The sequence below is a fragment of the Paroedura picta genome, chromosome 2 (genome assembly GCF_049243985.1).
Source record: "Paroedura picta isolate Pp20150507F chromosome 2, Ppicta_v3.0, whole genome shotgun sequence".
Classification (NCBI taxonomy): domain Eukaryota; kingdom Metazoa; phylum Chordata; class Lepidosauria; order Squamata; family Gekkonidae; genus Paroedura; species Paroedura picta.
The window spans coordinates 133,317,723-133,389,663 of NC_135370.1; the positions used below are offsets into that span (position 1 = coordinate 133,317,723).

The 71,941-nt window shown below is 44.6% G+C and overlaps 2 protein-coding genes across 2 annotated transcripts; one reads left to right on the forward strand and one right to left on the reverse strand.

The window, feature by feature from the left end:
- Positions 1-2,122: 2,122 nt before the first annotated feature.
- On the reverse strand, positions 2,123-38,552 carry SPINT1 (serine peptidase inhibitor, Kunitz type 1). Its single transcript, XM_077322857.1, has 10 exons — positions 37,621-38,552; positions 21,118-21,269; positions 14,598-14,733; positions 13,773-13,943; positions 13,086-13,112; positions 11,709-11,834; positions 7,836-7,886; positions 7,481-7,651; positions 6,704-6,760; positions 2,123-5,453 (listed from the first exon to the last, which is right to left on the reverse strand). The coding sequence occupies exons 1-10, from the start codon at positions 38,048-38,050 to the stop codon at positions 5,245-5,247; spliced, it is 1,530 nt and encodes a 509-aa protein (XP_077178972.1). The 5' UTR covers positions 38,051-38,552; the 3' UTR covers positions 2,123-5,244.
- A 15,180-nt stretch (positions 38,553-53,732) lies between these two features.
- Positions 53,733-69,155, forward strand: PPP1R14D (protein phosphatase 1 regulatory inhibitor subunit 14D). Its single transcript, XM_077322868.1, has 4 exons — positions 53,733-54,213; positions 62,547-62,645; positions 63,671-63,703; positions 65,723-69,155. Exons 1-4 carry the CDS (start codon positions 53,971-53,973, stop codon positions 65,789-65,791), a joined length of 444 nt encoding a protein of 147 aa, XP_077178983.1. The 5' UTR covers positions 53,733-53,970; the 3' UTR covers positions 65,792-69,155.
- The last annotated feature ends 2,786 nt before the right edge of the window (positions 69,156-71,941 follow it).

The following is a 71,941-nucleotide window of genomic DNA, read 5'->3' on the forward strand; positions in this document are numbered from 1 at the left end:
CTGCTAAAATTGACTGGATGGCTGTAATGTAGGATGTTAATTCTGGCTACATTATTTTGTTACTGTAATTGTTTTACACCTTATATTGCTTCAGTTTTGTATTATGTTATTCAAGACTATTTACTTTTAAGGCCATTGGGTTAGTGTTCCACCTCTCTTGCATTCTTGACCAGTGAATTCAGTTGAGTTGCCAAGAGCTTGACTTTTTTGGTCTGCTATTGTCTTAAGGCTGCCAGGTCTCTCCTGGCAACCAGCGGGGGATGGGGGGTATCTACCTGTAAAAAGAGAAAGGCCCAGGTTTCATTGCTGGTGTCACATTGGAAGTGACATCATCATACCTGTAATGTCCAGGCAACATTCTGATATTTGGGCAAAAGCTCTATGCACCATAGAGTTTTTGCCCAAATACCAACCTGGCCCATCGCTGGTATGATGATATCTCTTCCTGTGCAATAGTGACAATTGGGCCTTGGCCTTTCTATTTCTCCAGATAAGTCTCCCCAACTGGTCAGCTGATCGACAGCTGGGGGCTAGGCCAGGAGGCGGGGTTTGTGTGTCTTGTCAACAGATATTCTCTTCCACAGGATCATTCAGCACTGAGGCCCTTCTGAGACTACGCTGTTAGATTTGGTACATTCATTTTGGATGCAGGCTACTGTTTTTCCCTTTTGGAGATTTTTTGCAATTAAGTTATGTACATGAAGATCAAAGGCTTTGGAAGTTTCTTTTATTATTTATTCCATTACATTGTTTTAAATATCATTTATATGAAATTTTGTATATAACTGCAATAGTGATCTTGTTTGGCTTTAATACTTTATTTTTAAGAATTAATGGTACATTTCACCAATGGAAATCAAATAGTTTGGTCATTTTCAGGTGAGTATTTTTTTAGCCTGAGTATACCCTAGGCATAATTTTACAACAAAAAGTTTTTAATTTTGCTTTTGCATTTTCCAGGAGTTTGTAAATGTATTCCTTATCAACACTGGGGTGGAGATTGCTCTGATAACTGACTTCCTAATCTGTCCCTTCTCCCCAATCTATTTTATTAAGAATGAAAATGTTTCCTCTTGTATATTTAGGTCTCCATCCAGTAAGGCTGTAAAGAATGAAAGGGACTAGTACAGTAGATCGTGATGGTACACTAATATTTTTGAATTATTTTCTTTGTACTGATTCTGCTAAAAAATAATACCAAGTAGTCAGTTTGGGGATTTTTAACCCCTTTCCCCAGAAAACCCAGGCTTCTGCACAGTTAGGTCTTCCTGGGATGCTTAGAAGCCCTGCTTTATGTTCTCATAGGAACACCTTTTATTTTTAAAAAGCCACTTGACTCTTCCAGCAATAGCTACCACTCTTCACATCTCAGGCCCCGTGATGTTCATGACTGGAATTTTCTTTTAATTTTCAGATATTTCCTTCTCTTTAATTTCTCACTTATCGTCCAGGGAGGGCAGCATCTACGGTCCCTTCCCTTCTCTCACACCTGCCCTGTGAGGCAAGTTAGCTGAAGAGTGATCGGCTCGATGCCTCTGTAAGCTCACTTCTTTAGGACAAGCTTTGCCATTGCCTTATTGACACTCCACTTTATACTTTCCCTTGACTTTTATTTCTCTATTTATTTTGTACCACTTTAGTTGAATTTATACTTTGATGTTTACAGAAGTTACTAGTGTCATTTCCCCTTCCCCCCAAATAAGGCAGAGCTCCTCAAAAAACACATGCAATAAAAAATATAGAGAATACTCGGACTTTTGTCCAAGCTAGTCACTGATAAATACAATTTACATTATAGTCACAAATATACTACTAAGTTAGCAGTAGATTTGTGCAGAGGTTTTTTGGGGGGTGGGGGTTGTTCTTCTCTCACTGTAAAATTCTGTGCCTAAACGGAAACCTAGTTTCAAGCTATGCCCTTCCCTAGCATTGTGTACTAAGAAATCAGAAATGATCACTGTGAACTTAATTGTGGCCTACTTCAAGATTCCATCTGCCATCACAGTGCAGCAAACCAAATTTGCCATGATGAGAGGCCTGGCCTCCGTAATGTAGGCCTCTTTGACATCACCATGGCAAGAGAAATTCTAGGATTCTTAGTGAATAAATATCTGAGCAAATATGTTACAAACAAAATATTTTATTAAAATCTACATTTGCAATAGGAAAGAGATCCACAAGAATAAGGGCTCAGAAGGCAATGAAGGTTTTCAGGAAGAGAGGATGGTGCAAAACCTGCTAACTATCATTCTCTTGTCCCGTTCTTATTTTCATAGGCACAAATGTGGGCCAGGACATCTTCTCAACCCCATCCTGCAATTCGCTGGGGAATGTGCTTAGGCAGTCCCACACCTCAGAAGGCTGCCCCCAGTAGGGAAAACACTTGAAGTATAGTTTCATACTCCCAGCATAGTCCCTGACAGTTTTGCTGGTTTTTTCCAGCCAAGAGAGGCTTACATCCAAGAACTTAAAAAATAAAACACCAAAATACACACACATACACAAGACTTTATATACATACACTTAACATACAAAAAGGAAGACAAAAATGTCTTCCACTATTGCTCAGCTTCATTGGGTAGGGGGGCATTCCATTGCATTCATATTCAGTATGTGGAATGAAAACTATCACAATTTCAGGATACCAGCCCCTAACAGGTGAAAGAGCACTAGTGCTGCCTTTGGTTCACAAAGCAATACTTGGCTATATTATTGGATTCAGCAGCACTCACTTCAGAAGGTGGAAATTGGTCAATGGGAATTGGTCAATCACCAACTAAACTAAAAAAGCCTCCTAAGGCAGGTATCTGTAGCAGTAGCACCTAGCCAAATGCTACCATGCCAATTACAAGCATCCTGCAGAAGCCATCAGTAGGAAATCTGGGCCAACTACTGTTGGTCTGAAACAGCTTCCTGTTGGTGGTCATAGACCAGCACTCACAGAACAAAGCAGAAGCTAAATGGGGAAAATGTCACTAAGCAAAAGGACTATTCTGACCAGCAACTTGATTAAAACATAAGCCATCAAGTATGGCTTTTTATAAGTTTTATGTTTTGACAGCTGAAGCTGGAAGGAATAAAGGAAATGGGAGAGCCAAAAAATGGTGTGCTCAACTTGTGGCCCAATGAAGCCCTACTGTGCAGCCTGTCGCTCCCCCCTCTCACAAGGCTGTGGGGAGAAGGGCACTGGCACACCCTTCCCCCGCAACACCTGCTTCCTATATCCCTATAAGGCTCTGGGATGCGGCAGGAAGCTTTCCACCCATCTCCTCTGGGAAGGTTCCAGAATGCCACCTCCAATCTAGGGGACAGAGGCAGTGTTCTGGTCCCCCTACCCTGGAAGGTTCCACTGTGACCCCAAGTCTGGAGAGGTCAGAATGCCTCCCTCCTCCTTAGCTGATCAGTGGCAATCTGTTCCCTTCCCAATTAGGTGCAGACAACAATGGGCAACCCACTTAATGCCAGTCATAGTCCATTATGGCCCAACATACCTACCTAAGTCATGCCCACCAGCAGTCTGAATGTACCCTTTCCCCAGTTATTTGTGCCAGTTGGGGAAGGGAAGCTGCTACTTCCCCTCCATACCACTCTCTCTTTTTATTGCCCTTTAAAAATACAAACTTCCAGCTTCATCACACTTCTGTCTTCAAAAACATCTGTGAAGGGGACTATAAGAAAGCAGCATTGATTGCCAATCCCCAGTTGGGGCCAGGGGATCTCCCTGCCTGGAGTGTCTCACCCCATTTTAAGGCTCTCAAAAACCAGGGGAACATACCAGGCAGGGGAAGGAAAGAACCAGGAAGTCACCCAGGAGTGACATAGGGATGTCTGTGACATCAGGGGGTGACACTCTGGTTTTGGGGCGAAAGTATGGTAAGAAACTAATTCTGCCATAGAGGTTTTGCTCAGAAACCAGAGTGTCACCCTCAATATGTTACCTCACTTCCAGGTAACACAGGGACATTGTTTACTTCCTGGTACTTTCTCCCACATCCCAGTAAATTCTTCCTATCCCCTGCTGGCTGCTCCCACAGACTTGACAACTCTAATTGGCAATAGCTTAGTAAAGCCTACCTGAATTTCCTACATCTGAAGAGAGAGAAAAGAATCACTTAGTCTTCTTAAAGACAAGCATATGTTTCCAGTCACATTTTAGATCTAAAAATAAATACATACAAGCAAAACAGTGATAAACTAGTTATTTAACATTAAAAGTAGAAATGGCAACCTTGGAGGTAGAAGCAGAAGGAGAAAATGCAGGCCAATTTCTCAGTCATTTTAAGTACACACACTAGGTTCATTAAAATTAATTTAAAAAATAGTGAGTAATCCTTCATGGTGTCGATTCACTGGGACACCCAACCCAGACCACAACAGCACACTAGCCATCCAAGCAGCCCCTTGTAGCATCGCAACTGGTGGAAGGCAGTGGTGTGGGAGGAGGCAAGGAGCCCAGTCTTCCAGACCAGCCTCACCCCTGTGCCATCTAGGCCAAGGTGAGCTCCACCAGGACTCACAGCAGCAAGGGGGCTTTGCCTTCTACTTAGGCCGAGGATGCTGGTGAGCACTCCATTGCCCAGTGTCGAGGGGGCACAAGTCAAGGAGGCAGCAGACACTGCTCAGACCAGCTTCAGCCAGCCATGGGTGTGATCAACGCACCGTAGGCCTCAGTAGATTTGAAATCAGCAGCTATTGGAAGAATAAGCCAGTTCTGCTCTGTGAAACTTCTATCGCCACCTTGATTCTGTTGAAAGACTGCATTTTTATGCCACAGGACCCCAGAGAAATCAGGTAGCTTTTAAGGTATTAATGCTATTCATGCGAAACAAGAAGAAAGGCCTAGTCCGGGGGGGGGGGGGTAATGTAGAGTACAGCAACTTTGTGAGTGTGTGAATTCCATACCAAATCCAACTGGCTCAAAGTGGTATGATAAGTCCATTCACTTCAAATGGACTTCCTTCTCCTTCAAAGAATCAAGTGAAACAGCAACAAAGAGAGGCACTGACATATCACCAGGAGAAAAAGCTGGGGCAGAACTAGTCTCCTCGTCATCCCTCCTCTCCTCAGGGGCCAGATTTATTCAGAACTATTAAGGGTAGTAAAATGGCTAGAGTTGATCAATGGTCTAAGAGAAAGGAGGGTGGGAAATCCTTCAGATGTAGGCCTTTGCTTCAAAAAGCATCATCAACAGTAAATTAAACCTGTCCCACACCTCGGACGTGGAGGGCAGCTCTTGGGGGAAGATCAAATAGGCTTTGTAGTACTGTTGTAAACGAGGTGTTCTGTGTCCTCAGTGGTGGAGAGGACTGAAGAGAGAGTGGAGTTGGCAGCTGTAGCTGGCTGGCGTCGCCGGCGATAGGTCTTTCTGGTCTTCAGCAAGAAGTAGCCCAGGATTGCCAACACAACCATGATGCAGACACCAAGGAGCACAGCAATGCCCGCCTGAAAGGAGCCTGGAAACAAGTGGGGGTGTCATTTACTCCACTGCTGCTAATAGATATCAAGAAGGCAAAGCAATGAGATATATCCCTAAACCTTATGATTGTTTCTGTGGACCTCAAGCTGTGACTCAGTCAGCAAACAAAATTATATTTAGGATGCACTGGACACTACTGTGCCATTTTAGTAAAGAAATGTGTTGTACAAAAGAGCAAGAGTCCAGTAGCGCCTTAGAGACTAACTAAATCTGTGGCCAGATATGAGCAGACGAAGTGAGCAGTGACTCATGAAAGCTCATACCCGGCCATAGATGTTGGTAGTCTTTAAGGTGTTACTGGACTCTTGCTCTTTTCTATTGCTGCAGACAGAATAACAGGGCCGTCCATCTTGTTTAATTGTTGGCACTGTAACCTACAAGATGCATCTCTTAAATAGGTCTTTGGGGAGGAGGTTATTATACATATCAATCAATTTTGTATTAGAATAATCAGTCATTTTTTAGGGTGCTTATTTACTTCTAAGCTATTCGCCTGTCTCTTGGAGACTGATGGTCAACAAAAATGGACCATCCACACACTTACTGTTGCTAAAGAGTCATATTACAGCACTAGTGACATAAATGCCCTCCTCCATCAATCCAAGGAATCGAGGACTTTACAACCTTGTTGCAATTTCAACATATCATACACAGACAACAACTGTCCATGGACATATTTTTAGAAATTTGGAAAGCTTTTCTAGAAAATTCTGGAGACTTGCCACTACTGTTGTTATATATTTATTACTACCTGTCTGGGGTTTCAATTTATAATAAAAAAATAAATCAGAGAACGTCTGATTACAATTATCAGCTTGAGACAATCATTTTGTTTGAGACAGTGGCTTGAATTATCAAGCTCCCCGGGGGCCCCCATCGGCCAGGCCACAAAGCTGAGACATTTTATTCTGTCCTTCCTTACACACAATTGCATACCGCTCTGTCACAGGAATAACAATGGAAATGAGTGTGGGAAAATCCCTATAAAGTAGTCTCGTAATAGTTTTTGATATAGTAGAGAAAAACAAGAATCCAGTAGCACCATAAAGACTAACTAAATTTGTGGCAAGGTATGAGCTTTCATGAGTCACTGCTCATTTCTTCACATTCTATTGGAATATTGGAAAATGTAGTGGGAAAGCAGTTTCTGCTGTCTTAAAGCAAGCCTTAGTTCATTTAAGTAGAAATGCCCCCCTACCCTGCCCTCGTAGGGGTTTAGTTACATACTTAAATGTTCATGCTGAGTCTCGTGTCCACTCCATCTTTGACCAATCACATCTGCCTCTGCAGAGAGAAAAGAGAAATACAATGTGTTACAACCATGTTTCATAATGGCAAAAGGCTTTCAAAGATATACTACTGTGCAGTTAAAAAAGCATTAAATACAACATTTGTCAAAACACCGCACATATCACATTATATTGTTATCCACAAGAATGTACCTAAAGATCATCAGGTTATGCTGTCAGCCTATTATTCATGCCCTCCATTAACAGATTACCAGAAAGGGGGAGAAAAGAAACAAAAAGATACAGGATTGAGTATCACCTATTTTCCTTGGCCATTATCATAAGACAAACTGAATTCTTGAATGCAATTTCTGTTTCCAGACATCCAAGATTAATTTTTGTATTGTTCTTTTCAAATGTTTTCAAAATTCAATTTTATAAAGTTCAGCATTTGTTCTCTTAACAGCATTCATCCAGAAATTCAGGCTCATTCACAAGCAAGGCAAGATACGCATCGTCACTGGGTTAGCTCCCAGTATCTAGTAGTCAGAAATTTATTCTGTCTGAAAAGGGTGTACTTCTGACCATGATTATTCACCATTCACCATGCATGTAAGCAATTTGGAAATGTATGCTATGGAATACCTTAAAACTTAAGGATAATGAACCTTTATTCTGCTGATCTCTAGCCAAGAAGTGCTAAAAAATTATAGCGGAGGGATTGACTCTGGGGAGACGGTATATTTCCTCTCCCCTTCTTAAGGTGCTTACTTACTTGTGATCCCTTCACAGGATTTTAGACAGTCTTCTTCCTTTTCAAAATTATTCTTATTGCCTTCACACCCTCCATAGGTGAAGCGATCACATTTCTCAGTGAATGCGTTGTAGTACCAGCGGGATAAGCTCTCTTGGCACAACCCAGTGTCTGGCAAATCTAGACAATGACCTGTCAAAGGAGAATAAGCAGTGCTTATCAAAGAATTTCTGCCAAAAGCTGTGTGAATGATAACACTGTAACTCAGTTCCAGCTTGGTTCTCTTCAGTCGCAACTGCATTTGGGGAAGGCAGATGTAGCTATTAGGACTGGTCAAATCCAGAGCTCATTCCATCAACACTCATGATATACCTACCTTGGCTGTCTGTAACACTGAACTTCTGTAACTTATTGAATGCTTGAATATCTGCAAAAGACACCAAAAGAAAACTGCTCAAAATGACAGATCTTTTCACTCCATAATGCAAGACTCCTAATGTGGATAACAGCCTACCTGGAAAAAAAAACATCATCCTTACCAGAATTTATTTTGGGATTTAAGTTCCAGTGAGAAGAAAAGACAGAGCTGGCTTAAAACATTTTGTCACCCTAAACAGTGCACAATTTCAGGCCCCCCTCTCTGTTGTTGCCGTCTAAACAGACAATGTATGCTGTACGGAAATCAATGTACTATTTCCTGGGACACTATTTTTTAAAACTTAATTTTCATATTAAATAAGTATCAGCCAGAAATCACAGAACCATGAAGAATTTCAATAGGTGTTACAATTATTCTCTGTCCCCTAAGGAGTTTTGTAGTACCTCAAACATGAACATTTATTGTAGGATATATAACTGCTGTCTTAAATTTAATAGTTTACAATGCGAACCAAACCAGAGCTTAAACTGGGAGCAGCTACTGTGAACGGTCACCATGTTTATCCTGTACTTCTGAGTTTTGCACGGAAATGTCACAACTGATATCTTTTACGCTCCATGCTTTTTCCATGACTGCTGACTGAAAATCCCCAGCATAGATCTGATAAAACAGGCTCTAGCTATGCGAAGCAGAATTATTCAAGAAGGGTTTTTCTGCACAGGTAAACAGGGGTGTACTACAATGCAACAGATCAGAAAGCTGCGTCCATAAGAGGACAGGTCTACACTACTATATTGAAGGGTGCTGTAGGCTAGATAGTTACTACATCATGTAATGTATATTTAAATAATTGTGCTTTGTTTCAGCTCAGTTTTAGATTTGATTGTTTTCAGATTTTCATAGTCCAAAATCCTACTGTGTTGTCCACTGGATATTCCATCCTGTTGATTGCACTTGACTTACACTGTGTGATTTGCCTTGAGTCTCAGCAAAAATGGCAGACTATAAATAGCCTAAATAAACAGCCATGAAAGTTTCTACTATGCTAAATCTCTTAGAATCTGAGGAAGCCCGAGATAGCTTTTGGGATTTGCTACAACGTATCAGTGTGGCTAGCCCTCAATAATTACTTAATTTGTTCGGAGACATTACCAGGACTTAGTCTAGAATTTCATTTCTAAACTCCAGGGCAGAAAGAAAAGGTGCATCTGAGGACATAAGGAGCATTCTCTCTTACCACTAAATAACACAAGTCCAACCTGAGTCCACAACTACTTTCTTTTAAAGTGAGTTTCTATTCCTCATATTCTGTCCACACCCTTTTCCAACACACAAAAAACAAAGATACGTATTTTCACCCTAGCAGATCAGTGGCAATTTGTTTTTAAAGGTGCTGTTTTTGAAGCTCTCAAACTACAGTGAGGACAGAGTTGGGGGGGGGGGGGCTTTCCTTCACTGCCCATTCCCAGAAGTGTCTGCTGCAATCATCGCCTGACCCACTGCTGATTTCTGCATTCTGAGTATGCCTAGTAATAAATGCTGTATCAAATGGAGTATTGTGTCCAGATCATGGGAGGTGATGGTACCACTTTGCTCTGGTTTGGCCTTACTTGGAATACTGTGTTCAGTTTTGGGCACTATATTTGAAGAGGGATGTAGACAAACTGGAGTATGTCCAGAGGAGGGGAACAAAGATGGTGAGGGGTTTGGAGACCAAGACATATGAAGAAAGGTTGGGGGACCTTGGTCAGTTTATCCTGGAGAAGAGACGATTGAGAGGGGATCTGATAACCCTCTTCAAGTATTTAAAAGGATGCCATAAAGAGGATGGAGCAGAGTTGTTCTCTCTTGCCCTGGAGGACCAAACTCAATGGGATGAAATTAATTCAAAAGAAATTCCATCTCAACATCCAGAAGAAGTTCCTGACATAGCGGTTTCTCAGTGGAACAGGCTTCCTTGGGAGGTGGTGGGCTCTCCATCTTTGGAAATTTTTAAACAGAGGCTGGATAGCTATCTGACAGAAAGGCTGATTCTGTGAAGATTCAAGGGGGTGGCAGGTTACAGTGGATGAGCAATAGGGTTGTGGGTGTCCTGCATAGTGCAGAGGGTTGGACTAGATGACCCAACTCTATGATTCTATGAAAGAGCACAGATGCAACAGCCTAAAAATGCAAACTGACAAAAGGAGATTAGCAAAGGGTGTGTGGAGTTAGTTGCAAATTTCCTCCATTTTGCAGGACGTTGGACCAAATGACCCTGAAGATCCCTTCTAACCATGATTCTATGAAATAATACTGTCAACTGACAAGCAACTTTGCGCATGCAAGCCACCCATTTTGTTTTCTCTCCCACTTCTGAGTACAGAATAAGAGTAGAAAAACTTCACACTGATACAACCAGCAGCAATTGCAGCTGCTGTGGATATTTCCCCATGCAAGCCTGAACCAGGATCACAGAACAAGAAGCATCTAGCCTGTGTGTGTGAACCAACCCTAGCAATTTGTTTTAAATTTCAGAGCAGACTTTGAAGGCTATATGCAATATACATATATTAATATAATGGCTAAGTATTGTAGGGGATGATCTGCTACTTGCAATGGAAGATGAGATGATACATCATGTCCTCTCTAGAGATAGTTTAATTAAAGTAATTATTATGAAGGGAGACACCCATTTGCTATACTGGAATGAAGCTTTTATTTTCAGCTCTAAAAGACATCTAACAGAGGACCTTGAATACCAAGATCCAAGGAAAGTAGCTAATTAAATGCATCAAGGAGGCACCGCACCTTGATACAGTTTTTGCACCTCCTGCAAAAACTACAAGCAGAGTGCTGATATATGTATAAATGTGAAACCAGAAGGGACACTAGTTACTATTCTCTGTAGAGGATATTCAGAGCAGGCTCTGTGCAGAGAAGAGAAAGCCAGGAAGGGATGCAAGGAAGCCAAAGAACCCAAATATGAAGCTCCCATCTGGTTCAAAATGGTTCCTCTACCCCAGCGGTTCTCAATCATTCCCATGCTATGACTGTGGCGGTGGGGTTGGCGGCTGTGGTGTGCGCATGCACACGGCCAGTGTGCATGTGCAAGCGTGGATGCACATGCGCACAACAGTCAGGCAGCGTGGAGGCAGCCATTATAATTGCTTTGCTTCTGCTGGCTGCCTGCCGCCACACACTGCTGTTCCTGCCGCCAACACCACTGGTCACCGCCGCTCCCCACCGCTGCAGCGGTGGCAACCAATCAGGAGACCCCAACAAAGGGGCCTGCGACCCCAAATGGGGTTGCAACCCCTAGTTGAGAGCCACTGCTCTAGCCCCTGGCGGTAGTGCATTCTGAGGAGCCGTGGCTTTCTAAAATCTCAGGCAAGAGTCTCTCCCAGCACATCCTACCACACATCCTTTTAGGTGGAGATGCCAAAGACTGAACGGATGATCTGTGGGCTGTTCTAACCACTAAGCCAGCCTTTCTCAACTTTTTGACCATTGAGAAACTCCTGAAACATTCTTCAGGCTTCAAAAAATAACCCAAAGTCATGCATAATATGGTTGGGAAGCATAGCTGTGTACATGCCCACCTGGGGCCCCTCTCCTTCTGACCTCTGTCAGGCCCACCATTGGCCATTCTGGAAACAGGGGAAGGTCGACATGACCATATATGGTCATACCACCCAATAAATGTTCAACAATTATTTTAAATATAAGAAAAATGAGCTCCCACCCTCCCAGGGCCATCAAGAACCCCCTAGTTGAGAAAGCCTGCACTAATCTAAGCCCCCTTAAGGGGGGGAAATAGTTGGTTTGGTGGGCTCCGATTTTCGATCAGAGTTCCACTCAAGGATCCAAGAAAGAGGTTCATTTACTTACATGAATCACAAGACTGCTCATCTGACCCATCTAAGCAATCAGGGGTGTCATCACATTCCTGGAAACTATCAATACAACATCCATCTTTGCATTTGAAATAGTAGGGCAGGCACTCTTCATTGCACACTGTGTGAGAAACACAGATTTTAGTCCTTTGTGAGCTTAGCAGACAGCTGACCCTCCCTGCCATCCAGGTGCTCCAGGGTGTGATTTACATCTGATCTATCTCCCTTGGGCAGAGCAGGACCAGACAAATGCCCTGCAGAATGGCCCAATCACAGCTCTAATAAATAAGCAGCCAAGGCAGGAAAAGCACCCTCTTTGGTGATGCTGCTATCACAGGGTGAAATCCTGACTATCCAGGCTACTTGCCACACAACAGCAGCCCCATTACATTAAGAGGCCTGTTGGTGAGAATACCGGAGGCTCCCTCACCAGTAAGCAGAGGGAGAAACTGGACCCTGACCTGGATAGCCCAGGCAAGCCCGATTTCATCAGATCCCGGCAGCTAAGCAGGTTCAACCCAGGCTAGTATTTGGAGGGGGGACCTCCAAGGAGCATGAGGGGTCATGACACAGAGGCAGGCAATGGCAAGCCACCTCCAAACACCTCTCACCTGGCTACACTCCACACGTGCCATACAAGAAACAAAGCTAGATGAGAAGACACAGGAGTCAAAGAGTAGCTATTTTTCTTATTTCCCCTGAAGGAGAGCTAGCCATGGAGAAAAGAAATTAAAAGGGAAGGGCACTCTTAAGCCTGTCCTCTTGGAAGCAGCCTCTGCCCCAAGTTCCTTGGCTCTAGTGTGTGGGACTACAGCTTGAGAAAGTCAGCCAATGGCTCCTCCTCGGCTGTGTACATTGTCAATGGGGAGGAAATGCAGAATTCTCCAACAGAAACCTTATTCATTGGGTATAATCTGTTGCTGCATTCTAAGACAGCGGTCCCCAACCTTCTTGGAGTCAGGGACCGCCTCCGAGGGTGGGAGAGAGCCGGCATGTAAACGCGCAGTCGCTGCGCATTTTCGCCACTAGGTGGCGCTAATGCGCACACGTGGAGCTGCCGCGCATGTGCGTTTTCGCCAGCAGGGGCGCGCAAACACACATGCGGGCAGCTCCGCACGTGCATGTTTGCGTCGCTGGCATGCCAGCGGCCGTGCCTGCCTTTTCCCTCCCTCTCGCTGTGGGGGGGGGGAGGCAGGCGCGGCCGCTGGCGGCCCGGTACCATGGCCTCTGCGGCCCACTCCCAGGCCACGGACTGGGGGTTGAGGACCCCTGTTCTAAGAGACTAACCAGGGAAGTTTGGTATTGATGTTGAATGGTCAAATCAGCAAGAAAGAAGCAGGATGTAAACATGGACATTTTCAGAACTGCCTACCTCGATTTTGCCGTTTTTCAACAGCACCTGAAGAAAAAGAAGATGGGAGGGACATGACATCATCATCATTATTAGTATAATAATTGCTTATTGTTCTTCCTGTTTCATGACCTAGCTTTCCTCTCCAAATGAAATGTGTTTTATGCTGCAAGTGCAGAGAATCATGTGGATTTAAAGCTATTAAGCAGACCTTCTACTGTATTAATGCCAGGGAATAATGGTTGGGGGAGAAAGGAAATGTAATATACTGCAAAAGCTCACTGCTCAGTTACATCAAAAAAATTCAGCAGCTCAGACACAAAACTGAAGTCGGTTTGGATTAAATTAGAAACATATTCAGTTCTCATCTTGCACAAAAAAGCGAGCTAAGATTAGAAAGGTAAAAATAGGTCATGTTGTTTACCATGAATAGTAAGTTTCTTTTTCTCTTTCAGGGATGTGTTCATATTCTAGGCTCATTCAGCAAAGATAAAGTTTGCACAATATTCCAAATACAACAGTCCATTGTTTTTCTCCTTAGGTAAATAAATGGACTTCAAAAACAGCAACTCAACATATTAGGCACATCAACACTTCAAAGGCTGGTTCCTTCCACCCAAATAATTACTGGTTGCTTTCCATAAATGTCTTCGCCTCCTCCCCTGAATCCCTGAAATCTGGTCACAAGAATTCTCTCAAGGAGCGTACCTTTAACATTCTTGCAGGCTAGTTTACATTCTTCTTCCCATAAGTAATTGTTCTTGTTGGGTTTGCAGCCCCCAAAGGTGAAGCGCTCACACTGCATCGTTGTTGGATTGTAGTACCAGCGAGGGAAGGCTCCTTTACACCGCCCCACCTTGTAAGGAACCAAGCAGTGCTCTAGAACAAACAAAAGGGCAATTATCTTAGCACGCTCAATAAATGACCACAGAGAGTGCAGGATTGAGAGTTGGACCTGCTAACAATCCTCAAAAGTGTCTATTGAGCAAGGGAGAAATGACAACTACCACCTAAAGCAGGTCCATATATGGCATCCCGAGTTCCTTGGAAGAAGAAAGATACTAACGTGCCCCTTCCCAGCTCAATTCACTAGGAACCACTATGCATGTTAACATAGATTACTAGTTTCTTTTTCTGCCATCAAATCATAGGTGTCTTCTGGCAACCTCACAGCGCTTTCAAGGCAAGAGACATTCAGAGGTGTTTTGCTATGCTGTGTCGCTGCCCTGGTATTCTGTAAAGGGTTCCCATCCAAATATTTGCCAGGGCCAATCCTGCTTAACTTCTGAGATCAGGCTAGTCTGTCCTATCCAAATCAGGATTTAACAATATTACCACTTCATAGTGCTTCAAGGTGCTCAGATAAGGTCTTCAAGGCCTAATGGGTCTTCAGACCACTCCCTCATTTACCTGTTCTGTAACCAATATTTAGTTTGTTCCCTTGTGTCTCCAGCAGACTAATAAAAGCCAGAATGACCAGCTCTAGGTATAGCCTTCTCTGCAGGTTCAACAATGTCTCTAAGCTCAGCTCACCTGTGGTCTGTTCTGGATTCAGCACTGTGACAGTGACATCTGTGGAGTTCTGCTGCTCAGCGGTATCAGTCACTGTCAGCTGGAAGGTGTAGACCCCTTCCTTCAAGTTGCTGAGCACTGCATGATCGCTTTCTTTCTAAGAATGCAAAGGAAAAGGACCTTGAGAAGGTACAACAACAACAAACTACAATGGGACTTTCAGCTGCACTGACACACATTAGCTCAAGGACCAAGATATGATGGGTCATAGAGCGACTTCAGAACGTCACTGCTCTAGTGAATCTGGAGGGTTTGGGAAGAATTTCGAAAGAAGAAAATGAAGTTTAAGGTAAGCAATATTTTTGACTGTTCTGCTCATTCCCAGGGGGAGAGGTTTTTGGGCAGGTGTGTTTTGCATTGTTCTTTCCCCCAACTCAGCTAAAAAACACTCTTGCATGCCGTACAGCTAGAAATCCATTGCCTGCACAGTACTCAGGTTTTAGAAAATGCAACATTAGTTTTCATTTATATCCTAAAATGTAACATGAAGCAATCCCACAAAATCTCTATTAACATGTTGACACTGGTTATGGAAAAAAAGACACAAAGTCTGTGATCTTTTATTAGCACAGCTTATAGATTCAAATATCAGGGTGGCACCACATCTCAGAAAAACCATCTATAGCCACTTCTGGGGCAAGTAGACGATGGACAACCATTTGAGACAGGAAACAAGTGAACATGTAGTCACTGCTTAATAAGATTGCCAAACTAACCCCAGGAGCAGAGTTTTTACCTGGTACAGCTGGCAACATCATTCTGGTCTCATGGGATTACAAGAGCCAGCTTGGTGTAGTGCAGCGGTTCTCAACCTTTTTGGTGCTGCGACCCCAACTTCGGCAGCGTGCACATGCGAACAACAATCAAGGCGGCATGGAAGCAGCCAGTACCATGGCTCCCCCACCTCTGCCTCCACCCACCACCTGCTGCTGCCACCACTCGCCTCCACAGCGGCCAGCAACAGGGCGACCCCGCGGAAGGGGCCAAGCGACCCCAAATAGGGTCGTAGCCGCAAGGTTGAGAACCACTGGTGTAGTGGCCAAGAGCAGCAACTTCTAATCTGGCAAGCCGAGTGTGATTCCCCGCTCCCCCACATGCAGCCATCTGGGTGACCTTGGGCTCATCATAGTCCTGATTAGGGTTGGGCGCTTCGGATGCTGATAGTGCTGATAGTCCCGACAGTGCTGATAGACACCTCCCTCACAGGCTGTCTGTTGTGGAAAGGAAATGAAGGTGATTGTAAGCCGCTTTGAGACTCCTTCCGATAGAAAGAAGCAGGGTATAAAAATCAACACTTCTTCTTAGTCTGAGCGAGAGATTGGACTGGCATTTTACTGTGCTTTTTTGTAGAGCCAGTAGTACAGGAAATCTTATTTGGCAACAAGTTTTTGTTTTAGTCACAAAAGAGCTGAGAAAAATGTTGCTTTTTCCCCAAAGGATGAGAAGGAAATGTATCATGCCCATTCAGAGCTTAAGGGTTTAGGTGAGACAGTGTACACTGAGCATTCTACAGGATTTGTAAAGTTAGTTATATAGCCTCACTTTCAATATACACGTTGTTATTGTTGTTATCATAACAAGTGGCTCTTATATTTTTTAAAGAGCCATGTGGGCGGCCCTGTCCAGGCCGCGACAGCCACCCTGTCCGGGTGCTGTCCGGCCCACCAGGCCAATACAGACGCATCCAGATTGGTCCCGCCCCTGGAGCGCCCGCCTCCAGGAGCCGGCTGAGCAGCCCAATCCAGTCCAGATTGGGACAGCCCCTCTAACAGGGCCTGCTGCAGCCGCTCCTGCTTGGTGAGGCCCTCCCCCGCCAGCTGCCCACACACGGCGCTGCCCCTGGGTCTGTGGAGAGCTGGCGCCGCCGTGACGGGCCTCTGCGGGCCCTGGGCCAGCTCTCTGCCGGTGTGTCCAGCGGGGAGAGGCCTCTCTGCTGCCCCTGGGGCCCCCCAGCCCTCTCGCCATGGCACCTCTCCTCTGGTGCACCTGGCGGGGGGGCCACCATGCCGACAGGCCTCTGCAGACCCAGGACGCCCTTCCCGGACCCACCTGGAGAGGCCCAGGATGCCTGGATCAGGTAAATTTGGGGGGGGGAATCCCTCCTCCCTCCCTTCCCCTTCTCCCCTTTCAAAGCCCTTTTTTTTAATGGGCTTTGAAGCTAGTTATTATTAATAAAATTTATTACTAGCCTCTCCCAATAAAACCATACAATAAAGGCCATAAAAACAACAATATACACATATGCTAAGTAACTATACAGAGTAACTAAAGCCCCTGTGTTGAGTTTATAATCCATATAATCTGAAATTGGGGGGAGGCAACAGAAAAAGTAGGGAAGAATAACAGGAGTTGACTATAGATACAGTTTCATATATGAATCCACCTTATCAGGCCATTAGTTCATTTAGCTCAATATAGTTAACTTTGACCGCTGTTCTCCAGGCGGAGAAAGGTCTTCCCCAGCATCTGCTGCCTGGTATCTTTTAATTTGAAATTCCAGGAATTAAATTTTGGACTTTCTGGCCACAAAGAATATAGAAGTTAGTTATTTTTCAATTAGGAGGGCCAGACTAAGGGCCCAAGACTGCACAGAAGGCCTAAGGTCTGAGCTAGTAGGAATGAAGACAGATAGGTGGCACTATAGCTTTGCAAGACAGTATACACAGATATGCAAATGTGTACATAAATATCACCCCATAATATGCACTTGGCTTTGTACAAGGCTGTTCTTGTCCTTTTGTTGACAGAAGGGTGTGACGTGACACCAGCCTTTGACCTCTTTTTAAAATCTTTTCATTTATTCCAGGCTCATCTGCGTCACAGACTTGCAGATACATAAAGACATACTGCATTTTAACCATTAGTGCATTCTAAGCCAAATAATTCTATGAAGAATGCAAATTTTGAAAGTATGGACATTTCTCCCTGCTTTCATATTCTCTGAGCCAATACATGGTTTTCAGAATATCTCAAAAGTCATCATTTGCCCAAAATTTCTCACAGATCTATATAGAAAGCTCACCCACAAGGTGATTTTCCTGTTTGGCTATTTTATTATTTAGCTACTAGATTTTAAGCCCATTTTATGCCATTAATAAAATGGGCGCTAGAAGTCCCCCCCCCCCCCCCACGGCGAGAGGGAAAGTCTGCAGAGTGGGTGGGGACGGCTTGGAGCAGCTGTGAGAGGCAGGCGAGGGCGTGGATGGGGCTGCAGAAGAATGTTGGGCTCCCGATGCCGGTAGGCTTCAGCGGGGCCGGGCTTGAGCGGGTCTTACCTCGCGGCTGCGGAGGGCGCGGTGGGGGCGGGGCTGGCGTCGGCCGGCCATCTTTGTGGGCGGGCGTCGGCGGCGGGAAGATGGAGGCCGCAGCGGAGGGCGTCCATGTCTGATGGCGTGTTAGCGAGGGGGCCGGGGCAGGCTCTGAGCTGGGGGCGGAGGCGCTTGACGGCGGCGTTTCGGCTGGTCGGGCGCTGGAGCGGCAAATCGGGCGCTGGGGCTTGGGGGCGGGCTGGGAAGGGGACGGCCGGCGGCGGAGCCCACCCCCAGGCCGAGGCTTTCCCAAATTTTCTCTCGGCCGGCGGAGCAGCCTCGCGGCGTCTACGACGCCGCGAACCCACTCCGCCGGCCGAGAGAAAGCGGCCAGGCCCACCCCCAGCCCGAGGCTCTCCCAAGCCTTCTCCCGGCCGCCGGAGTGGCCTCACGGCGTCTACGACGCCGCGAGGCCGCTCCGGCGGCCGGGAGAAGGCAGCGCGGCCAGCCGCTCACCTGTGGCTGTGCGGGTGAAGCAGGCAATGGGAAGCCGCGCTTCGCGCGGCTCCCCATTGCCTGCTTCGGGCGGGATGGACACTTGGAGGGGCCAATCAGGAGCCGCTTCGCGGCTCCTGATTGGCCCCTCCGAGTTTTTATCCCAGACCGGTCCCGCCCTAACTCCTCCCCACTACCCCTTACTCTTTTATACAGTCCGTGGCGCCCGTGGCACCACGGGCTGTGTACAGATGGAGCTTAGTCTGCTGCCATTTCTTCTTTTGCTTTTGGTAATAAATTATTCAACAACCCAGACAAAGTTGCCAAGAGAGCCAAGTATAGATTTCTGTAATCTATGAAGCCTTTATACAACCAATAACCAAAAAGATGTAAAAACTTGATCTTGACAATATGGTCCTTATTAGGTATTATTTAATTATTTTAATCTATATGTAAAGCTATCACTAGGTCTGAAATTGCATTAATTACATTGTAATACATACATGTATTTGAGCATTTTAAATTTTCTATGTGTTATCACTGTACTATTCAGCCGTATATTTGTATTTTTAACCCTTTTTGGTTTTTGATTCAAAAAAATTAGGAGTTAGGTATTTCCCCTCCTTTTCTTCTTTTTGGATAACTTTCATACAACCATCCTTAACCATAAACCAGCATTCATACGTCACTTTGGTCTCTCTGGGTGGTCAAAGACCTTCTAACGTAGTCCCCTGAGAGAAGAGGGGACTGTCACTTGATTCAGCTTGCATTATATTTCACCCTCATGGATCATTCTGAAACCAAACACGATAGGGAATTTGTATGTACTTACACACATCTACCTATCCACATCTGAAGGAAGCCATGGAGTCTGTTAAGGTTCCTGGTTACAGGTTCAGGACTTGCCCCCCCCCCCCCCGCCATTGTGCATTTGAGACTGCATATAGAAATGTACTTCACACATGCCTCCTGTCCCCATGCAGAAGTGTGTGTATGTGTGTGAGAGAGACAAGAAAGTTTTGCTCCACAGGCAGAAACCCTTCTGCTTGCAGAAACAGTCAAGTGGGTCTGAGCCAGGATGTAATCCGCAATTATACAGTTAAAATTCAGGACTCTAAGGACAACAGTTATAATTTAGATTTAGGAGTGTGTTTATCTTCTCTTTCCCTGGCTTATCACATATCCATCAACATGTAAGTATAATTATTTGTTAGAACTCAGTGTGGCATAGTGGTTAAGTCTGGACTGGATCTCAGAGACCACTTTCCTATGAAGCTCTGTTGGGTATCTTTGAGCCAGTCACTGACTCAACTTAATCTACCTCACTGGGTTGTTGTGTGATTAAAACTGATGAGAGAAAAGATAATAGACACTACCCTGAGTTCCCAGGAAGAAGGGTGGGATAAAAATGTATTAAATAAAAACAAAGATCCCCCACAAAATAAGACTGCCATGTTCGGGCTTCAAATCTCCTAAACATCCTTGTGCACTGGCAGTGTGAGAATATCAGCTGAAGCTTTTTCCACAGACAGGGGTTGACAAAGAACAGCTTTACTGTTAAGCAAAAGGACAGATACTCTTCCCAGCTCTCGTCCTGGCTGGGAGAAGCCAGTCCTTTGACGCCCTGGTGCCAGAACAGAGGCAGCAGGTTTGACTCAAGAACTGCAAGAGCTCTGCCTCTCTTTGTGTTGGGCTGCAACCACTCCTGGAATCTGCCTAAACTGGATTAGCAGACTCCACTTCAGGCACAGGATTTCACTAAAGCATACATGCAGACACTCAAAGAATATGCAAATAGAAGACAGGTTCCTCTTTAGATCTGACCAGGCCGCACATAATCAGATTTAAATACGATCTGTACATGATATAAATACACAGCCATATCCTGCTCTGGCTAAAACAGCTAAAGTGGAGCTTCCAAGCAGTCTTCCATCTAGTCAAGGATCAGGTGGAGATCTGGGGAGCTCCTATAATTCAACAGCACAGGCCTTCAGACTGTTCCCTGGCCTGAATAGCTCCGGTCTTTAATTCTGTGGCTGTTCACGTTCATGCAAAGATTACTTGGAGATTTCACTTCAGCAACACTGCCCCATCTTTGAACATATCCCTCAATTGTTTCTTTCCCCCCTAAGGGTAAGAGAGCCAGTTTGGTGTAGTGGTTAGGAGGGCGAACACCCAGAAACAATTTATTTTGTTGGAATTGGGGCAGTAATTTTTTTAAAAATAATGGGTAGTGTCATTGAAGCATTGCTATATTTTGCTTATTTTATGTGGTTTCCCCCTAAATCACAGCTCATTAATTATTCTATTGCATATTAATAGAACAAACACATCAAAAATGCTAATGCAGCCACTCATTATTGAGCACAAACCTGTTTAGCAGTGCAGGGGCCATAAAAGGATGAATTTTAAAAGCCCAGGGCTCTTCTTACCAAACTGATTTGTTTGTATATCATTTCCATTAATTTACTTGAAGACAGGAGTACATGAATCAGCAATTTATTCAGAATTATACTGGAGAGTAACAAGTCTTGAGTCCACCTTTAAGACCAATGAAGCTTTATTTACGGTATAAGCTTTTGTGTGCATGGTACACTTTGTCAGATATCACCTGAATCTACATTGGAGATTGGGTGTCAAGATGTTTCACTTCATGACATTGGAGACTGAGAGCATTCCTATCTGGACCTTGCAAGCCACTGTCCAAGAGGGCACAGTTTTACATTATTTATACTCACCTCTATATTTACGGAGGAATCACCACGAAGCAGCGTCCATTCATAGTGCACAATTCCATGGTCATCAGAACTTTCCGCGCCCCTTAATATCACTTGCTCACCAGGCTGCACTTTCACATCTGCCCGAGCACGGGCTACTGGGGGCCGGTCGCCTGCAAGGAAAGCGGCAACAAAAGGATGAACGAAGGGGACAGGCCACCCGGGTTCTGAAAAGGAGATAGCAGAATTAAGCTGAAACAACTGATGCACCTGCCCACATGTACCAAGGACAGGGGGAGGGAAGAGAGACAGATCCATGTTTAATTTAGAAATGTATATCCCTGGTGTATATCTCAGCAAATGCCACTTAAAGTGGCAAAGCACGTCACAGAAGAGTTTTCCAGTTCTGAATTATAAGGCACATGCCCTTACTGTATAACATGCATGATACCCACCTCTGAGGAGGAGGATCATGGCAGTAGCAGGCGATCTTATTGACCAACATTTAACTGTTGCTGCTTTCTGTATAGTCAAATAAACACCTACAAATTGGGCTAGGATCTGCCATTGCAATTCTACCTCAAGCATGCTTAAGTTGCAGGAAAAGAGTTATGTTTCCAAAATGGATATGGAAAGCAGAATATCTGCCTCCTTTGAGGTCCAATGGAAGCAACAGGTCAGTCAAAGAAATATGCTTGCAGCATATCCAGGACGCTGTGGCTTTACAAAGGAAAGCTCATTCAGCCACAAAAAGAATGCTGATGAAGACAGACAGAACTGCAGGAGATGTCACATAAGGCCATTCTGGCAGGACACAAATAACATAAAGAAATTTATTGTTGATGGGTGAGGCTGCTATAAGGTACTGGGCAAAGTATAGTGCCCACCCTAGGGATGCCCACCTCCAGGTGGGACCTGGGGATCCCCAAGAATTTCAGCTCATCTCCAGACTACAGAGATCAGGTCCCATGGAGAAAATTGATGCTTTGGAGGGTAGACTCCATGGCATTGTACCCATCTGAGGTCCTTATCCAATCCCAAATCTCCAACAGCTTCCTAACTTGGATTTGGCAATTTTACACTCCTATCCCCTGCCAGTGGCCTGAGGGGACCTAGTAACCCTATGCTCCCTCATCTTTTCCCAAGAAGTAACTAAAAACATGACACATGGTACTTTGGGAGGGGTTCTTTTTACACACACTTTTTATTATATCTCTGAGGTAATTCTCTTCTGGGAAATGCCATTACCTCTATTTTGGCTCTGTGGGGTGATATTTCACTGCCCTTTCGCTACCAACTTCCTTCCAGAATGATAGCAAACAGAACTGCAGCAATTCGGTAGGTTCAGAAGCCATGGGAATAATCTAGCACCCAATGACATCATGTGAAACAAAGATATGAGGAACTGACAAAACACTTAAGAGTCATCAAATGCTGGAGTTCCCCCTCATTGATCTTACATTGGAAAAGCTTTGACTGGAATGGCATAATTCCTTGTCAGCTTCAAACTTTTCAGTAAGGGCTTTATTGTATTTATTTATTTAGATTTCTATAACACCCATTTCTTTGCAGCTCTGGGCGGTTACACTGAACATTATATAACTTACATTTTCTTTACAACTGAAATCTTCATTCTGAATATGTTAGTCTTGCCTAGATTTCTAACTGGATACTTAAAACTACAAACTGGTTCATACAAGAAGCAAAATCAAGTAGACAGCACCTGTTTTGATTGTACTGCTTCAAGATGCAAGGGATGTACATTTTGAACACCCCACTGTTTATACACGCATACCCTATGTGTGCACAGAAAAATCCTATGAAAAAGACTAAGCTTTATGCAGAAATTTATTTTTATGAAATAATACTTTAAAATTTGTAGCCAAAATGGAACAATCCAGAACAGCACTATAACTCAGTTATGCCAATGGTGTAAACTGATACTTAAGCATTTGCTGTGTCATCATGCAAACTCTCCTGTTGAGTACTTGGATGTCATAAAATGTACAAGAGGTTTTATCCCTGCAGCTGAGTGCAAGAAAAGGGGAAACCCGGCACACTCACTACCCAGATGCAGCTCAGAGTCCAGTGGAAAAGTACCAGAAATTTATCAGTGACTTGAATTAGGCTGGTCTGGCTGTCAATTACTCCATCAAGTCTCAGTGCTGAAAATGATCCTATAAGCAAAATTGTTTTCTTTCCTTGGCCGGTAGTGAACATGGCATGCTGTTGCCAGAACACTGAAGACACACCCAAAGAAATGGACTACATACACAAACCACTTTTTCTCATTTCTCTGAGGAAATTCTCTCCTAGGCAATGCCATGATTTCTATTTGGCTGTGCATAGGACCCAATGACCAAGCTATTGCTGTGATTTGAAAGTTACCCCTCAGTAACATGTTCAGTAACGACATATGTATTGTATGGATAAAGGAGCACCTCGGAGAAGGATAGATATATGGTTCCTCATGCCAAGCAGATTTCTTGGGAAACGTTGTATGACTGGCCTTGCTCACATGGCTCCTACTGAAGTGGTGTGGGAAGAAGCCACATGAAAGTGGTTTTCATGATGCTGTAGTAATTTATGGATTGATCCAAGCTCACTGCAAGTAGCTCACAGTGAAGATGACATTCATCAGTCAGGTCTGTATACACCTGGATACACGTCCTATTGTAATGGGAGGAACTTGGGCAACTGATCTGTCTCTAGAGAGGTATATCCATAGTCTTCCTTTATCTGTTTCTTTCCCTACCATAATATGAGAAACCCAGGGTCATTCACTGAAGCTGAATTATGCGAGTTTCAGAACAGACTAGAAGAAATATTTATTCACACAGCATATATTTGATTTATGAACTCACTGCCACAGGAGAAGGTCATGGCTGCCAACTTGGAAGACTAAAAGGAGAGTGGACAAATTCTCAGAGGACGGGGTGATTAATGGCTACTCATCATGATGGAAATCCACTCCCTCTAGTATCAGATGTAGCATCCCTCTTTAAATTAGGGTTGGGCACTTCAGCGTTTTAAGTGGACGTTCCTGCCTGAAGTTGCCAGCACCGTGGTGTGGGAGGGAAGGTGCTGGTGCTGCATGCCAGTTGGCGCATGTGCACAGACGCAGAGCTCTGCGCCTGCGCATATGCACCAACTGGCATGCAAGTGCCCGCACCTCCCCTCCCCCCATGGCACTGGCTGTTTCAGGTGGGAACAGCTGCTTCAGATGCCGAAGCGCCCAACCCTACTTTAAATCAGTTGCTGGGGAACAGAGGCAGAATGACGCTATTGAAGTTTTCCTGTTTGTGGGCTTCCTTGAAGAAGCTGGTTGGCCACTGTGTGATTATATGAGCTTTTCTCCTCTGAAGCTCATTAATATCTGTTTGTCCCCTTCCTAAGGCATAAACCTGAATACCATTAAGGGTGTTTTTTTTTAATTTGAATTTTGAATACATGAAGCTACCTACAAAGTCAGACAACTGACCTATTTACGAAAGTTCCAGGTCTGATGGAAGTAATTCTCCAACATCCTAGGACATGTTATGTCCCATGTCAATCTCCGGTAGATGTCCAGGGCGGGAGGTGAGTTCCTCCACTCCACCCCTACCTTCCAGGTTCTTTCCTGTTTATGCTTTGCATTGCCTATGGCGAGTGGTATCTTTGTGTTCCCCTTTGAAATGTTAAACAACCCTTGTAGCAGCTAGGAGTAGAAAGCCATCTGGGGAGATAACCCAGCCTGGCTGGCACCAATATTCACACTTCTGAGTTTAAACACTTTTTCTTGAGAACCCTTTTCCTGACTAGATCCTAGAGCAGTGGTTCTCAACCTGGGGGTCGAGCTCCCTTTGGGGGTCAAATGACCCTTTCACAGGGGTCGTGGCAGGGCGAGCAGCTTGGCAGGGAGCGGGGGAGCCTGCCACTGTTGCTGCTCCTCCTTCAGGCACCCACACTTGGCCACCAGCTGCTCCAGCAGTGCCTCCAGCACAGCGCAGTCTCCCGCCAGGCTCTCCAGCTCGGAGGGACAAGAGCTCGGAGGGACAAGAGCTCGGAGGGACAAGAGGCAGAACTGAACTGAGAAACCCTGGGAAAAATCATTTATATACAATCATGAACAATGGATCTTCACACCATTGGTCAGTTTTGGTTTAATTTCTGTGAAAGAACACTTGCATAATTTTATGGTTGGGGTCGCGGCATAAGGGAGGTTGAGAACCACTGTCCTAGAAGCAGGACCCACATCTATATATACTCCTGTAGGTCCTTTATTTAAATTGTCTCCATTAATTTCCTTGCTGTGATGAACTTCCATTGATGCCCGTTCCTGTATGTTCCTTCTAATAAACCATCTCTGATCAAGTGCCTTGATGCTTTGGAACTTTGCTCTATTGTGTCAGAAGGCAAACTTCTGAGTGAGCATCCTGTGGGTCATGACAGGGCAAACGTCTCCTCCAAGTCCTTTTCATGGAACACAGAAGACATTTAATGCACACCAGTTGCTTCAACACTAAGCGACCCTACACTTCCTGGATGGTCCTTAGATGAGCAGCAACGCTAATTTCTTCCTTACCTTTGATGTCTGCTCCATCCAGCCTTCTTCCTGCCTTCCTTCTACAGCCAATCTATGGCCATTTCATCTATTCTACAGTTCAATAGAAATCCCGCCACTATCTCTCTGCATACTTAGAACCTCAGAAGGGGAGGATATACAGCATGGGACTTTTAAAAGCTAGCATCCCTGGATCAAAAGACATACAGCAAAAATGCTCCCTATTTCTCCTTTCCTTTGGTCACTACCAGTCTACCAGACCTCTTTGAAAGAAAGACCAGCCTACAGTCATGATTTTCCTGAACACTAGCTATGAGTCAGGAATGGATAAATGACCAATACTACCCAGCTACTTTCCAAAACTTCTTCCAATGAGTTGTGCAAGATGTAGATTTCCCCTAAATATATAGGGACTGCCCTATTTGTGAAAGATTATGTCGTGGTTCTTGTATTAATAGCTTTCAAGATTGCAGTAAAATGTCTGATAGAAGTTTACTAAGTATTGACATAAGGGTACCAATATTGCAAGCAGAAAAGGAGAAACTATGGATTTAGCCAAATCACCACCTGCTCAGAGGCTCTCTTGATAATATATTTAGCACAACTCACTTATAGGGATAGTCAATGAGGATTCATTATAAATAAATAACAGGCACTGAAAATAAATGGACTTCTATATTGTATTGATTTCATACAATTAGTTTTGTGCTTCACATAGCAGGTGCCTCATTGTTATAAGCAACAAACATACAGTGTGAATGGAACATTCACATGTTTTAAAACCAGTCTACATGTTTTCAGGAAGCAGCAGTCCAATCAGGGTTGCCAAGTCTAGTGCCTTGGTCATATTGCATTCATTTGCAAACAATGTTAGGATAACAGTGGTATACTAATGGCAAACAGTCACTAAATTGTATCATCATCATCTTCATTTATAGCTTGCCCTCCTCACTGAGACTCAAGGTGAATTACGAAGTATGAAGAGCAATTCAATCTGACAGCAAAGGCTACCAATAAACAATGCAGAAGAACTAGGACTACAGAACTGGAAAACAATGCCAACAAAAACCAAAACTTGTCTAAGCATAACATAGCATAATGAAAACAGGAGTTACGAAAGTAGAACACATTGCAATGAACAAGGAAGATGATACATATAACATTACAATAGACTACAATATTCTCTTTTATAGAAGAGCAGCTGATTTTTGTACCCCGTCTCAAAGTGGCTTACATTTGCCTACCCTTCCTCTTCTCACAACAGACGCCCTGTGAGGTAGGTAGGGCTGAGAGAACGGTGACTGGCCCAAGGTCACCCAGCTGGATGCATGTGGAGGAGGAGTGGAGAATCAAACCCAGTTCTCCAGATTACAGGCTGCCGCTTTGAACGACTACACCAAGCTGGCTCTAGAAACAATCTCCTGTGGAGCTTTTGGCAGAAGATAGAATTCAGCTGGGAATCTTCACCTCCAACACAGTGACTGCACTCTAATTCACTCATGATCGCTCTTCTTAAACTGAACAACCAAATTAATACAATAACTGCAAAAACCAAGACACACTTGCTAGTTCCCAGTCACAGCTGTTTGGAAGGTCATGCGGCCAAGGTCACATCACATATGGTTGAGGTAACACTGGCTTAATGCACAAAAGAGATGCTCCTCTAGGCATTTTCTGGAATAGTTTAAAATGCTCTGAGTAGCATTTAAATGCAAACAAGATGCAGGGATAGTTTCTGCAGTCATTTCCACAGCAAACCTGGGGAAAGTGCAGGACAAGTCACCTAGGCTCTTCTGTCACTGGGAGATTCGCCTCAGAGCCTGCTTATCTAGGCCAAGACCAGGCCTTCCCACATCACTCAGGACTCCAGACCTTTGAGGGTACACAGGACTAGCCCTGACTTGGACAGCCCAGGCAAACCTGATCTTATCAGGCAATGAAAAAACAACTCTCAACACCTCTTGCCTGGCTGCCAGTCAATCCTAGGATCTCCTGGCTACAGTACACACACAATATGATAAATACATAGGACTGCCCTTGGTGACTACTTGAGAGCTTTATCTAGTGTAAAATTTTCTGTACTTATTATATTATTACCCTGGCCTTCTTCTACTAGCTCAGAATACCATTATGATCTCATATTATAAACTGCACATGGGTATTCAAGACAAACCACAGTCAGACAGTAGCAAAGGATTGCCAGAATAGATCTACTACTGGCCAGGACTGGCAGTAGGACAGACAGTGGATTGCACCCAGCAGTCGTAATAGGGATGATTCCTATTTCCAAAGATTTCGAAGGTTGTTTGCAGTATACAGGTCCCAATCTACTAAACAGTAGGAGTCCTGCCTCTCACTGTATCTGGTTACAACCATTCCCGGAATCTGCCTAAATTGGATTTGCCTACCAGACTCCAGGCAGCAGATTTTATTCAAGAACTCTCTGAAGAAGAGAGAAAAATCTCACAGTCATAAGCCTACACTCTGAAAACAGAGAGAGATTTAATTTGACACCTGATCAGTTCTTAAATTCAGACTCAATAGGACTGACTAGCAGCAGCATCAAACTTGCTCAGGATGCAAACATAGGCTTTCTTCCTGTGGTAGCAGCAACTGGCAAAATGGAAATTTTAAGAGCCAAAATGGTATATTCTTATTACAAGCCTAGATCAGGATCTTGTAAGCTGTAGTCCAGCAGAGGAAGTCCTGTTAATAACAATTATTAGAAATAACTAATATACAAATGAAACTATGCATTCATATAAAAATTCAGCTTTGTCCATAGCTGTTCAAAGTGTGATACTTGCTCGGGGTACTTCTAGTCATGCAATACACCAAGACTCTGGAAATGTACTGTATGTCCAAGGATGTCATAACGTTAAAAGAAGGCGTGGACCTAAAAAACAGACACAGTTCAAGGAGGTTATTATTCCAACTCCCACTGAACTGGTTTGCCTGGACCTATAATAAACTTACATAACCATGATTTAAACAGCCTGCTATCCTGTTGCTCGTAAAAGACTCTGAACCTGCCTTTCGATACTAGCATGAATGGGAGTTTGCACCTTTTGGAATCCAGGTACTTCTGAAGATATTGGTGTGCTGGCAAATTAAAAAATGAGATGCTGCATGTTGAAGGTTGTCCTTTACCAGGTACACTGAGAGTACATCAAGTCCCAGTAGAACTGCCACCACTACAAGGACTCCACTTAGACATGGCTGTGTGGACCTGGGAGGGGACTGCTGGTGTTCTCCCAAGCTGCCAGCCCCGGTGTGCTGCCTCCATTGCTTATGTAAAGAACCAACCCTGTGTGTCAAGCAAAACAGCTAAGTAGGCATTGGTTCCCTATCCCTGAGCCAGCCATTAGTCTCATATTCTGATGCCAGTTGATTAAAAACACTGGTGCTTACAGTGCATACTTCACTCATGATTAGGAAACCCACTGGGCAAACATGTAGCTTCTCTTTGTGTATGTGCACAGCATTTCTCCTCTTCCAGCTGTAGTGACAACAATGTATGTCTGTACTCTTGGACTTTCGTTGCACTCCTATACACCAGGCTTCCTTAACAGCATTGGAAGGGTTTCCTGAATGGGTGGAAATTAATTTTTAATTTTTAAAAAAATTAGTCAAATATTTATTGGGTGATATGAGCATAAATGGTCAAGTCAACCCACTCACCCCACCCAAAATGTCCAATGATGGGCCTGGAGTGGGTGTGAAGGGGAGGGGCCCCAGGTGAGCGTGTACACAACTATGCTTCCTAATCACATTCGGCACAATAGCACCACTTGTAGGGTTTCTTGACGCCTGAAGAATGTTTTCTCAAGGGTCAAATGGTTGAGAACAGATTTCTGCAACTTACTCTACACAGGCCTACCTTTATCCCTGCTCTGAAAAATCCAGCTCGTACAGAATGCAGCAGCTAGGTTTCTCACTGGAACACTTGGAGGAACACATTCAGCCTTTGGAAGATGTGGAGTTTGATGGAAAAGTGGGTGCATATGGAGGAGGAGTCAGGAATCAAACCCAGCTCTTGAAATTAGAGTCTGCTACTCTTTAGCTACTTCACCACACTGGATCTCAAGATCAAATGGGGAGCAGGAGGGGAGGAGGGCCAGAACCCAAGGTCACAGTGAAGGTCTATGTGCTAGCACCCTTTGTATTCCTGGGTTCAACAGGCTTTGCCCCTAGTACATTAAATAAACAGCATTCGTGCCTGAGTAACTAATACTTGATCATTACTTAATTACAATTGTTAAATTGTTAAGTTCAAAACGTTATAAACCCAAAACTGTTGATATATTTCCTCTATTGTTATGTTCAAAGTGTTCCAAGTCTAAACTGTTATTATGTGTTATATACTACTAGTAGGAAAGCCCATTTTAAAAATGGGCCTTGGAAAGGGCTTCCCGCAGGTCCTGGGCAGAAGCTGTATTGTATGGGGAAGGTTTGCAGGCTGTACAATGGCGAGGGCTCCCGCAGCGGACTGTGTGCCAGTGCAGCTGGGGCACAAGCAGAGAACAGTCCCCGGGGAAAGCAGCGCCTTTGGGCAGCAGACCCCGAGATGAGTCCCCACCCCCCCAGGCAGGTTGGGCCGGCAGCTCCGCCCCGCACTGGAGTCCGGCTGGCAAGGATAGGCGGCAAGCCAAAGAAAGCCAATGGCCTCCCTCTCCCTCACAGCTTACCAGAACAAAAGCCCTCCTGAGAAGGCGCCTCGGGGGCCAGGTGGGGAAGACCGGATGTGGCACTGGATGTCTCTGGCTGTCGTGGCTGTCCCGTGGATGCTCCTAGCAACTGCTGCACCCCTCCCGCTCTGGGGAGCTTTGAGGCAATGGACCTCGTTCCTCAGAGCCGCAGGAGTTCAGCACAAGTGCCTGTGTGGCTGGCTCCCTCCGAGGCACAGAGGAAGAAGGCTTGGCAGCTGTGCTGGCCCAGCTAGCCGCCGGCACCTAGGCACCGAGGTAGAAAATGGTGCCACCGCTCGGGGGCCCCGCAACAGCAGTTGGCCCCTGCCACTCCAAGGGCAGGCTCGGGCTCTCGTCATCACTGTGGTGGCGATGGGGAGAGCTGGCGGGGGCCGTAGCGAAGGCGTCGAGCAGGGCCAGGAGCAGCGGCAGCGAAGCGCAGGACGGGGGGCCGCCCATCGTGGGCCGCAGCTGCAAGGGGAGGCGGGAGCTTTCAGTGTATGACGCCAACCCTGTTAATTAAGCCGATATTCTCATTCTACTGGAACAGAAGGACTGAAAGAAAGTGAATTCCCGAAGCCATATTGCTCTCCCAGGCCTAAATTCCACATACTTGGTATACAGTACCTATAGAACTTTTCCCATACATATAAACTGTTTTGCATTCCTGCTCTTAATTTCCAATACCAAAGCACCTCCCTCCCGCATCATAAGACAGAGGTTTACTGTCCCACATATCTGCTTCATGGTTGCCAACCTCAAGGTAGCACCTAGAGCTCTCCTAGAATTACAAATGATCTCCAGATTACAGTAATAAATTCCCCTACAGAAAATGACTGCTTTGCAGAATGGACTCTAAGGCGTTATAATCCACTGACTCCCCACCCCTCCCCAGGCTGCATTCACAACCATTCTGGAATTCCCCAGGCTGCATCCACAACCCTTCTGGAATTGCGCCGACCGTAATCTATTGGTACCAACTATAAGTGAGACACATTCATTTCGCACTGCATTTGGCCCCTGGTGCTCCATTAACACCCCAGGATCTTCCTGCCAAACCTGTACTGCATAGCCACAAGAAGATATCCTGTGAGCAGCAGACTGTCCGAGAGACACTTTGGATGAAGGTCCTCCCCACACTCCTGAAATTATTGCAGAGGCTACTCATCTAAGCAACCTTCCCATCTTCAGTTAGATTAAGTAGGACAGGTATGATTAACTTAAATTCCCCCTCGCTGGGCAGAGGCACAGGTCAAGCAGGATTTTGAATAGTTTCCCATCCATTTTCTCATCATGCCACAACTTTGGCCTAGCCCTCAGCTGAGGTGGGAGCCTGTGTCAGGGCTGTGGTACTTTGTCAGCAGCACATGGGAGACTGAATACTTCCCTGTTCAAAAGATTCTTTACAGAATGAGAATTAGCCTGTCAGGAAGGCTGTTCACAGGTCTGGGAAGAGCGAATGCAGCTAGGGTAGAATAGGCACATACCCACTGCCCTGAGTGAAGAATCAGGGAAAGCTACCAGGAAGGAAGAAATAGTGTGTGTGTGTGGGGGGGGGGGGGATGAAGTGCCCTATATAAGTCCTTTCAAATTTTGCTTCGCACAACTAGGCTCAGCACGGCATGCCAGAACTGTACAACTGAGCTCAGGCCCAGGGCCCAGCACTGCTTTTCCCAGACAGGTGAGGAGGAAGCGCTGAAGGCCAGGATAAAGGTGGGCTGGGTGGCAGGTGGGAAGGAGAGGAAGAAAGGAAATGAGAGACTGCTATTGGGGAATTTCAGGGAAGGGAAAGAAAAGACAATGAAGAAAGGGGAAGTGAGATGTCCCCCACAAGTCCTCACAGGTCCCCCCCCACCACCCATTTGTAGATATTAAGAAACTATATTTGGCTGTAGTTTTATTAAGCTGGTCCTGAACATCATCCATTTAACTCCCCCCCCCCACACACACGCAAAGTAAAATCAAACCTTTTTTGCCTCTGTTTGCCTCCTTGTTATTAAGGGTGAAAAAAGTCATAACTGGGGTTTGCCAAGGCAGAAATTGGATACCCCAGGAGTACCATCACAGTATACCTTGAGATAATACCAAGCACTGGCATACCAGTAACAACTACTTCGTCATTTTTAAACACCTGTGCTTGGTGTTATGCTTGGTGTTGTGCTTGGTGGTGTGATAGGGGAACTGTGCAGTGGGCAATACTTCTCAGGCAGCCTCAAAAATATTTTAGCACTGGCTCCTGCCAAGCCAACTCATCGCAACTTCCTTTAAAGTTTTCCCTACTATTCAGCTTGTTATTTGAGGAGCTGGCTGGATTATTGTTGTATGCTGTTATCCAAGGCAATTGCACAGTGTTACCTATCCAATTAAGTCAAAATAGGCAGAGACAGTTGGTAAGTCCTGCAGTTTTGCCTCCTCCAGTTCCTATATAGCAGTCATACTATAAGGTCCCATGAAGGTCATGAAGAGAAAATGACGTAAATACCAGACCATTTGCCAGGGAGATGAAGTCATGTGACTGCCCAAGGCTTTGTTAGTCAGATCTCCTAGAAAACACACCTGGCAAACTTCACTCTTTTCTTCCGCCCAACGGAAGTGATACACTCACCCGTCCAGCTCAGACATGAAATTCCCCACCTCCTGACCTAGTTCATGTGTCCTAACTCTGGAACTGATCTCTCATCCAAGTCTGATCTCAAATTAGTGTTACTGCGTAACATCTGGAATCTTTATATGACTGAGCACCCTTTACTGCTCTTCCCATTTTCCATCTGAGAAAGTTAATCAGATAAGTGTCAGAAACACTTATCTCTTACAAAAAGCAACTTCCTTCACTAATTTGATGAACATGCCACTGAATGTTCATACTTTACCACTAATAATTAGGTGTTAAAATTAATTTCATTACCACAGAAGATTTCTACATTAATTTGAAGCATCCAGGGGAAATGTATATTGAATGCAGGAAATTTTTCAGCATCCATCTTTATGCACTCACTATTCCAAATATCCCCTGTCGTATTTTGTTAGATCACAGAAGCTAGGCAGGGTCAGCACTGGCTAGTGTTTGGATAGGAGATCACCAAGGAATACCATAGGTATGACACGGAAGAAGGCAATAGCAAACCACCTCTTGTGCCTTGGAAACCCTAAGAAAGTGGCTCTCAACCTGAGGGTCGGGACCACTTTGGGGGGCGAATGACCCTTTCACAGGGGTTGCAGCAGGACAAGCAGCTTGGATGGGGAGGGGGGGGGGCGCCACCACTGTTGTTGCTTCTCCTGCAGGTGCCTATGCTTGGCCACCAGCTTCTCCAGCAGCATCCCCAGAAAAAAACCAATTTATATACAATCATGAATAATGGATCTTTGCGCCATTGGTCAGTTTTGGTTTAATTCCAGTGAAAGAACACTTGCATAATTTTATGGTTGGGGTCACCACAACATGAGGAACTGCATTAAAGGGTCGCGGCATAAAGAAGTTTGAGAACCACTGCCCTAAGGGATCACCATAGATCAACTGTGATGACAGTAATAACAACATTATTCTAAGTATGAAGTGAAAGAAAGGATGGGAGGAGAACTATTACGGATATAGTATGATGGCAGAACTGAGAAGCTAAAGCAGCCATTGCTGAAATAGACGTGGAAAAGGCTATTTTGAAGTAAAACAGTGTAATGTGACCCAACAGCTTCCTGGCATCAACATACCTTTTGGCAAAGTACCTCTCCACCATAGTAAAGAGCCCTAGCTATCCTCCAGACCTCTGGAACAGGAAATGCTTCAGAAGATGCCAGGAGACATCAGCTTTATGTCTGTAGGGAGCACCTGTCCAGAAAAATCTGTTCCCATTGTAGGGATCAGAGGATGCTGCACCAACCCCGTGTTTTTTTTAAAAAATTAAGGTCATCTTTAAACGTCCCGCGGCGCACGGCGCTGCGGACTAAATAAAGCAGTAAGGGCTCATGGGGAGGAGTTAGGGCGGGACCTGTCCAGGATAAAAACTCGGAGAGGGCCAATCAGGATCCACGAAGCGGCTCCTGATTGGCCCTCTCCGAGAACCACTCAGGGGCCAAGTGGCCCATTGGGAGGCGCACATAGCGCGCCTCCCAATGGGCAACTTGGCCCGCCCCGGACTCCCTGCCCACACTCCGTCCCCATATGGTTCGCTGCCGGGAAAGGAGCTGCTTTCCCTCCGACAAACCATCGCCCTTCCCTCCCTATCACGACTCCCTGCGGCCTCGCTGCCTCCCCGCACGACAGCCATTCCGGGAGCATGGCAAGCCTCCGCCACCAACCTGCTCCGCCGCCAAGCCGCTCCGCCACGCCAGGAACGCCAATGGACCGATCCCCGCACAGCCTCTCCCACGCTGAGCTGCTCCGTGCCCCACACGACCCGCCGCCAGCACAACGCCCAGCCCTCGCTGCCTGCGCGCTGCCACATCGCTGCCACTCCCCGAGCTCCTCGCCAGCCTTACCTGCTTCGCGCCCTGTCCCTGGCCTTTCCCGCCGCCGCCACACTCAGCCCCCTTCCATCCAAGATGGCCGCCGACACGCCGTGGACGGCGCAGAGCTGCCCACCGCAACCTCCCCACCGACTCCTCGCCGGCCACCCCCACAATGGATGCGCAAGCCGGGAGACCGTCGCCGAGCCGCTTGCATGCCACTGCCCCGATCTTGACTCCAGACCTCGCCTCCTTCACCGCTGCCGCGCACCTCGAAACAGCCTTCACCAGGTAAGTGCGCCCCGCCTGCCCAGGTCCACGCTACCGCACACTCTACCCCACCCCATTCACTTTTTCCGGCCAACCCCACACTCCGCCCTCCACCCACCCCTCCCTACCGCAGCTGGGCCACTTCCCCAAGCCTAGCCTTCTTGCCCATTTTTATAAATGGGCTTCGCTTCTAGTCTCAGGATAAAATCATTGGGAAAATGGTACTTTCTCACTAAAATCAGGACAGATTCCAATGCAATGGAGTCCTTAAAACAGTGCCTAGCATTAGAAGTTCAACTACTTCTTAAGCTAAGCACAAAGAAGAGTTTCAAGGCTACTGTACTAAGAATATCACTTCTCTCAATACCTGGACATTCAACAACATTTAACCCAAATAATTAAAAAACAAACACAGTCCAGGCGGTTACAGTGCGTCCTTACTCATTCTTCTGCATGATGTTTTTTCTGAGAAGCTGAGTTGTATGTTCTTGTATATTTTTTCTGTTTTTCATTAGAATGCCTTGGGTAACCTTATGCAGTTCATTTACACTGGTGTTACTGCAGCCATGTTGGGGTGGATCTTAAGAGGGGTTTTTGTAGGGGTGCCAGGTGTGGGTTGGAAAATAACTGGAGATTTGGAAGGGAGGAGTCTGGGGAGGGACCTCAGTGGAGTATGACATCACCCTCCAAAGCAGCCATTTTCTCCAGGGGAAATGTCATCGTTGTCTGGTTTCTCTTCAGATCGTATAAATCTTTCACCTGTCTGGAAATCATCAACTATAATAGTTGGAGAGCTCCAGATGGCACCTGGAGGCTGGCAGCCATAGCTTTGTATACACAATTACAAAAAGCAACATGGAAGCCACTTCCTACAAAAGAGTATAGATGCAAGAACGCACACACACACAAAGCCCTTTCTCGGGGAAGCATCAGCAAACAAGACTAACCACCAAACGTCAGGACAGCCCAAGGCAGTCACACTGAAAAGTCCACCTTTGCCTTTCCTCACCATCAGGAAGCCAAATGCATTTTAATACTCAGCATAACACTCGGATACTAGCACTTTGCAAATAGTGTGAGAGCTCATCAACCCTGGAACAGATGAGTTCACTGGGACTTTCTAATGGAATTGAATTAGCTAATAACAGAAAGCAAGGATGTTTACTTACTACAGAGGTGGAGAAAGTGCAGATGAGAGCAATAAAGATGATTAAGGAGCTGGAGAACATTTCCTATGAGAAAAAGCTGAAGATTCTGGGACTTTTCAGGTTAGAAAAAAGGAAACAGTGTGGGATATGATAGAGTTTTATGAAATTATACATGGTGGAGAAAGTAGATAAAACTAATACCAGAACTTGGTTCACTCACTGGATGTTCAATAGGTTCAGGATGGACAAAATATTTTCGTATTAAATAATTAAGTTGTGAAATTCACTGCCAGTAGCTGTAGTGGCCGTGAGTATGGATTGCTTTTTTAAAAAAGGAATTAGGCAGGTTCATGGAAGAGATGGCTAGTAGCCATATTAATTTATGAGAACCTCCATATTAAGAGACATCAAAATTCTGAATATCCATGCTAGAAGAAAATGTGCCCTCTTGGCCCTTCTAAAGCTATTAGTGGCTTGCTGAGTGAAACTGGTTACTGAACTAGGAGGGTCACTGACCTGATCCTCTTTTAATATTTCTGTCTATATGGTTCATTGATACCAGCAGCCTTCCTTTTATGTGCTCTGGTAGCAATATTGGAGCACATAGCCATCAATATCATAAAAGAATTAGGGAATTCATTGTCACAGTTATTGATCGTGATTCTTCAAACAAGAAGCAGGTCTGCACAATACCCGGACATGGCGCTTGTGTCTTTAATTCATTTACATCCCGCTTTCTTACCAATGAGGACCCAAAGCAGCTTACATTGCTCTCCACTCCTCTATTTTTATCCACATGACAATCCTGGGAGGTAGATTAGACTAGGAGCCTGGCTATAGGTCACCCAGCAAGCTTCCATGGTGGAGGGGGGTATTCAAACCTGGGTCTCCCAAATCCTGGTCCAATACTGTAACCACCTCACGTGGTTAAAGCAGTATGGCTCTGGCTGGGTTCAGAAAACCTCTTGAGAACCTAATATATGCCACCTTGATTTCCAAAATGGATACAGATAAAATAAATTAGCTGTTGTAAACTTGTATTGTATTTTCAATTTCAGTGGAGTATAGATCCAGACTCTGGACTACGTGGAGATATTTAGTAATGTTCAACTTATTGCTAGATCAGATCAAATTCACCTCATCCACCGTTTCATTTCCAAAAACAGCGGAGATGGAGAGCCTCTTAGCACCTGCAATGGAAGCATGAAAACGAGTCAAGTGCCTTCCCTTACTGCTTGTGCCCAGCAGTAAGGTGCACTGCCTATGTACATGGAGGCTTCATCTACCTATCAAGTGAAACAGTCACAATAACTTTTTAAAAGTTTAGCCCTTTCGAAAAGTCTTTCAAACTTGTCAGCTATCTATCTGGTACTTCCTTTTCCTAGACGCGAACATTCCCCATCACCCTTCCACAAGCACACCTTGCTCTCCTTACCACCATTGCCTTGTCCCAGCATGGATATATAGGCCTCGTACATATCCCTCGCGATGTAGTTGAGGAAGCCGTCCTTCTTGGCGAACTTGCAGACAAAGGCCTGGTCATAGAGGCAGTTCATGAGCACGCAACTTTGGATGCTGTCCTCCTCTCCCTGGGTTTGCTCCACCAGGGCCAAGTTACACTCCGCGTTCTTACAGCAAGCTCTCACGCAGTCCCTGTCCCCTTCCAGAGAAGGAGAGGCCAAGAACGTGGCTCCGTTCTGCACGGAGGCGTCCATGTCCAGAACAAACTCGGCCATCCCAGCAGTAAAGCGCGCTAAGCAGCTCTCTCCAAAGGAGGCTCCCGCCTGCCCCTCTTGCTGCCCCAAGGCGAGCCCAGTCATTATCAAGCTCACCAACAGCCGGAGCGGCGCCCTCCGCCTGGCCATCTTGGCGTCCGAAGATCCCCACCGCCGAGCGATACCTGCGCGCGCAGTTGCGGCGGTCCCGTCGGAAGAGAAGTGCGCAGCTCCTTTGAAAGACGGTCGGGGCAACCTGGAGAAACAAGCCTTGTCGAGAGCAATTTTCCTCGCAAGGATGCTTTCAAGGGGGGAGGGAAATCAGTACGCAGAAGCAATGCTTTCCTCCGCGCCCCAGACCAATGGCAGGTAAATTCGTGCGAGGCTTCCTTTTGTTACGCAGCCGCCGCCTCGAGCGCCTTCCCGTCGAATTAAGGCGGGCGGGAAGCTTAGGCGCTACGACCTGCGGCCCTCCAGCTCTGAGCGGCTGCCTCCCCTTCTGGAGGAACGGCGCTCGGTTGCCCGTCTCTCTTTCCCGGGCCTCTTCTCTACCTGTTGAGTTTCAGGTGAAACTGACTCACGGACAGCCCAGAGGGCGTCTCCCTTCCGCTGAGGCAGCCCTGCTTTGCCGGCTGCCCGAACTTCAGGTGTGCCTTTCTTTCACCAGCAGGCAGGAAGAGACCAACAAGGCTCCAGGTGGCCGGAAGTGAAATCCGACCCTGGGGCAGAACCCTCTTCAGCGTATTTATTGCGACTAGGCAACGGAGGACGGGGGAGGTTCGTTTACGGAGTGGAGGTGAGCGTCTAAAGCTCCCCACCGCATTTTACGGGGAAAGGGAGGAGCGGCGAGAGAAAAGAAAGGGATTGGCATGGCTTTAAGCGTCAGCTGCAAGACTAGTCCTACTGCTGCAGTCTCCAGATGAAGCCTGGGGAAGCCCTTTAGCTGCATGTGTGAGAGATTTTTCATCCTTTGTCCTTAAGCCAGTGGTCTTGCACCTGTGAGCTGAGACCCTCAGAGAACCCCTGTAAACTTGTTGTGCTGCTTTTGGGAAGGACCTCTTCCTCCTCCTGTGTTCATAGAGAGCAGGATCCTGAGCCTTTCTCTTGTCCTTGTACACATTCTGAAAGGAGCAGCTGGACAGCAAGGTGAGATGACTCAGTTGTAGAGAGGACTCTGATCGTTGCTGCCCTGGTACACCTCTGAGCACTCAGACTCCATTTCCTGTCCCTAGACCTCTTGGTCCACTATCCTGGACTTGACTCCAGTGAGATCATAACTCTGTCTCCTGATCTTCCTGTCACATGACTGTGGTTTCATTCAGTTCATCTGCTTAGAAAGGTGATATGCTGCCAGTCTAGAGACCTGCTTTTGAGGTCATTACTGTTACTTTTTCTCAAATACCTGAAGCTTATTTATTGATAATTTTATTTTTATACTACTGTTTCCCACAAGTCGATTCAGTGTGGTTTACAACAATAAAAACATAAAACATAATTAAAACAGTTTAAAACACAGTTTAATTAGCCTGTCTCCCCATGCCTTTGTTTCTTACCAGGCTGACCATAAAGGGGGAGAGGAGGGAGGCCCTTATGATTTTTGACTGCGGTGGTTTCAACCATGAGTGGAAGAGTGCCTTCTTCCAGGCCCTACAAAACTTTGACAGTGTCATCAGGGCCTGAATTTTAACTGGCAACTTGTTCTACCAGGTTGGAGTCGGGGATCACCAACAAGTTGGTATTTGCAGAGCATAATGCTCTTTGAGGAACATATTAGGAGAGTTCCTTAGGTATGCAAGGCCCAGGCTGTGGAGGATTTTAAAGGTCAATACCAAAATCTTGAACCTGATTCAGAACTCGATTGACAACCGATGTAGCTCCTGGAGGGCAGGTCAAATATATGCCTTCCATGGCATCCTCAGACAGATGTGGGCAGCAACATATTACACCAGTTGTAATTTCCAGGTCAAGGCCGAGGGTAGCCCCACATAGAGCAGGTTACAGTGTGGAGGGGACCATTGCTTGGATCACTGTGGCTAGATCTCCTGGGGCCAGGTCAGGCACTAGTAGCTTCACCAGATGGTAGAACGCCTGGCGAGGTACATTTGTGACCTGTGCCTCAATCAAAAGGGAGGTATCAAAAGTCACCTCCAAGTCCTTGATGGTGTGCAGCATTGTTAATTGCATTCTATCTATGTAGAGGAGACATGTTTCCTCTCCTGGACCCTTCTTCCCCAGCCACAGGACCTCCATCTTCAAGGGGTTAAGTTTCAGATGGCTCTGTTGGAGCCACCCTGCCACATCCTCGGGGCATCTTGCCAATGAATCTGGCAGTGCATTCAGTCAGCCACCCATCAACAGGTAGAGGTGGGTGTCATCATCATACTGGTGGTACCCTATTCCATAACACCAGAACAGCTGTGCAAGAGGGTGCATGTAGATGTTGAATAACATCAGGAAAAGGATTGCACCCCACATGGGAGTGGATAGTGGCATGACTGTTCCTCCCCAATGACTACCCTGTATCCCTGAGCTTGGAGAAAGGAGATCAGCCACTGTAAGGTCAACCCCTGAATCCCCACATCAGCAACGCAGCAAGCCAAAAGCTCATGATCAAATGCTGCTGTGAGATCACAAATAATGCTGACCCGCCTCAGTCAGGCTGCATCTGGAGGTCATCTCTGAAAATGACCAGAGCCATTTCCACCCCATGGCTGAGCCAGAAACCGAACATATTTGGGGGGGAGGGGCTAAAAGGTGGATTCTCTGTCCAGGTTTTATTATGGAGGGACTGAACAGTATCTTTGTGGACCTCATTGTGGATCTCATGGGGGCAGAAGGGTGAAGTACAAATTTTGTTAAATAAATCCACAGGTTGAAGACTATTGCTTTGGAACTTATTGCTAAGGGGAGGCAAAGAAATATCCGATTGATTCCATTTCATAGCCATCTCTCCAGAGACCTACTTGAGGCAACATAGGGAATAGTTACTGCCAAGCAAGAAGTGGGAGAAGTATTAATTACGACAACTATAACAATCCTGGTTTATAATGAAAGCAGGAGAATACAGCTTTTAGCGCTTTTCAACCTCTGAGTACTGTGGGTAGCAACACCAGGTAATTAATCTCTGTTATGTGATGTGCTGTCTTTGAGGCTAAGGGTCCTTTCCAAAAGTAATTGTTCTGAGGCTTCTGCCAAAGCTGCCACTGAACTAGAATTTTATCATAAATCTGTACTATGAGCCGCCATAAGTCTAAAATAGTTTTTTCCCCATGTATAATTCCCAGATAATTAGGAATTAAAGAGCAGTTTTTTATACCCCTAACCGTCCAGCATCTGACAGGCTACTCTTCAAAGTGTCAAACTTTCCTGGCTCTGCTGAGTCTAGTAGATATCAGAGACTGAATATGAAAGGTATATGATTGATGACTGAGCCACTATTGTGACCTTGATGAGAGAGTAGGAGAAAGGGTTGGAAAATTAGGGGGGGGGGCAATATATGCCAACAGCAACAGTTGTAAAAAGGTGTTGCTCACCTGATTACATTCATTGACTCTGCCAATGAACTGAAGGGTTGCAACCAGTGAAAAGAAATTTAACCCTCTCTTACCTTCCTTAAGGTAGCAATACTGAACGGTTTTAATGGCCATGGGCTGAATATTTAAAGTAATATAACTGCAGCTTCTTGTAGATCAAATTGAATATATTTAGATATAAAAGTTTAAGACAAGGCTGAATTCTGGAATGAATACAGTCCAAATCTGTGGGGGGGATCATCAGTAGACTCGTGGAAAACACAAAGGCAAAGGGAAATGAAATCACAAACATGTATGGCTAAGTAAACACATCCTCTGTTCTTATCCGTCTTGGTTTGGTGGTTAAGAACACTGGCCTCTAATCTGATTGGGTTTGATTCCCCACTCCTCCACATGCAGTCAGCTGGGTGACTTTGGGCTGGTCACAGTCCTGTTAGAACAGTTCTCACTGAGCTGTTCTGCCAGAGATGTCTCAGCACCACCTACCACACAGAATGTCTTTTGTGGGGATAAAGGAAGGGGAAGCCCCTGAGTACGCACAGGAGCAAAGCATCCCGGGCGCATGCTGGCCATCACGGCGCAACAGCCCCGTGCACACAATGCAGGGCTGGAAGCGCCGGTAAGCTGTGGCAGCAGCTGGAGCAGGGAACCAGGGCCCCCATGCAGGATGGTGGGGAGCAGCATGCTACTCTCCTACCATGGTGGATGGGGGTCGCCCCTGTTGGAGCCGGCAGGGGCGAGAGGCGTCCCTGCAGGGACACCGTAGGTCAGGGGGGACAAGCCGGGCCAAAAGCCCGACGCCTCTGATTATGAACAGGGCTAGGGCAGCCAGGGAGAGGACACACAGCTCATGGAGGTGGGCGCTCTAGGGGCCGGCCCAAGCTGGGTGTGTCCAGATTGAGCCGCTGGAGCGGTGGAAGTGCTGGCCGGACCGCAGGTTCCTGTCCTGGACAGCACCAAGACAGGAGGCTGCTGACCTGGACAGGACCGCCCAGTTGGCTGTTTCGGAAATGTAAAGAGGAACTGTGGTAAGGATACATTGATTCATCTAGAAACTGCTTGTGATGTGCCCTAGCTAATTTCGCTTCTCCATTGACATTTATGAGAACATGGGTAGAAATTACAATTGGGAAAATGGAGGGAAAAGGCTCCAGTAAAGTTTCTCTTGTTCATATTATGGCAAGGAAGTTCATAGTTATCTTTCTTCCACAAAAGTAATTACAAGCACTACTAATAGAAAGTACTATCAAGTCCCAGTGAACTTATGGCAACCTTATAAGGTTTTCATGGCAAGAGACCAACAGTGATAGTTTGCCATTGCCTGCCTCTATAGCAAACCTGGGTTTCCTTGGTGCCTTCCATCCAATTGCCAATTCTATGTAATTATATCTTCTGCATATCAAGCTAGAGCAGCATGATTGTTTGTTTTTTTTAAAAAGCATTGAAAGCATTCTTGAAACTACCCAGAATAATATCTGATTGTCAAGAACAAGAAGTGCACAATACCTTTTTATTAGGGCTATCCAAAATAATGTAGAATATTAGTATTAATAAAAGGTATTAGATGGCTTTTGTTTCTACAGTTTCCCTTGGACTAATAGATTTATGTGCAGTCTTTCTGTTGTGAGAGTATTTGATGTTCAGTTAGCCCAAGACAGCTTGAGATTTAGGCTTCTGTGGTCCTAGCACAAGTAGAACAATGCTGACCTGCAAAGTCTTCCAAGGTACGTCCTGCTAAATTACCGCAGCTTATAATATCAATATTAAGAGCCTCTTGTGGCGCAGAGTGGTAAGGCAGCAGTCATGCAGTCTGAAAGCTCTGCCCATGAGGCTGGGAGTTCGATCCCAGCAGCCGGCTCACGGTTGACTCAGCCTTCCATCCTTCCGAGGTCGGTAAAATGAGTACCCAGCTTGCTGGGGGGTAAACGGTAATGACTGGGGAAGGCACTGGCAAACCACCCCGTATTGAGTCTGCCATGAAAACGTTAGAGGGCGTCACCCCCAGGGTCAGACATGACTCGGTGCTTGCACAGGGGATACCTTTACCTTTACCTTTATAATATCAAAGCAATAAGAAATATGTTGAAGGCATCTAAAAGATAATCTTCTGATGAATCTTGTCTACAGAAAGATTATGTATGCTTTAGACTGATCGAGCATTGCAGGAGCAAGGGTGTAAGGACAAAGGGTGGCAGGGTCCTGCAGAGCGCAGCGGGCCAGCCAGCAAGTTTGGCCACCTTCTGCCCTCCCACCCTTCTACAGCCTGTTTAAGAATGGGCTTTGTCACGAGTCAAAAATAAATACATATCCTATTACAAAGTTTGACTTTCAGTTGAAATTGACCAACTTGACTAAGCAATGGTGCTGAAATACTGCCTTTATTCTCACCTGTGCCTATCCATGTGAGAGGGACTAAGTTGACCAGTAGTCAGAAGTTAAAGGAACTCTCAGGAAGGGAGGTGACCTTTTGCTGGCTTGGCTTTCCTGTCATGATGAGAATAATCAGTTCAGCATGGTTATGGCACTAAAATGAATACTATCATTTATTAGCACTACTGACGGGAACAAAACCATGTGCTTTGTTTTCAAAGACATTATGATTCAGAATTAGCTACTGGAAGAAATTTAGGCTCCAAACCTGCAATTTAGGCTGTGAGTGAATCTTCCATCAAGCAGCACTTCTCAAAGGAAACCAATATACGTAAAGCTCTATTCTGCAGGCCACTTTACTTTGTACATGACCTGGTGGTGCATCTATTTTGGTCACAAAGTGTACACTCATTAAAAAGTTCTGGCTATAGACCTACACATAGGAAGTAATGGGGATCTACTGCAAAAAAACTCAAAGCCCTGGGTTCAGTTCATCCCATTTTACCAAAGCATGTAGTACAATTTATCCCATATTTCCTGCCCTATGGTATACTATAATGCAATGGATCCACCTCCTCCTTGCCTCATCTGCCTCCTGGAACTCAAATTCCACCATGCAGTGAATCTTGGCCATGCTTCCCCAAGCTGAATCAGTGCTCCGTGGGGAAATTCTTTCTCTAATTTTGCTGCTTCACAAACTGGGAAATAACTCCCCCGCTCTAAGCTATGTTTATTTTTTTAAAAGTAATTCTGTGCAGCTGCTGTGTGGCTGGAGAGAATCTGAGCTGGGCCAGAAAATGCAGACACAACTCCTTAGAAACCCAAATGTGTAGCTTAACCCTCAGAGGATGGGTGGAATAAAAATGGTTTAGATAGGTATGTGAGAGTGATTGCATTGAATCATAACAAATAAAATTGTGACCGTGCTTCCAATGATGTGCTGGTCCTCTAATTGGTCCTTGGTGGGGAGGGCCACTCAGAGTTGGTGTGCCATTGGGAAACACCAGGGAGGCTCTGATTGGCCCTCACGGAGAAGGCCTTTCTCTACTGCATTATGCATGAAGAAGAAGAAGAAGAAGAAGAAGAAGAAGAAGAGTTGGTTCTTATATGCCGCTTTTCCCTACCCGAAGGAGGCTCAAAGCGGCTTACAGTCGCCTTCCCATTCCTCTCCCCACAACAGACACCCTGTGGGGTGGGTGAGGCTGAGAGAGCCCTGATATCACTGCCCGGTCAGAACAGTTTTATCAGTGCCGGGGCGAGTCCAAGGTCAGCTGGTTGCATGTGGGGGAGTGCAGAATCGAACCTGGCATGCCAGATTACAAGTCCGCACTCCTAACCACTACACCAAACTGGCTGTCACATGATGCGTGTAAGCTCAATTTTGGTAACAACTGAGGGCCAATTGCAGGCTCTTCCATGCCCCCCTCCACCACAGCCAGCACACCTCTTTGCTGCCAATGTGTGGCAAGGAGTGCTGATAGTCTCTGCTGCAGGGGCCTGCCATTCTTTGCCTCCCTGCCGCAGCAGAATAGAGCCTCTGCCGCTATTCTCTTCCTCCTGCCAGAACTGCTGGGGTGGGAGAGGGCAACCTGCCTGCTTTTAAAGTGGGGGTCTATACTAGTTCTATATACACATCACATGAAGTTAAAAACAAGCCAGAAAAAAAAGTTGTATAAAAGGACATGATGTGCGTGTCTGTATATACCCATACATTTTAATACCGATGACTCTGAATGTATGGTGCAACTTAAACTCAAATTAGAGGAATATGGTGAAATCCAGGCCCTGTTAGAGCTGTCAAAGTTCCGCAGGGCCTGTAAAACAGCACTCTTCTGCCAGGCTTACTGCTGAGGCCATGGCTGTCTGGAACCTCTATAGGCCTCCCTCCTTCTCCCTTATTTTAAACCATCCCCAGTCTGGTTAGCCCGGTGGAAGGTATTTCAGAGGGTGGGGGGATGAGTATAGGTTTTCACTGGGGAGAGGGAGTATAGAAGAATAAATAAATAAAATACATAAGCTTAATTTGGGTTAACTCTGAATCATACTTCAATCATTTCTGATACAACCTGAGGGCTAAACTCTCTGGCAGCTACAGCAAAGTATGTGTCATATTTGTGTATTAATTGCTACTGTGCTACATTTGTGTCAACACAGATTCCATCCTTTCAGACTGATTAACTTATTAGTACATAGTGAAGGGCTCACATAAAGCTGGTTCTCCAGCAGCTGCACTGGCTCTTAGTTGAATTCTAGGTTCAAGGTTCTGGTATTGACCTTTAAGGCCACCTGTGGAGAGTCCGTCACATTGTATAGAATGGAGAAATGGGAGCACTCTTTTTCAGAACCCCTGGATGTGATCCGTTGTGAAATTTGGAGGGGGGGGTCAGGGAGGAGCTTCCTAGAGCTACCTTGAAAGTTTGGAGGCTGTAACTGGAACCCCCCTCCCCAGGCCCCAGGAAAGGCAGGAATGCCAGACTTCCCATTACATTCAATGATGCCATTGACTTTAATGGGCGTTGAAGCCGAATTGGTCCAGATCGGGCCCCTGGTGCATAAGCCTAGTTGCTGGCCCCAGAGAAGTATGCTTTGCCTGAACCAGAAGCTAACTGGTAACCAATGCATCTGCCTCAGAATAGGCTGGACATGGGCCTTCCAAGGTGATCTCGTGAGGACCCTTGCAGCCGCATTTTGTACCAACTGCAATTTCCAGGTCAAATACAAGGGAGGGCCCGCATAGAGTGAATTACAGAAGTAATGTGGAAGTGACCATTGCATGGAACATGGTGGCCAGGTGTTATGAGGACAGGTAGGGCACTAGTAGGCTAGCTTGGCACAGATGGTAAAACACCACTTGGGATACCTTCATGATCTGAGCTTCCAAAGACAGGAAGGCATCAAAGATCACCCCCAAATTCCTGGCCGCAGGTACATAAGCTGCCCCCCATCCAGGCAGGGGAGGCGCACTTCCTGGTCCTGCTTCCTTCTACCCAGCAACAGGACCTCTGTCTTGGAGGGGTTGAGTTTCAGGCGACACAGCCTGAGCCATTCAGATACTGCTTCCAAACAACTGGCAAATGTTTTGTGGGGGGGAGTCCAGCCGGTTCTCCATGAGGAGATAGAGCTGGGTGTCATCTGCATACTGATGACAACCCAGCCCAAAGCCCCGGACCAGAGGGCGCATATAGAAGTTGAAAAGCATGAGAGAGAGTATTGCCCCCTGCAGCACCCCACAAGGGAGCGCAGAAGGACACCTCTTCTCCCACTGCCACCTTCTGTGTCCAGTTCTGGAGAAAGAGATCAGCCCCCTAATCCATGCCCCAGCGAAACAGTGGGCTAAAAACACGTGGTCGACCACATCAGATGCGACCAACACGTACAAGGATAGCTGAAGCCCTGATCCAGCTGGGGCCGGAGATCATCCATCAGAGTGACCACTGCAGTCTCCACCCCATAGCCAGGATGGAAGCCCGACTGGTATGGGTCGAGGGCCGAAGTTTCCTCAAGGAATGTTAGGAGCTGGTCCGCGGCAGCCCTCTCAACTACCTTTCCCAGAAATGCAAGATGCGAGACCGGGCGGTAACTGTCAGGGTCCCGTGAATCCAGTGATGGTTTTGTCAGCACAAAATCATAGCATCAACTTGTTCTGCAATTTTTAGTACGTATTGAAAAAATAAGAATAATATATGTAGTTTCTGAGCACCACCATGTCCTTTGGTTCCCCCATCCAGCTGCTGAAGGCATGGAGGCTGATGAAGATTGGAGTTCTTCATGCCTGCTATATACAGGAGTTCAACAGATTTCTACTTATTTTTGTGATTGCAAAACTAGGTCACACAGGCATCACATGAAGGGTAGATCCTTACCAGCTTTCTTTTGTGCAAACACCAGGCGCTCAGGAATTCTGAAGACAGGGTGTCTCTGTGTGTGTAACATGCTAATATTGCATATATAATTGCCAGCAACATCAAGAACTAGTCCATGTTCTGCAACTATCATGTGTTGCAAACAGGTGTCCTTGTTGCTTTATATAACAAGCCACTTCTAGAAAGTCTGGTGGCTTGGATACCCCTGAGAATAGATTCAGGTGGGTTGCCATGTTGGTCTAGAGCAGCAGAACAAAGTTTGAGTCAAGTGGCACCTTTAAGACTAACAAAGTTTTATTCAAGGTATATAATTTGAATATAATATTGTTGGTCTCAAAGGTATCACTGGACTCAAGCTTATACCCCTGAGAAGTAACCTTAAAGTCTTAATTTTAAACTGCACATTTTTATACACCCAAGAACAGGTAACTTTCAGTTCAGCTAAACACATTTAAGGTTCTTGTGGGCAAAATTGGACTAACATGTTCTTATATGTCATTTATATTTTTAAAAGGGGCTTATTTTTAGCGGGGACCTAAGAGCTACTTTAGGTATGCCCCAGGGCCAGGGTCATCTTGACTTCTCCTCTTTGAACTCAGTTTTGTTCTGGCAGGAAAAATATGTCCTTCAGCAGAGAAATGCTTAGCAGAAGGGAGTCCTTGAATCCTGTCCACTGTGTTAGTTGTGCTTTACTTGGACTCCTGTTTCCAAGCAATAAAATGTACAGGTGTGTCTGGGCAACCAGGCAGAATCACTTTGTCAGTTAAAGAAATAAATGTATTTATAATGTGTGCAGAAAGGGACTCTGACCCTTTTACATAACAAGGAGAAAATTCAGACTCATCTGTGGATCTGATTGTTCTTTGCAGCTTGTATAATAGTGACTGAATTATTGACCTTGTTTTTATACAAGTTTAGTTTTGCTTTTTAAAGGATAACTGAAAAGTTATTTGCCTGCTTGTTTTTCCACTCTTGTTGTCTCCACCCACCTGGTAAATTGTCCTGGGGCTGTGGGCGTTGAACCACAAAGGTAAAAGGAAGGGTGTGGACATTAACAAAGGCAAAGAGGCAGCACAGGAAAGAATCTGGAGGAGGAATTCCAGAGTTCAGGAGACGGTGACTAACAGGCGACTCAGCAGTCATACAGAAGGGAACAAAGGACAGAGTGACAGGATTCTGAGTCCACAAACAAATACTGGACAGCAATTTTAAGCCATGTGATTTTCTTTTTAAAAAATCCTCCCCCATATTTGCTTTCTACTGAGCAAGACACTTTGGTCTGAGCCTTTTAAAAGTATGTACAGTTAGAGGCATCATCAGCCACATCTCCATATATTGTCGCTTCCTCCACTCTGAATTTCAATAATTCCTAAAGGAAGAGTGAACTTTGTCTAGATAGCAGTACCTGAAATACACGGGAAGAGTGGAAATGAGATGCATGCTACTCCTTTGTCAGTAGCATATTAGGCAGCAATCCAATATATATTTATTGGATATATTAAATCCTTCCCCAAGGATTTTCCCGCTTCTCCCTTCTCCTCTTTAACCTCCTAAAATTTTGTTCAGGGGAATTGGCAGGAGATGTTTTGATAAGCATAAGGTGACACATATTGGAATAAAAAATCCTGATTTTGGACATATGCTGAGGAACTAGCTGAGACAGAAAGCTATTTGGGACTGTAGTGGAAAGGTTGATGAAAATGTTGATTCAATGGGTGTTATCTGTTCAAAAGGCAAACTCTGTGCTAGGAATTCTTAGGAAAGGGACAAAAGGGGCTACTGTATGCAGCAGAGCTAGAAAAAAGTCAAGATGATGAAGGGGTTGGAACACTCTTTGCTAAGGAGGAAAGCCTCGGTCTTCTCCGTCTATAAAATGGATGGCTAAAGAGAGACATGTTAGAAAATTATGGGGTGGGGTAAGGGAGAAAGTAGACAGAGGGAGCTTTTTTTCATCCTCACCCATAATACCAGAACTTGAGGGTACCCAAACAACTTGTTGGGAAATCACTTCAGGACTAACAACAAGAAATGTTCCTTTTTAAACTGTGAAATTCACTGTCAGAGTAGGCAGTGGGTGGCCATAGGCATACATGGCTTTAAAAAGTTCATGGATAAAAGATCCATTAACAAATACTAGCCATAGTGACTGAAGGAAGCTTCCATTTTCAGAGGCAGGAAATCCAGGAATACCAGCACTAGGAGGCATTATTCAGGGGAATGCCTTAGCCTCTATGCCTTATTTGTTTAGCACTGCAGGGGGGCTGATTGGCCACTACATGGAAGAGTATACTGGACTAGATGGACCAGTGGTCAGACCCATTAGGGTATACGCATGCTTTTTTGTTCTCTCTAGTGCTCTTTCACCTCACCCATTTCTCAAGGAGCTCAGGGCTGTATACACAGGATCCTTCTCCTCTGTTTTCCTCATCACAACCCTATGAGGTAGGTTAGCTTGAGAGAGAATTAGCCAAAATTATAACAAGTGAGGTCCTGAATCCAGACCTCCTCGGTCCTAAGTCCTGTTCAGGCTCACTACCTGGAAACGATGTTCCACACACAGGACTTAAGCCCATGACTTTGAACTGCTGTGGCAAACAGGCCAGCCTTGAGGCTGCTGTTTCAGGAAGCATAAGGTGAAGGGAAGCATTTTCCCTCCTCCCAGTCATCACCTGTCATTAAAAAGGAAGAAAGGAGACCTTTTTATTTTTCTCTTTGGGTGCAAAAAGATATATAGCACACACTGTGGGATTTCTTGTGGCTTTCAATGCTCGTCCCTACTCTATATTAACTTACATCTTCTGTAAGGAGCCTACTGGCTTCTTTGTTTTATATAATTCTTACTGTGTCCTTATACCAAGGAGCCAAAGGTTGTATATGTTGTTCTTCCCTTTCTCTATTCTATAATCACAACAACCCTATGTGGTAAATTAGATTGAGAGGGAATGGCTTGACAAGGTCATCCTGTAATCTTCATGGACAAATAGGAATTTTAACTCGAGCCTCTCCGTTTCTATCCAGCAACCTAACCAACTATACAAACTGGCTTCTTTTACTGGAAGAAATAGATACATTGAAATTACCTGGAGACTTGAAGTCAGTCTGCTTAAGTTCTGCAGTGTAGCTGTAAACTCTAAAGTGACCTGATTCTCTTTAGAAAAGTGACACAAGACCTTCTGAATTATTTAGTGCAAGTAACTGTTGTTAGTATTGACAGAGAACTTGATGTAGTTCAATAGCTTCCAGAGAAGAGCATGGTAGTCCAAATGTCTTCCACAAATTGTTTGAAGAACATTTTTGACGTGTGCAGCTTGTCCGTGTGGAATGCAGATCATGGCAACTCAGACTTCAATGGATTTTGGAGTCAGGTACTGTTATTAATTACAAATACTAAATCTGGTTATTAATTACAAATACTACAAGTAAGGGATCTGCAAGAATCATGGAAGGGTCCTGTTACCTAAAATAGACATATCCTGAATATATGATAGGTGAATTCATAATTCTAGGATACATGCTAAGCATGAGGGGTAACACATGGGATTTTCCACCTGTGTATACGGAAGGAGTATCCTAGCCAGAAATTTCAGGCAGAGGCAAACTTTAAAATTAACCAAAAAGGATTTTATTGAAAAACAGAAATAAGGTCCCTAATGCTTTTATACTGTTTAAACTAAACAAGCATATAGGAGGAAAGTAAATGGTTGAGATGGTGCTATAGAACCATCATTCTCAACCAAATTACACAGATAATTTTTCCTGAGAATTGCTGCTTTGTATGGTGGGCTTTATACCACTATACCACTATGAATGCTTCCTTATTTCGCTCAGGCACACAAATTAACTTTCTCTAACAAGCATTTTATTTTATTAGTGATGATGCCATGCACACTGTAAATGTGTGAACTACAGCATGGCAGGGAGTTATGACCAGCTGGTTACTTGAAGCCTGAAGAATGTTTCAGGGTTACTTCACAGTCAAAAGGTTAAAAAAGGCTGCGATTAGATAAAGAATATTTTGGGTCAGAAAAGCATTAATACCTACTTTCTGTAACATGAATAAGTCTACAAAGAGAGAAGCAGCAAGATGAACGTGCATGCAAGTTGTGTGCATGTTGTGGATCCAGGAACAAAACTCACAAGACTGGATCAAGTGTGTCTGTTTAAATACCAAATTTGTGTCCTAAGGCCAGGTTTGGGCACATGCCCCCTAAAACAATGTTAGAGTAAATTTAAAATAAAGAAACAGTCACTAATAGTTATAGCAAGTCTGTGACAAAACTATTTTGGTTAGATTATTTAGAAATCTCCTGAGTGATGTAATTAAAAAAGGGGTTTTCTCAGGAAGCTGCATCATTTGCATTCTTACCTGGATGAGTGCAAGCCATTATGTAAAAGTGGGTGATCTGGGATGGGGAAAACACTGAGGTGGGCAAATTAATCAGGGAAGAAATCATGAAGAGAATGACTTCAGGTGTTGGAATAGTATTGAGGGCTATCAGAGAAGATTGACAAACAGCCAGAGTCCAAAGATTTTTTTTGTTAAGCTATCCTAGGGTGAGAGAAATGTCAATGACCAAGTCTCTTGTGCAATTAATTATGTTACTCTGTAATCAGGATCCCACTTGGAGGGATATGTCAACTCATTAGAGCACTCTTGTCCTATTTCTGAAAGACAAATATGTCTGGGGAAGCTCCCTGGCTATGATATACCAGAAATATTATTAAAAACTCCACCTTGTGACCAGGGAGGGGTCCTAACAGTCTCATTCTTCTCCTCTTCTCATGCTTGCCATCTGCTCTTGTACTTCTGCATATTCCCTTCCACAGGGATCCACAAGAAACACAGGGGAAAGGGTTCACACCCGCCTGCTGCTCTGCCTTCCTGCCTGTTCCCAACAGCTATGCTTTTTTGCCTGCTTCCATTACCTATCATTCTCCCATCCCCTCCCTGCTGCTTTACCTGGAGGAGCAGTAGCAGGGAAGTCCTGCTCTTCACCTTCCCTTGCCTACCTTCAGTGCAGTATCTGCGCTGATGGCCTGTATGGCCCTTCCCAGCTCTATGATTCTGTCCCACGAGGATCAGTACTGGGGCTGGTACTATTTATTTTAATCATCAGTAATCTGGAACTAGGGATGAGTAGTGTAGTAGCCAAGTTTGCAGATGATACAAAATTGTTAAGATGGTGAAAACAAAGACTGATCCAAGAGGATCTCCACAAACTGCTTGTGGGAGATAATGTGGCAAATGAAGTTCAATGTTGGTAAGCGGGGAAAAAACATCCCCATTTGAAATATAGGCTAATGGAGTCTGAACTTGCTGAGACTGAGAGGGAAAAAGACCTTGAGTCATAGTAGACAGTTCAATGAAAGTGTCAACCCAGTGTGCTGCAGTGATGAAAAAGCCACAATCTGTTGGAGATTGTTAGGAAAGGAATTGAGAAAAAAATGGACAATATTGTAATGCCTTTGTATAATCTATGGAGCAGCCTCATAGTGACTAACATAGGGTGGCCCAGCTTGAGGCTGAGGAAAACCTGAGACTTTGGGGTTGAAGTCTGCAGGGGGCAGGGTTTGGGAAGGGAAGGGAACTTCAATGGGCTATAATACCATACCGTCCATCTTCTAAACAGCCATTTAATCCAGGGGAACAGATCTTTGTTACCTGGAGATGTGATGCAATTCTGGGGGATCCCCAGGTCCCACCTGGAGTCTGGCAGGCCTAAGTATGACTGAATGGTAAGACACTACCTGATGATCTTCTTCAGCTACCTGCTACAGCTACAGCTACCTGCCAGAACAGTGGTCAGTTCTTAATGTTTCTGAATTTGACCATCTGTTGCTAGTTTGTAAATCCAGATTAGTTATAACAAGTTCCTAATGGTTAGACTATAAAAAAGACCAAATGCACCTAGGGTACATGTCCATGTATTTAGAAAAAGTAGAAACTGAATAGTGCCCGCTTTCCTTTCCCTTGCTTTCAATAATCTCCACTTAGCCTATTCTTTTCAGGAAGTAGGTGGCATAAAACTTTCATGGACTTTGTCTGCCAATTCAGTGATGTGCTCAGCCTCTTCTAACAACAGATGTTATTACAACTACTCTCCCTTCCATCCTGCTTTTGTCAGTCTCACTAACAGTGTAACTGAAGAAGCTTTTTCCTATAGCAGCTGACCAATTGCTCCTCTCGCTATTTTGCTGCCTTGCTCTCTTTCTTCTAGTGACCTGCCCGGCGTGTCCTAGGCGGCTTATTTTGTGACGGGAAAGAATCGATGGCAATTTTTTGAGGAAGGAGGGGAAAAGAAACATGTTGGAAGAGAGAACATTGTCACCAGAGACTACAGAGGAAGTGGGGCGATTAGTGAGCCTAGCCCAGGGGTCAGGTGCCCTCCCTCGGGTTACTTTCAGCACTCCTGAGAAGCTCGAGGAAGAATCATGCCACAGAAAGTTGGCCAAATTAACCACCAAGTATAATCGGAAAGATCTCCAGAGGTGGAGAGACCTGGAAGAATGGATTGATGTCCAGCTGCAGGAGCTGTATCAGTACCAGGTAGGTAGGCTGAATCTCACCTGTGGCATGTTCATGTGGCTCTATCTATGACACAGCATATAGTTTATAATGTCATGGGACAATGTCTGCCATGATGGGAAGAGAATGAGCTTATCTGGCCTATTTGGCACAGACTTTCACTTCTGCTTATACACAAAAGGGGCAAAGATAAGGGAGGAATGGGGGGGGGGGAGGCAGGTCATCTGTTTATCCTGAGGAAAAGACAAATTTTATCAAAAACATCTCTGGCATATGTGGGACACTTTTTACTTTAATATTTTCAGGAAGTAAATATTTTCAGGAAGTAAATTTCACAGCTTTCTTTGAAGCCTATTAATCTGTGGAACTGCAATCAGAAACTGGTTTCTAATCTTTCATCTAAATCTATCTCGTAATTTAAGACCATTGTTTTGTCCTGTCCTCAGTGGGAAAAATGAATTATTGCTCCATCCTTTTGCTTTCTAAGGTTTGTATAAATGTTTGTATAGTGTGAGCATACTCCTTCTAAAGTTTCCTCTAGAATTTCATGTCCCTTCACATCCTTTCATCATTGCCTTGCCTTATTTGGTTTATTGAGGGCAAATTTTATTATTTACATTTATTCTATTGAACTGTGTCCTGTCTTTCCTCCCCTGAAGAGGAATATGTATCCTCACCATCTTCTAATAGCATTTTAATGTCATAACAGTATAAGATGAGAAATAGACATGCCTACAGTCATCCCAGTGAGTTTCACTGATTTTAACTCAGATTTTAACTCAGCTCCATGTATTCAAATCTAATGCTAGCTATTTTATCCACACTTGTTTTGTAGATTTTTCTTCATGCTTGTTGCTTTCACTGGCTCTTTCCAACTTGTCGATATCTGAAACTCGTAAGTGAACACTTTAAGGCTGCATTCAGATATCATGAAAACACTGGGTTTCCTTTCATGAGCCTGGTGCATTGTTGTCAGATTCACAGAATCCTTCACTCTTCCCTTTGCAGTTTGGAATGCAGGTGCCTTAAAAAAACTAGTATTGTTTTCCCCTTCTGGTAATCAGAACCTTTAACCAGGATTTAGGCCTGGTCTGCACAGCAGAATGAGGTGGTAGAATGGGCTGCAGGTGGGGAGAATCAAATATTTAATGCTTCCTTATGTAAAAAACTCCTCAACAAAACATTAGGTTTGTGGTGCTTATATACTGAACTAGTTTTCCACTTTAACTTCAATATAATTCATCCCCTGAAATGTGATGTCCACTGAACCATCTCAGCACACTCCTGCCTCATTCCACTACATCAATAGGCATGGATACGAGGAACTGTTTTCTCTACCCCAAGGCAGCTCAAACTGGCTTACAACTGCCTTCCCTTCCTCTCCTTACAACAGACAACCTGTGAGGTAGGCGAGGCTGAGAGAGAACTGTTCTGCAACAACCATGGCTGGCCCAAGCTGACTGCATGTGGGGATTTGAATCAAATCCAATTCTCCAGATTAGAGGCCACTACTGTTAACCACCACACCACACTGGCTCTTCTTGTTGCTTTTCCAAACACAAACTGTAAATTGTTCACATCTGGACATAGTGACAAACTGGAGTCTTCCATCTTCAGTCTTGACAAGCTATGGCAGGATGAGAGTGAGGTGGTGCTATAAACCAGGCTTATTCCTCCCACAAGGAAATTCTGGATAGCCCCTGAAGAAATCCAAGAGATATCACCAGTGGAACTAAGCAAGTTCCTGATGGATCATCATGGACAGTTTACTCCTGGCTACTATGGAAAAAACAGTCCTCAACTTGGTCCCTCATGAGTTGTACCGACCTTCTTTGTAGCCTGTTAAGCCTAAACCTTCCGATTAAAACTGGAACAGGACAGGAAGCCAGTGAAGATGAAAATATAATCTTTCTGATGGACCCATATTAGTAGGGATTCTGTTTTTAACTTGTGAATATAAATCTCTATGGTTTTCTTAAAGTTCTCTTTGGAGACAGACATGAACATCTTAAGGGTTGGTTCCAACTACTGCTGCAAAAAGAGGTCTGCTATTTTGAATGGGTTATCCCCTCCACCTGTGAAATGCCATTGCTCCTCCTGTTATTTCCTGCTTTGTAGGTCTTTGCTCATAAACGCTCAGCCAACTCTGGTTCTATATGAACCCCGTGTGTGTGTGTGTCCCCCATTCAGTTGGAGCACAGCAGAAGATGCCTGCCACTTGGATCAGCCCTGTTCTAGGAGCTCATGTGCTACATAACCAGCCGCCAAATAACTCACCAGCTTTCTGCCACATTTTAATCCAACCCAAGAAGCTCCGGGCAGTGTATGTGGCTCTCTCTCTCCCTCCATTTTGTCCTCTTGACTGATTCAGCTTAAAGAGTGTGGCCCAAATAGGCATGATGCCCAAGTCAGAACTTGAACCCAAGTCTCCCAGTCATAGTGCAGCACTCTAACCACTATCTTACCATATTCCCTGTCATGTAAGAAGATCAGAGTCTGACGAAGAGTGCTTGCACTCGAAAGCTCACCCCTTGAATAAATCTTTGTTGGTCTTAAAGGTGCTACTGGACTCGGATCTCACCAGTGATTCTCTGGCAACAAAAATATTGGGGAAAGCCTCTCTGGGCACACAGCCAACACCTCAGTTCATAAGCACTAATCCCTCTTCAGCACTGTTGTTCTGCCCCATTTCCCAGACTGCAGGGGCTAGCAGCTTGCCCACCATTCAAGAATTGTTGAGGTTGTCCTCCCTGCTGCTGGAATGATGCCAGCGGGGCTTATAAACATTTCAGCATACAGCTTTACACATAAACATTTCTGATGAAAGGCCAGCAGAACTGCTGTGGAGGTCTGCTGCACCCTTCAAAAGTCTTTTGTAATCTTGCACACCTCCTGCCTTCTGTGTTTGTGCACTTTAAGACAAAATTGTGAGGTACATAAAAATTGTATTTGGAGAAGCAAGGAAGAAATGGGAGCAAGCTCTTTACAAATTAAACCAACTCTGGTATGTCCTTTACAGTGAGGGTCACCTGTGAAGGCTGTTCAAACCTGTTTCCATACAGGAACTTTGTGATGGCCCTGCCCTTTGATTTAAATTCCAGAGGTTTTCTTCCTGACACAACATGTCTCTTGTTTTTCCTTGCAGTATGAGTATTACCGTGCTTACCCAAGGCAGGTAAAGAGCAATAAGTTATTCTACATTCCTCAAGGCCTAACCATTACCATTTAAAGGGAATCATTAAGATAAGAAGCAGATCTGTTCTTCAGTTTTGCCCAGAGCATGCAACATGGAATCAACCACACACCAACACCGGGATTGCTGCTGAGAATGGTGCAAAGGCAAAATAAGTTCTTCAGCATCTTCACATCCTAGTTTAATGTACAGAAATATAAGATTTGCCAGCTGACAAGTATATGAGTGAATGAGGAGACAATTAAAAAAAATCCAGAAGACAAGGGTATGCTCATCCATGACGACACAAACCGTTCTGGCTAGGCAGGCTGCACAGGACACACAGATCAAGATGCTATGAGAGCCAGTCATCAGAGGTGCCTGATCCTTTGGAGCCCCGGGATGACCAGGGCCCTGGGAGCGCTGTCCTCTTCATTCCTCTCTCAGCAGTCCTGGGGCTAATTAGTAGTTAGTTACTATACTGGAGTCATACATGCAAGTTCAGAATTATTTATTGTTATTATTTGCACGTGTACATCATTCTTTTTTTTATTGTAATGATTTTTTTTATTTTCATAAAGATAGAACTATAGGATGCAACACGAGTTATTGATACAAAAAGCAGTAAATAAAATATAATCATCATTTGAAAATATAGGACCCCACATTGACTCCACAGTGACATAAACTTTTGCCCAAAACTCTAAGAGCCATGAGTCTAAGAGCCATCCACATTTCCACTACAAAAAAGAAGGCCTGTTTAGATATACAAAAGAAAAGTTATTATTAATCAACTTACTTGAGAGATCATAGACCTCACGTTAACTGCTTGATACAATCTAAGAGCTATCCTGGCAGATATTTCTAAGTTTAAGTTAGATGCTTAACATTAAACATTTCTTATAGAACAGTATGAGTTTTGGCCCTGTATCAATACCCTGATGAAGGGAGAGGAAAGTAGGGCTTTGCCTTAAAGATGTACAAAGAAAAAAAAATTACAAAAGGATTTCATAATTTCTCCTTATCCTTAATACAGATACATCTAGAAAACCATTTATACTTGAACCATTCTAAGAGCCATCCTGACAGGTATAAGTTGAGAGCTTTGCATTTTCTACAGATCAATATGAGCTTTGGCCCTATAACAATACACCAATAAAAAAAATAAGGGGGGAAAGCCCCATTTTATATTTCCAACACTAACGATTATATTACCTATATGCCTACTAAGGAAAAGAAACAAGAGAGAGAAAAAGGCACTGCTTCCCCTTTTTCATAAAAATAGCAATGTAGGATACAGTATATGTTGTTAATACAGAGAATAATAAGATTTCCAGGTTTAGATTAAATGCTTAACATTAAACATAGAACAATATAAGCTTTCAGTCTTCTATAGCTTCTCCTTATCCTTAATTCTGATACATCTACAAAACAATTTATACTTGACCCATTCTAAGAGCCATCCTGACAGGTATATTTTCAGATTTAAGTTGAAAGCTTAACATTAAACATTTTCTACAGGTCAGTGTAGGCTTACGTGTACATCATTCTAACAAGAAGAAAAAAGAGCAGCAACTTTTTGTTGAATATTTTCAGCAGTATCAATAGCAAAACCTATTAGTTATTTATTGTTTGGTTGTCTGTAGCACAGCCAAGAGATCCTAGGATTGTCTGACAGCCAGACAGGAGATGCTCAGAGGTGGTTTACCATTGCTTGACTCCACATCATGATCCTAGTGTTTTTTAGAGGTCTCCTATCCTGGCTGGCACTAACCAGAGCTGACAGTGCTAAGCTTCTGAGATCTGGCAAGATCAAGCTTTGATTTGAGATTAACTTAAATGAAGGACGAACTACATAGAGCAAAGGTTCTAGGTAGCCATGTTGATTAGGTGCATTCTCAGCCATGGGGTGTCTGGAGCAGCTGGCTTGTGTCTGACACCCCCCCCCCAATGACCCTACATCTCCTCCAACAGAGGATACAAGATGAAGATGAAATTGCTGATGATAAGCTTCTGGTGTCACTGACATGCATTGGCCTCAAATAGATGCTACAAAAGTTAGACATCTTCTTCAGAGAAGAGGTCTTAAATATTACCTTTGCTAGTACCAGAAATTGTAGAAAAGTTTCTTTATGATTTATAATTTTTCGATCTGTCAAGTAATACTTGGTTATATCATTTTTATCTCAGAACTTTGTAGCTTGACTATTGACTGTATGTTATGTCATTCTTTATATGCCAATAAAGGCTACTTGAAAGAAAGGAAAGACCTTCGCTAAGACCAAAATAATGTTCTTTGGGAAAAGGCTTGGAAATTTTTAGTGAACCATAGATGGCACCCCAGTAGGTCAATGCAGCAGCTCTAATGGCTCAATCAGCAGACACCAAATCTATGATTTTAAAAATAGTATGTGCTATTCTGAAATTCCACAGCACAAAGGGAGGTATCTTAATAGAATCAACTCTGAAATTAGACCAGAGTAAGGCTGTTCCACAACTTCTGTATGGAGTAAAGGCTTAGGGTTGGAATGATCACCTTGTCACAAAGTTGGGATCCATCCAAAATGCCTTACTATAGAGACTTGTAGCGCTGCCCAGAGGCATCTCAGCAGCTCTGATGTGGTCAGAATTTGGTTTGCCTTCAGTCAGAGCCCATGTACATAGCATCATGCAAAGGCCTGCCACTACTATCCTACTCTGCAGGCCGTGTCTCATGACAATGCAGAAAGATGCACCTTTGAAGCTTGCTACAACAGCAGGATCTTCACTGTTATTTCATATTGGATGATGCCCAGGGTGTCTGTATGAATGGTACCAATATTTGGGACTGGGTGTTCAGTCTCCTGCTCCAACTTTTTATTCTCATTTAAATAGATTAAAAGGGACTCTGTCAGAGCCTCCTACCTGCCTAACATTACCATTCATTGTTACCCTTTAGATCTGTTTGGTTCCAGACCATGCCAACAGCTTTGCTTGATGGTCACTGCTCTCAAAAAACATTTGCTTGCACTTTTGTACCTGCAGAGCTCTCTGGTTCTGAAGGATTCAGCCCATTATAATCAGTTCTGTTCTCTTTACACACAGCCCAGACCCCGATTTCTTGCAGCATCATTCTCAAAGGGCTTAAACCCTTCCTCAGAATCAGAGAGGCTGACTTTCCTTCTCTCACTCACACATTTCATATCGCTGTTTACCTTGGCAGCCAAGCAAAAGCTGTATCTGAAGGGCAAAATATTTGAATATGATAAGTCGTTTTAGATCTGGTTATTTGAATAATGTTACTATTTATGTTTTATCTTCTTGTGATTACTTGTAATGGCCTTTGGCTATATGCAATGATGCTATCTGATCTGGTTTATTTAGGATATTACTATGTCACCTCTTCAGAGTTCTTCTGCTGATCCCACCCCTGATGTTGGGGGGGAAATACTAGCACCTTTAGAACCAACCAAATTGTCACAAAGTTGTGAGCATGCAAGTCCTCAAAAGTCCTCAGCACAAAAACATGAAAAGGGAAGGCTTGAATATTTCAAGGCGTAGGACACCCCCACACATACCATGTAGTAATCGTCTTACATTGAAAATGAAGAGGTGCTGCTGACTTAGCCTGCATTAAAAGTGATGCTGCCATGGAAGAAGAATTTACCTGTTTGTCATTGTATGTGCCCTGTTTTGTTTGTTTTTTTAAACAACTGGGCCACTATACGTGCAGTGCTTCTGCACCTGCTCCATTAGGATGCCAGCACAACACCCATCTGGGCTACGTATTTCTAGTATGTGAACATTAAAGTGAAGTATAGTAAATGGGGCTCTGGCTTCAATGAGCCTCTTAGTTACATGCACAACCACACAGGTAAATTCTTCTGTCCTCCCAGCATCACATTTTAACCCCACCTTGGTTAGTTTATGGTGCTGACAACAAAACAGATTTCAAGATACACCAAAGACCATTGGCCGAGAGAAGACAGCTGATCTTATCTATTGAGGTGGAACACATCTTCTGGCACGCCCTCTGGGATGGAAATGGGTATGGACATGACATCCATAGTCGCGTCCCAGAGAGCGTGCCAGAAGAGGCTGGGGCAACTGTGGGGCAGTGCAGCAGGATGTGGGGCCAGTGCCACCAATGCTCAAGGTGGCTGGGGCAGTTGCAGGGTGGCGCAGCACCACTTCAAGAGGTAAGGAGAAGTGAATCTAGGTGTGTATCTGAGGGAGGGGGAAGGGACCAGGGATGAGGTCAGAGAAGTGAGAGATAAGGGGGGCCAGGGCAGGGGGGAATGGGAGGGAAGGAGTTTGTGTGTTTGAGAGAGGGGCCAGGGAGCCCCCGAGCAGGTGTGTGTTCCACATACCTTGTTGGCTGTCACCAATTTTTTTTCTCTTACTTTACTCTCAGCCAGATCCTTTGTTGAAGATCTTAGCATCTCTCCTGTTTGCTGATTCTTCTTCCATTCATAGTTCTTAAATGTTATTTATTGAATTGGTCCCCCCATCCAATTAAATCATTCTCGGAACACATTCTCTTCTTCACTACTCAACAGGTTCCTTTGTGTTTGTACGTGTTAAGTACTTTCCAGTGGCTTCTGATTTATGGGAACCCTACAACCCATATCCAACTCACACAAGATAAACTATTGCCTTTCTCCTAAACAAGGCAATAGGATCTTCTCATTTTCTTCTGAGGTGTCCATTGTTGTTGTTAGGTGCAGAGTCGTGTTCGACCCATCATGACCCCACAGACAATGATCCTCCAGGCCTTCCAATCCTCTACCATCCCTCGAAGTTCATTTAAGTTTGCACCTACTGCTTCAGTGACTCCATCCAGCCACCTCATTCTCTGTCGTCCCCTTCTTCTTTTGCCCTCAATCGCTCCCAGCATTAGGCTCTTCTCCAGGGAGTCCTTCCTTCTCATGAGGTGGCCAAAGTATTTCAGTTTCATCTTCAGGTGTCCATAGATACCCACATATCTTTATGGATTTGGGGATTGATCTTTTGCTGTCAAGAGGAAACACCTCAATAGGTCAGGCCAAAGACTGTGAAACCAATGCAGGGAAATCCACACCTGCCCTAAGGAGAAGAAATAAGTGATGCTGATGAGGAAAGCTTGGAGGATCTAACTTAGGGGACTCTCTTGACTGTCTGTAATATAATAGAAAATATGTTAAAGGTGTTTATTCTTCTCTAGTTCCAGGAGGAGACTGAAGCAACAGCAGCCCCAGAGCCTGAAATTGACATTGAAGATCTTCTTGAGGTCTCCAATGAGGAACAGAAATCAAGACTACAGGTAGACTGCGGGACAAGAAACACTATCCTCCTTTTCAAAACTAGAAGATGGGGGTAGCAGAAGAGGGGCAGAGCTAAACAGGTCACTAAGAAGCCAAAGGGGAGGTTCACTAATACTTGGCTCCCTTGTTGTGAATGATTACAGTACTACTCTAACCGCTCCCATGATACATAGCATATTATACAAATGAGCCCCCAATGACATCTGTTCATTTTGGAACTCAAGTGTAGTGGAATCATTTTAGAAAGATGCCTTCCTGTCAGGGGCAGACCAAACTTTTAACTTACCAGGAGACTTCCTGGTGGCCTGCCCCTTGAGGAAGGTTTGCCAAACCCAGTTGAGGCCAGGAGACCCCCCTCCCCCGTCTGAAGCCCCTCTCCCTGTTTTAAACAGCTGCTTCTGCCTGAACTTTCAGTCCATGCTTGGTTTAACACACACACACCTTTTCTTCCATGCAAGGAGAGCACTCCAGGTGCAAGTACAGTGGCAAGAGAGGAATGATGGAGGCAAATAGTTTGCTCTAGCAAATTACTTCAGAACATGCCTTTATGGAACATTAATTGATTAATCAGCTAATTTACAGTTGAATAAGCAAAATCTACCATTGGTTGCTAAAGTTTCTACTGTCACAGGGAGTAGCATCCTAGAATGAAAAATGCCCCCCACACAAAAAAGTATCATTACTTTGCAGAGTCACCTATTACAATTTGCTCTTGTTGACTGAATTTGTCTTAATGAAACTAACTAAATCTGTAGCTGATTAATCTTCCTTTTATACTGATTACAGTTGTAATTGTATGCTAGTTATTTTTGGAAAGGCTCTCCAGTGAGCGCTGCACCCAACTCCAATTAATTTCCCAGATAGAAAGTACATGTCTGTTGCTAGACCTACAAATTTGTTTATATAATATGTAGCTTTGCGTGTACATTTGTTTATGCTGTGGTAGATGGCACTGAAGAATCTAACAAGAACTATAGCATGAAGGTACTACATCCACACATAAATGTTTTGCCTTGACTTTTAGGAAATTCTTCACAAGTGTTCCCGACCTACAGAGGTGAGCAGAATTTGTTAATATCAGATAGTTGTACAGTAAAAAGGTAGTTTAAGTAAACAGAAATATCTGTTTTTCTATGTTCTGAATATTATAGCATCAGGTTTGTTTAGTTTAAGGCAAGCATTTATTGCACAGCAGAAGCATATAAATTCTTCAATCAAATGACCGTCAGATTCTGAATTGGATAGTCAGAAATGTGGGAAGACAGGAAACAATATTTTGGTCCTGGCCCCAGCCTGGTGGAATGAGCTCCCAGAAGAGCTGAGGACCCTGACAGAGCTATCACAGAGCCTGCAAGATGGAGCTCTTCCACCAGGCATTTGGTTGTGGCCAGGTTGTGGAAGATCTGGGGTCCCTTCTCACAATGCCCTGAACATCTAGTGCAAGAAGCACGCACACACACAAACCAGGGGTGCTCAAATAAAATGGGATTATGCTGCCTGGGCATTTTGTAATTTTATCCATGTTTTATTGGGGTTTTACTGTAAACTGCCATGAGCCAGCATGGTCCCAGAGTGGCAGTCAATACATTTTAAAATAAATAAAATACAATGGCACAACATTAGAGACAGAAAGTACAATGAATTTGGATGACAAGATTTAAATAATTATTAAATTATTAAATAAACAATGGAAGTTCTGCTTTTTAAATGATAAATAAATCCCACAGCACATGATTCTTTCCCACTTACAAATGTTGTTCTATGCACAGGAATCCCCCTTTTTATATCTGTCAATAATTCTCCTTTATTTGGAGTGTTGCACAAGGGCTGTACATGTGCATTGCCTTACCCAGAGCTCTGGCTGGATTGTCCTCCTGTTAACTTCAGGTCTGCATTTTGCATGCCTCTACTATGGTTGCCAACCTCTGGGGAGGGGGCTAGAGTTCTCCCAGAATTAAGACTGATCTTCAGACTACAGTTCCCCTGGATAAAATGGCTACTTTGGAGGGTGGACTCTATGGCATTATACCCCACTGAGGTTGCTCCCCTCCTCAAGCCCCTCCTTCCCCGGGCTCCATTCCCAATTATCCAGGATTTTGCCAACAAGGAGTCAACTCTACCTGCATCTATATTTTATCCTAAAATCAATGGTTCTGAGTAGTTTGTCTGTTGAACAGGATACCTGACTATTACATTTGAAGGAGACCATATTTGCAAATTTCCACTTAGGGTTTTTATCCAGTTGCTTATGGAAGATGATCTTCTTGATTCCTCATCATTTACCTTAACTTGTATCCTACACTGGATGAACTCACACTGACAGATTAAGAATAGATATCTAGCCCTCACTCAAGAAGAGATGGTGGCCTGGTATAGCCTAATCTTGTCAGATCTTGGAAGCTAAGTAGGGTCAGTATTTGGGTGGGGGACCACCAAGGAAGACTGTGTGAGGGAAGGCAATGGAAAACCACCTCTGTTTCTCGCTTGCCTTGAAAGCCCCTTGCTGGGGATGCTAAAAGTCTATTGCAACTTAGAGAAATGTATGCACATTCATTCATTTATCATCTTGTGAGACTCATATGCAATTAGTATAAAATCTAAATATAAATACCTAAATACATTAAATTATAATATTAAAACAAATATTAAACTCTTGTCCCCTCTCCTATTGTGGGAGAGAAAGAGGGAGTGCATAAAGAGAAGAAGAAGAGCTGGCTTTTCACTACGTGAAGGAGTATCCCAAAGTGATTTGCAATCACCTCCCCTTCCTCTCTCCACAAGGGACAACCAGTGAGGTAGGTGGGGCTGAGAGGGCTCTAACAGAAACTGTTCTATGAAAAGATGGGTCTGTTGAGAGTGGTTGGTGGGTCCCAACACGGAGGCCAGTAGATCAGATGGTTTGAGGCCTCAACCGTACCCCGCCGGAATAGCTCTGTTTTACAAGCCCTGCAGAATTGTCTGAGATCCTGCAGGGCTCTGATCTCAGTTGGCAGAACATTTCACCAATCTAAAGTCAGGGTCAAAAAGGATGGAAACTGTAAGGATTAAAATCTCCTTTTTCCGGCTTTTGATTCAGGACTTTGTTGCAGAACTGCTTGATCGGTTGAGAGGTCTTAGGAAAATTGCTAACCCTCAAAGGAAATGAGGAGAAAACACAGCGTCCCGCAGAAGAGAATTAACAGGATATGGAACCGCAAGCTTTATCCAAAGTGGTGCATATTTCAAAGCTTCCATCTCCATCACTACTTTGGATTCCTGTCTACAGGCAATGATGTCTATTTGAAGAGAAAAAGGCCACATGCTTCATCAAATCCCTGAGCCTGCAGTGAAAGGGCTGCTTATAGCAACACAGGGGAAGACCACCACCTGAAGTCTTATAGACCCCCTGCCAGGCAGGGTAGAACACTGGGCTAGAGAGATTGGCTATACTCAGTAATGGGGGCTCAAGCTCAGCCGGATGGTAGCAGCCCCATATTTTAAAATATGAGTCACAGACAGTTGAATATGAAACAGGAAGTGTCATGCAGAGAAAGTGCAGGTGGAAAAGGGATATTTTGCTCAGTCTCAGATCTCTTCTGTGTAAAAACTGATTGAAGGCAAGGGGAAGTTATGGTGGGGTGGGGGTGGGGGAATGCAGAAGAAGAAAGGGCTCAGCACTCTCTTTCCCTGCCCTTGGCTTTAAATCAAACTTAGTTCTTGATTTATACATTAGCATGATATGTATGGTAACTCATACATTATCCCCATGGTTATAACTCTTGTGACACGTCTTGGATACTTATGGAGTCAGGCAGGATACAAAGGGCATCGGCTCAGTGGTAGGACATCTGCTTGGCATGCAGAAGGTCTCAGATTCAATCCCCAGCATCTACAGTAGAAAAGACCTGGTAAGAGGTGATGTGAAAGACCTCTGCTTGACACTGGCAGTCTTCAAACAAAGGTTGGATACACACATTTCTTGGATGCTTTAGGATGCTTTGGGCTGATCCTGCGTTGAGCAGGGGATTGGACTAGATGGCCTTTATGGCCCCTTCCAACTCTTTGATTCTATGATTCTATACCCTAGAAACCAGCTCTCAGTCTGAATGGACAATATTTAGCTTGATGGACCAAGAGTCTCATTCAGTATAAGGCAGCTTTGTGGGCTTAAAAACATTTTAAATAAATGTTTTTGCTGACAAAGCCACTATATGTTCATTTTATTTATCTTTATAAAGACCTACCCTCACTACATAGCATTGAACCCCTTTGGATAGTCCCCATCACTAAAATAAATGCAGAGGAGGACAATAAAGATTATTATGGGGTTGGAGCGTCTTCCTTATGAGGAAAGGCTGAAGGATATAGGACTTTTGAGTTTAGAAAAGAAGATGAATGTGGGGAGGGGGGACCTGACAGATGCTCATAACATTATACCTAGGGTAGGAAAAGTAGAGAGAGAGAGAGAGAACTTTCCTTCTCAAATATTAGAACTCCAAGGTGCCCTTTAAAGTTAATGGGCAACACATTCAGGACAGACAAAAGGAAATACTTATTTTACTCAAGCAATTAGAATGTGGAAATCACTGCCAGTTGACGGTGAATTTTTAATTCTATCCACAGTTGTGGATAGATTTAAAAGGGGGTAAGACAAATTCATGGATCATAGGTCCATCAGTGCCCTGGATAGCCCAGGCCAGCCTGATCTCATCAGATCACAGAAGTTAAGCGGAGTTGGCCCTGGCTAGTATTTGTATGGGAGACCCCCAAGGAATACCAGAGTTGTGATGCCAAGGCAGGCAATGGCAAACCACCTCTGAAGGCCTTGAAAACCCTACAGCAGGGATAGTCAACCTGTGGTCCTCCAGATGTCCATGGACTACAATTCCTATGAGCCTCTGCCAGGACCACAGGTTGACTACCCCTGTCCTACAGGATTCACATACATCAGCTGCACCTTGACAGTAAAAAAAGAAAAAGAAAACAACGTCCATCAGTGGCTACTAGCTAGCCGTGGTAACTAAAGGGAACCTCCATACTCAGAGACAGCATATCTCTGAATACTAGTTTTAAGGGTAGGGTTGCCGACTCTGTGTTGGGAAATACCTGGAGATTTTGGGGGCAGAGCCTGAGGATGTGAGGGTTTATGGAGGGGAGGGGCTTCAATGGGCTATAGTGCCACAGAGTCCATCTGGAGGCTGGCAACCCTAGTTAGGAGGCAGCATCACGGGAAAGCCTGGGCCTCCACGCCATGTCTGTGGACACTATGTGATATAAGTTTCTGGATTAGACGGCACAGTGGCCTGATCCAGCAGGGCTCTTCATGTAGTGTTCTGAGATACCAGATTGTTCATTCTCAAGCTTGTATGTCTCAATGTTACATATATTTGCTTTATTGCTCTTGGATTCTGATTATCCAGCATGAACCTGGGCTGCCTGTGTATTGCACTAAATTCAACAAGGCTGCTGCTTATATCTGAAATATCCCTTGTTTGTGTAAAGATAGGCAGACAACACCATCTTTTTTTCTTGCGTCTCACTTTTAGACATATCAGGATCGACATTTTCATTTTAACACAAATGAACAACTGCATCAGCCATTAGTTCTACTGAAGAAAGAACTATACAGATTTGTATTCTTTTCACAGAGCTAGGAACTACTGTAAATGAGGGAGACCAGCCACATAGGTATGCTCTAAAGAAACATTTGCATTCCTTTACAAAACATACAGTGAAAGTAGCTTGTGTGGATGTGCATGTGATATATGTATCTCTAACCTTAGTGATAAGAGTCTATTAATTTTGCCCCTTTGAACTGTTGCAACACAATGAGCAATAAAATTAAATGAATGTCAACGTTTGCCATGTTTACTAGTACTCTGCGTGTTCATTGTTTTTCTTGCATCATTTGACGGTCTGATCACTGGTTTACGGAAATGATAGAAACATGCCATGGGAATGCTCTTCCACTAGTGAGTGAAACGAAATAGACTGTCCAGTTTGCATGAAGGATTTTATCTGATGTTGCTGTTAATGAAGCGTTAAAATCAGGGCCTGGGCTGAATATTCATTTCAAAAAGGCCGTTTCAAAAGGGCAGAATTTCTAGGCAAATTTGTTACCCCAGATGTTGTGGGAGAGTGGAAAGTCTTGATGAGCCAGTTTGGTGTAGTGGTTAGGAGTGCAGACTTCTAATCTGGCATGTCGGGTTCAATTCTGCGCTCCCCCACATGCAACCAGCTGGGTGTCCTTGGGCTCCCCATGGCACTGATAAAGCTGTTCTGACCGAGCAGTGATATCAGGGCTCTCTCAGCCTCACCCACCACACAGGGTGTCTGTTGTGGGGAGAGGAATGGGAAGGCGACTGTAAGCTGCTTTGAGCCTCCTTCGGGTAGAGAAAAGCGGCATATAAGAACCATCCTCCTCCCCCCCCTCTCCTCCTCCTAAATTCAAGATTACACTTTCTGATTCAGGCTCATGGGGGTGGGTTATAAATGTAAATCTAAATAAATAATATAAATTATTCATTGCTGACCCATGATTTTTTTCATGCTATCAAATGTACAAGTCTTGCATTTTCCCTGTCTAAGTGGATTTGTTGGTTTTTTCCATAAGTGAAATGACATCCCTCTGTGTCCCCACATGCTGCAGAGAACAGTATGATGGGTGGTCATATAAGCCACCATAATGGCCTCATGGACTCCCATGTTCTAGTGTGTAATTCCAGAACTACTGGGTGGGGGTGGGGACAGCTAGACCTTTCAAAATATAGATGAACACTGACAAACACCTTCCGAGTACTAACAACTAATGTGCAAAACTGGGAAAGGAGCTGTTTTGTACAACAAAGAAAACAAATCAGCTGTGGGTGAATAGTCTCAGTTTAGCATAATTCACATTATGAAGAAGAGTTGGTTTTTATACCATGCTTTTCACTACCCGGAGGCGTCTCAAAGCGCCTTACAAATCCCTTTCCCTTCCTCTCCCCACAACAGACACCCTGTGAGATTGGTGGAGCTGAGAAGCTCTGAAAGAACTGTGACTAGCCCAAGGTCACCCAGCTGGCTGCATGTGGAGGAGCAGGGAATCAAACCTGGTTCTCTAGATTAGAGGCCGCCACTCTTAACCACTCCTCCACACTGGCTCTCAACACCAATTTGGCTGTGTATCCCATTCTCCCTCTAGTCTCCCTCCAAGGATTTTGGGTTTTCCTCTTTCTTCATTTTATCCTCACAGCACCCTTTTGAGATCAGGTAACATAAAAATGACTGAGCTAAGGTCACCCAATGAGCTTCATGGATGCATGTAGATTTGATTCTGGGTCTCCTCAGTCTCCACACCAGCACCTTAAGAATCACTACATCACTGAGTCTTGTTTTAAATCTTTCATGGAGAAAGCTTTAGATGCATTTGGACATGGTACCATATATAGAGATGGTACAATTCAGTATTAAAAATACAGAAATTTATCGCAGCTCAAAGTTGGGGGTGGGGGAGAGTGAGGAAATCTGAGTTGTCATAAATATGTATGTTTACATTTGTTGCACATATCCCTTCTGGGTTGGTAATTACAAGGTGAGGTTTCCTCTCTCCCTTATTTCCTATCAGGAGGAGCAGACAGTGATGACTAAAGGTTTGCACAAGTGATGACTTTTTTGTAATAGTGGGAGTGTCTTCCCCGAAGGGCTTTGCTCTGCCTAGATCCAACTCTGCCACTGAAACAGGAGAGGTAGACACATGTTATGCAGGCTTCCACAGATAACCATTTCAGTTCATGCCTAAAAAGTAAGGAATCATTAAGGATTTTTGAGGCATTTACCTTAAAAGAAACAGCATTTCACTTCCATCATGGTCTATATCTTCAAATTCCTTAAAAATCAGAGACCCAGTTTATCTGCCCTTGTTTCGAATGCCAACCATCAAACGAATGTTTGTGTCCAGACAATAAAGTGCTCCCCCTCTTGATTGGTCATGTTCAGCATGAGAGATCCCTGGGCCACAGGTGGCCAACCAGTAGTAGAGGCTTGTGTCACTCCTGGATGGGTCTAAAACAAACTTGCCTTTTTTACTTGAATCGCACTGCTGTTTGCTTCCTTAGTCAGATGAAATGCAAAACTCCACTAGCAGGTGGGGGGGGGGGGGAGAAAGGGTTATCAGAGCCAGGCTGAGAAACTCCTGGAGATTTGGGGATGGAGCCTGGGGAAGACAGGGATCACAGTGGGGTACAAGGCCACAGAATCTAAAGCATCCATTATCTCCAGGGGCACTCTGGAGATGAATTGTAATTCTAGGGAATCCCCAGTTCCCACAGGGCACCAAAGCAAAGTAAAAACCAGAAGCCCGTGAGGTCCTTTAACACTTGGAACTTGACTAAGGGCACACTTGCCAAGAGATTGCTGCTATAAAACTGAAATGTGCCTACCTAGAGCCTTGTCAGTCTGCTGCACATGCTGGGCTAAAATCATGGGTTTTAAGACTGCTCAGGGATATAATGATCACTGTGGCACATCCTCCCTAGACTGGATGATGCTATAGTATTTCCCATGAGCCAGAGGTGGCTCATTAAAGCAAATACTGTGGGCAAGGCCAGTGGTTCCATCATACATGTTATATCCTGAACAAACCTCATATCAAGCATTAAGTGAATTATTTAAAGGAAATGAATTTTTCAAATTGCAACTAGCAGCTACGTTTCTTTGGGCAGCCCCTAACTAGTTATTATAGGAACACGTGGCTGTAGCTGGAAGCTGCAGCAATCCTGTGGCAGCTGATGCGTCTAGAGAAATAAAACAGGATTGCCGTGTTTGGCAGTAGCTACAGATTTGTCTGTGTTTATTTCCATACTCAGCTGGTATGAATTGGCACTGGAGCAACAGTAAGGATTTCATTAACATGCTGTAGCAAAAACCAACTGAGTTTGGCAGCATCCTAACAGCTAGCCATCTATTTCAGTGCCAAATTGTATAAGCAAAGGAGCCGCTGATGAAATAAAATCATCAGGGTGCCAAAGGATCCTGCTGATTTGGCTGATAAAACTCTGCCATCCAAGGGACGTTGGCAAGCAGAGGGATACCAAAAATAGCAGACAAACCAACCCAGAGAAGACACCAAGACAGGGCATTTTTCCTACTGTGAGTAAAATTCTGCACAGATGTGATTGCCAGAGGCAGCATTAGTGGCAAGAGTGTTGGACAAACATTAGGTTGAGAATTTCACCTTGGCACAGCGAATCCTGCCGTCTCCCTCATAGGGTTGTTGGGAGGAGAAAACAGGGTGCTGCCTTAAGGCTCCTAGTGGGAAATTCCACAACCTTTGTCC

Excerpts from the sequence above, each read along its gene's own strand:
- SPINT1 (XM_077322857.1), bottom strand. The coding sequence starts at position 38,050 with ATGGCCAGGCGGAGGGCGCCGCTCCGGCTGTTGGTGAGCTTGATAATG. Across the intron at positions 13,113-13,772 it reads AGCCTGCAAGAATGTTAAAG|GTGCTGTTGAAAAACGGCAA; the intron begins GTACGCTCCTTG and ends CTTTTTCTTCAG. Across the intron at positions 5,454-6,703 it reads GACTCAGCATGAACATTTAA|GCTCCTTTCAGGCGGGCATT; the intron begins GTATGTAACTAA and ends ACTTGTTTCCAG.
- PPP1R14D (XM_077322868.1), top strand. The coding sequence starts at position 53,971 with ATGTTGGAAGAGAGAACATTGTCACCAGAGACTACAGAGGAAGTGGGG. Across the intron at positions 54,214-62,546 it reads AGGAGCTGTATCAGTACCAG|TTCCAGGAGGAGACTGAAGC; the intron begins GTAGGTAGGCTG and ends ATTCTTCTCTAG. Across the intron at positions 62,646-63,670 it reads AACAGAAATCAAGACTACAG|GAAATTCTTCACAAGTGTTC; the intron begins GTAGACTGCGGG and ends CTTGACTTTTAG.